Genomic DNA, 72,089 nt, shown 5'->3' with positions numbered 1-72,089 from the left:
GGGGCTGCCCCACCGGTTCATCCAGGATGTCCAGAAATGCCCCAGCCTGAGCAGTGGTGAAGCTGAGAGTCAGCTGGAACTCCCTGCTACAGAGGCATCACTACCTGCCCAGCTTTGAAACATCGAGCCAAAGAATGCCTGACATGGATTCAGCTGCAGGCACTATATAAAACGAAATAATACTTACGAAGTCCTACCATCTCATAAATCGATCTTGCCACCTCCACAGTCCATTCTTCACCAACCCCAAGTGGCAGCACCTGCTTTTTGAATCCGGAGCCAGAAGGCAGAGTGAGGTCCTGTCCTGGGCCTGTTTGCCTTGGGTCCGTGCTCCCGCTTCCCTGCTCTGTTCTGTATCCCAGCAGGACTGCAGGCTGTGCTTCCCAGGCTGCCACTGCAGCTTGCTTCTTGCTGGGTTTGACCAACGTGCGGCACTGGTAAAAGATTGAAAAGCAGGAAGGGGGAGAAGCTGGGGCATTTTTCCCAGGCATCTCCGGCAGTGATTGTATTTCCTTCATGCCGTTAGTTCACTCTAGACAGGGCCACCACGATCCAGCTTGCTCAGGCGACTCCAGTTCCCCCAGGCTTGAATTGTACTCTCTCCTCCCTTTGTCCCTCTGGCCTTGGGATGGTAGGGGCTTCCTATGACTTTCATCTCTGGTTGCCTCACTGTCCCTTGCTTCTTGGCATCTCAGCCTTTCCTTTTTTTTGAAGACAGACTTTCGCTCTGCAGCCCAGGCTGGAGTGCAGTGGTGCGATCTCGGCTCACTGCAGCCTTCACTTCCCGAGTTCAAGCGATTCTCATGCCTCAGCCTCCGAAGTAGCTGGGATTACAGGTGCCCGCCACTAAGCTAGGCTAATTTTTGTATTTTTAGTAGAGATGGGGTTTTGCCATGTTGGCCAGGCTGCTCTCGAACTCCTGGCCTCAAGTGATCTGCCTGCCTTGGCCTCCCAAGTGCTGGGATTACAGGCTGGAGCCACTGCCCCTGGCCCGCATCTCAGCCTTCTTATTGCCTATGTATCCCATTGTCTCCATGAAAGGCCTTCCATATTAAATATTCAAGTAATTTTTGTTTCCTGGCTAAACCATGACTAGTGTCAATACCTAAGGGAATAAATTGTCACTCTTTACCCCATGATTGTGTAGATAGTAATAATGAGCTTTGATAACTTTATATTCACCTCTGATTCAATACATGGAATATGCAGCTTGAATAGTGAACTCTCTTGGTCCCTAGCAGTTTTCAGTTAGGGGATGGGCTATGTATTTAGGGGGTTTATTTTAGCCAGACACTAAGATGCATCATTTTAAAATCCCTTTGCTTCCTCTGATGCAAACTTAATCTTGAGAGATGCTTTAAGAGTTTCCTAACTTGTCTAACTTGTCTCTCTGCTCCTACTCTTGACTTCTCAGTAATCTATCTTTGACATAGCAGCCCAAATAAGGCTCTTAAAAATGCACGTTGGCCAGGCGCAGTGGCTCTTGCCTATAATCCCAGCATTTGCTAAGGAAAGCAGATTGCTTGAGCTCAGGAGTTCAAGACCAGCCTGGGCAACATAGCGACACCCTGTGTTCACAAAAAAATTAAAAAGTAGCCAAACATGATGGCGCATGGCTGTAGTCTCAGCTGCTTGGGAGGCTGAGGCAGGAGGATCACTTGAGCCTGGGAGTTCAAAGCTGCAGTAAGCCATGATTACACCACTGCACTCCAGCCTCCAGCAAGACCCTATCGCAAACAAACAACAATTAAAAAAACACATTGGATCATGTCACTCCCCTGCTTAAAGCCTTCTAATGACTTCCCATTGCACTCGGAATAAAATCCAAACAGCGCCCCCTGTGCTCTACATGGCCCCCTATTATCTGCTGCTTGCCTATCCCTGCCTCCACATCTCCCACCTCTGCATCTCCCTGGCTCATTGGCTCCTTTCTGGTCATCACATTCCCAGTTCATTTGTGACTTGGGGACTTCATAATGTGGTTCTCTCTACTCCCAGAACTTCATATGGCTGTCTTGTCTCGCCATTCAAGTCCAACCTAAATTACCTCTATACCCCTCAGTCATTTTCTATATTTTCAACCTTTTTTTCCCCCATAGCACTAGCAATCAACAATAATTAGCTGGTTCATTTATTGGTTTCCTCATGTGAGAGCACAACCCCTACTGTATCCCCTACTTATTCCCCTACTTATCATCTTATCTTATTCCCCGACTGTATCCCCAGCATTTAGAAGAGTCAAGACACATAGATATTTGTTGAATTAATGACCAAATCTGCATTTCTCAGATAAGAAGACTGAAGCCCACTCGTGTTTAGTAACATGTGTAAAGTCTCTCAGCCTAAGATCTAATGCTATACCTTTTTGGGCACTGCTATTCCAGACCTTCCAATGCTAGGGCCAAGAATTTACACAGACTAGACAAGAGATCAGCCCCTCCTTGAACTCTTCTGCGGAATATTTATTTAAGAATATACTGCCTCTTAGTATTTTATATCTCCATGAACTTTGGCCTTATGAAAACCAAGTAAATAAACAACCACTATTAGTTCTACATTGAATTTCTTTGTGACTATACTCATTGTTGAAATGTGATTTTCCTGGTGATAGATCCTCGTCTAAATGAGTGTATGTTTGTATCTCTATACAAATGTTTATAGATGTATATATCCTCTGCGCACTCTTTCACTTGCCCATGGCAATTGGCTCTTGAATTTTTACCTGGCAGAAAGACCCACCATGGTGCTGTGTTCTGTTCAAAGATGTTTCCCTCGAGGTCCTGGTAGTTCTTGTTATAATTTGACATCAAAAATAAATAACAAAGAATTACTCAGCAGGCTTAGGAATCCTATCCACCTCAGCTGAGCTCCAAATCATGCCAAGAATCTAAAAGATCTGACAGAGCTCCCAGCATATTCCTCAGGGAAACTAAATGAAGTATACCACACACATGCCAGTGGCCAGGCTCACGGAGAGCAGCGCTGTCACGGCTCATCTGCCAAAGGCAGGAAGAAAGGGTTGGATGTAGATTTCAAGATCAAGTGCTGCTCATGGAACTGAACTCTGAAGATATTCCTGGGGGCAGCCAGGAGAATATGTCTAAGGTAATCATATTTTCCCAGACTGCAAATTAGGACACACAAGCACAGAAGAGAATGTTTCTTTTTTGTTTTGGTGTGTGTGTGTATTGATTCTATGTATCTAAAGAAGCCAGTAAAATTTAGAATTAACCTCAAATTGTTGGATTTTCCAGGACCTTGGAATGGCTTGGTTTCTGGGAGATAACTGGAAAGTACATCTTTAAACAGGGTTGTCTAAAAAAAAAATACTGTTTTTGCATCCCTGTGCCTACCTTTAACTCAGTTCCTAAAAGAGACCCAAAGATTTACACTTTGGGCCAGGTGCAGTGGCTCATGCCTGTAATCCCAGCACTTTGGGAGCCCGAGGCAAGTGGATCACCTGAGGTCAGGAGTTCAAGACCAACCTGGCCAACATGACAAAACCCGAAACCCCATCTCTACTAAATACAAAAATTAGCTGGGTGTGGTGGCACGCACCTGTAATCCCAGATACTCAGGAGGCTGAGGCAGGAGAATTGCTTGAACCTGGGAGGTGGAAGTTGCAGTGAGCCGAGACTGAAACATTGCACTCAAGCCTGGGCAACAGGGCAAGACGCCATCTCAAAAAGAAAAAAAAAAAAGGATTTCCACTTTGTGCAAAGAAACTTTCAATGGTTCAACTTGCCTGCAAACTACACTGGAAAAATTTTAGGCCAAAATTGAGGACTCTTTCTACCCTACAAACCTAACTTTATCCCCTTTTTGAAACTGTATTAGTCAGCATAGACTAGGCTTATGCTGCAGTAGCAAATAAACCTCAGATCACAGCCTATTCACTTGGTATATTTCTTGCTTAAACTACACATCCAGCAGAAATGCCCAGGGTGCCCTGCATCACAGATGTACTCAGGGACTCTGGCCGGCAAAGGTTCCATGACCTCGTCATGGCACATCTAGAACACAAATCTGCCCACTTGGTTGAAACTGCAATGAAAGGGGCTGGAAAATTGTGGACAAGTTCTTCAATGCCTGATCCCAGAAGTGATGCGTGTCCCTTCAGGTCATGCTTCTTTGGCCTGTAGTAATCATGTGGCCTCGCCTACCTGCACAGAGGGCTGGGACATGGAGAGGAGCGATGCAATATGGAGTGAGACTTCTTGGTAGCGCCCTGCAAACCCTCCAGCCTTCAAGAAGAATTGACTACTTATTTAAAAGCCCCTTAGAATCAGGCAGAACTAGGCTCAGCTCCCAGCTCCTCCACTTAATTCCTGGCATGACTTTTGACTATCTAAACCTTCTAAGCCACCGTTTCTTCGTGTATGGAATGGAGGAATAATAATAATACATATGCCATCAAGGTACTGTTAGAATTAAATGAGCAGATTTATGTAAAGTGCTCAGAACGGTGTCTGATACATAGCGAGTCCTCAATACATGGTATTTATGATGATGAAAATGAAGAACATTATGATGATGATGCTATTCTATTCCATAATCATAGCACCTTTAGGAATTTGTTGCCTGAGCCTTTCTGATGTCCATGTCCTCAGTACTAACATAGTATCTGGCCTGCAATAGATACTCAGAAATGTTAAACTTTTGTTGAATTTAGCTGACATGTTGACTTAGCTGACATCTCAATACTTCTTGAGTATTCTGCCCTCTAAGCCATAGTTCTTTTGCTCTTGCTATTTCCCTCAACCAGAATGCCCTGCTAACATCTCTCTGCCTTTTCTTTCTGTCTTTCTTTCTGTCTTTTTTGAGACAGGGTCTTGCTCTGTTCCCCAGGCTGGATGATACAATTATCACAGTTCAGAGTAGCCTTGACCTCCCAGGCTCAAGTGATCCGCCCGTCTCAGCATCCCAAGTAGCTGGGACTACAGGAGTACACTACCGCACCCAGCTAATTTTTGTTTTGTTTTGTTTTTGTACAGATGTGTTTTTGCCGTGTTGCCCAGGCTGGTCTCGAACTCCTGGGCTCAAGCAATCCATCCACCTCAGCCTCCCAAAGTGCTGATATTACAGGCGTGAGCTACCGTGCCTGACTATCTCTCTACCTTTACAATGCTGCTCATCCTTCAGTCCTTCTCCACCACAAAGCTTCAACGTGTGACATTAGTCCTGCAGGCCCCTATTTCCCTTTCCTCAGAAGTTCTACTTCTTTTCTTGTCAATAATGGCCCTGATTATTTGACTATCTCACATTCAACATCTTGGTCCTCCAACAAGAATCTAGGCCTCTTAGAAGTAGAGACTGCATATTTTGGACTCCCAGTAACAATTCATAACAATAACAATAATAATAAATATTATTCTTTAGCATCTATAAGCCAATGACTATACAATAGCATTTCTCAAACTTTAGCATGCCTCGGAGTCACTCGGAGGATTTATTAAAACACAGATTGCTGGCCAGGTGCAGTGGCTCACGCCTGTAATGCTAGCACTTTGGGAGGCCAAAGCAGGTGGATTGCCTGAGGTCAGGAGTTCGAGACCAGCCTGGGCACCATGGTAAAACTCCGTGTATGCTAAAAACACAAAAAATTAGCCAGACACGGTGGTGTGTGCCTATAATCCCAGCTACTCGGGAGGCTGAGGCACAAGAATCGCTTGAATCTGGGAGGTGGAGGTTGCAGTGAGCTGAGATTGCGCCACTGCACTCCAATCTGGGCGACAGAGCGAGACTGCATCTCAAAAAAAAAAAAAAAACAACACACACACACACACACATACACACACACACACACACAAACACATACACACACATACACACACACACATACACACACACACATACACACACATACACACACACATACACACATATACACACACATACACACACACATACACACACACACATACACACACGCACATACACACATACACACACATACACACACGCACATACACACACACACACGCACATACACACACACACACACACACAGATTGCTAGGCCCAACCCCCCAGAGTTACTGATTCAGTAGATCTGGGGTGGGACCTGAGAATCTGCATTTCTTTTTTTTCTCCCCCTCCTATTGTAAGAATTTGCCTTTCTAAGGTGTTACTAGGTGATGCTGATGCTGATCAGCTGGTCCAGTGACTACACTTTGAGAACCACTGTTCTACACGATGTTTTACATGTGACATTATATTTAATCCTCACAACCAGCCTTTAAGGCAGACCACGCTTCCTCATAGAGAGCTGAAGAAACAACTCTCCATGAAGTTGAAGAAGCTCAAATCGCACGGCCAGGTTCACCCTGCTGGGAAGCAGCATATGCCAGATTGTGACTCAACCCTGGCCAAACCTTTGCTCTGAACCATTAGGATAATTGTGGATATTGATTATATTGTAACATACAACAGTTTATTACTGATTTAAATAAAATGTCAACCTTCCCTTTTCATGAAAATTCGAATCAAATTCTAATGCCCAGGAACATTAGTGTATGCGTCACTCTTAAGGAAGTTTGCTCCAGCTCAGAATAAATATGAATATCTTTCCCAATAACCGAAGCCCTAAACCAGAAGCAGAATCATAGTAGCAGGGAAGACACAATAGCCACAAGCACTGCCCCAGGCGAGTGACTGACTTCAGGCCCTTTCCTCTTTGAGACGATGGCTGAGTCCTTCCTGTGGGACTCCCAACTTTCCTTGGTGTTTGCCTTTTATGCTCCAGTTGACATTTTGACTATTTCCTAAGACATTTGGTAAATACAGAAATAAACTGAAAGAGTACAGCACTTCCTCAGAGTAGCATCTGGATAGGTTTAGCACCCAGAAAAATCCTGGGAGACCAAGCGTCTTTTCCTGTGACCATATTGCCCTCTAGGGGCCGTTCTTTTCCAGACACTGTTGCTTCTCTGCCCAGTAAACTCTTCTGAAGTTCGAAGATGGGCAACCGCATACTCATGGGGCAGTGAGATTTGGGGGAGATCTGTCTGTTGAGAACAGGGAAAGAGAGACCAGAAGTGACCTGTATGACCTTCTGCCACTTCCAAACCCCTTTGCCTACAGGAAGCCAAGAGTCCTAGAGTGTCTATCCTTGTCTAGTCTAATCATTGGGCCACACCTAGAAATCATGCTCAAGGACATGGCAGACAAAGGCAAATAGAGATGCATGAGACATGTGAAAAAGAATGATCAAGATGGTAAAAAAGACTCAAGACCAGGGAGCACATAGTTATAGGAATTGATAATATTTAGCCAGGAGAAGAGAAGACTTGGAACACTGCAAAGCCTCCAAATATCTCAGAGGTTGGCGGCATTTCCAAAATCCTGTTCTGCAAGAAGTGAACCAGTATTTTACGAAGAAGGTTCTGAGGACAAATACATTTAAGGAACACGGATTTCGTCAATGCACGACCTTTTAATACACTCTAAGCCTTGTCAGTCTCTAAGGGGACAAAGAGTACAGTGTGTTTGCCAAAGTTATTTGGCCAGAAATTCTTTTCCCCTAGGAATGCCTTGCAACTTGTCACGGGGCACTGGTTTTCATAGAAAACACTTGGGGATCATTAACATCCACATTTGTCCAGGACAAAAGGAGGACATTCGTTTTCCTAGATCCAAATTCAGACAGACTTGAAAATACCTGTGCTAAGGCTTGTTCTGCACAGCCCCAAGGGCTATAGTAATACTGTAAATTGGCATAACACTTTACAGGTTACAATGCACCCCTTTTACGTTCTCTCACTTCATCCTCACAGCAATTATGAGAGCATGCCACCCTGCCACCCCGCATCCCTGAGTTTGTTTAATTGAACAAACTGAGGCTCAGATAAACTAAGTGACTTGTCAAAGGACATGTGACTAGTAAATAACAGACCTGAGCCTAGAAGTAAAGTCATCTCACTCCCACTTGACTGGTTGGTTTTTTTTGTTTTTGTTTTTGTTTTTGTTTGTTTGTTTGTTTTTTGTCTCCTGAGCCAAAGGAAAGTTGAATCTAGCAAATTCCACATCCCTGGAAATATTTAAGAACTGACCGAAATCTACTTCATAGTCATAAAACCACTCCCTTTTTTAAGTTCTTAACTTCCTGTACTAAGTTCATCTCATTTATTTCTCCCAAAAAAATTCTCTGAGGTATAAGTTATATTACACATGTTTTGGGATGGGGAAATTGAGGCTCAGGAAGGTCAAGCGACCTGCCCTAGGTCATATAGTCAGATCTCCTTGACTCTGAAGCTCTAAGTATCACAAGGAGATTCGTGATGTCTGAAGTGTAAATGCTCTTGGAGAATCTATATCTTACAATAGATTTTTCACTGCCGGTACCCCTGCCCCCATCCCCTCCTTCAGCCTTAACAGTAGGTTCATTTGTTCAAGCAAAATGCCAGCCAGAAACAAACAGTACCAATATCCCTAATTATTTCCCCAAGGTGGTTTGCCAAGAGTGTGGTTTCCCATATAACTCTGTTTTTGTAATTTATGAACACATTAAGGATACTTTTTATTTGGGGGCTTGGATACAGAAGGAAGGACCTGCTTCTTCTAGGAAAATACTGACAGCAATGAAACCCTTAATATTCATAGGTTTTGTTAAAAAGAGACATTCTGTCAACCCTTTCTCATTATAATCTGAGGTGTTAATTAGTTTTATAGTTTTGTTATTACCTATGCTTCTCACTTCTTTATCTGCTTTGTAAAAATTAAAATAAGGAGACCAAACAACTTCCAAACATTTTAACAACAAAAGTTTGGGGAACAGGCAGAAAGACGTGATTATAGATTACAGCCCGTTTGGATTTCGTCCTACAAAACAGAAGAAATTCTCATGACTTAAAGGTAACCTTGAAACAGTAACCACTGAAAATCATTTGAATGAGTAAGTCTTTATCCCTCATCTTTCCTTGTACGGGAATATCAAATGTGTCATTTCAAACAGCGGGTAGAGCTCCAAACTCAGAAACAGCACACCTAGCTAGGGATGCTTTGCTTAATCCCTGTGTTAGTTTTCCTAGGGCTACGATAACAAAATACCACAGACTGCGTGGCTTAAACAGAAGTGTATTTATTTCCTTACAATTCTGGAGGATAGATTGTCCGAGATCAAGGCGTCAGCAGGGTTAGTTTCTCCTGAGGTCTCTCTCCTTTGCTTGCAGATGGCCCTCTTCTCTTTGTCTTTCCAAGGTCTTACTTCTGTGCCTGTGTGCTCATCTTTTCTTATAAGGACACCAGTCATATTGCATTAGGGGCCACCCATATTACTTCATTTCACCTTAATTATCTCTTCAAAGGCCCTAACTCCAAATACAGCCACATTCTGGGGCACTGGGGGTTAATACTTCAACATATGAATTTGGGAGAATATAATACAGCCCAAAACAATCCCCAATATTTATTCAGCACCAACTATGTATGCGAGCCTGGAGATATAATGAAGAGCAAAATTGGCAAAGACCCTGCTCTCTTGGATCCTACATTTTGGTGGGTAATGTAACAAGAATCTCTGATAGGTACTTGGTGGGGGTAATAGTCCTAATCATAGTCATGGACAAAGTTGTAGTCACAGTCAAAGCCATAGTTCAAGTCATGCGGGTAGTCTTTTATCAGTGTTATCTTTATTGGAAAGCCACAGCCCTGGGAGTGGGAGAGTTTCTCAGCTTTTCATTCACTACCAATGCCTAAAGGACAGGCTGATGATGACCTGGTTGTGCACCCAAGCTGGCACCTCTGAAAGCACACCTGGACCATGAAGATGTTTTCTATTTTGTTTGTTCTCTGAAGCAAGATGGACATTCCACCCTGACCCATGATTCCTGCTCTAAGGCTGTTTTTGCAAGGGTGGGCTAGCGAGACCCTAGATATCAAGAAGTGTCTAAAATAGCAATGAATTGGGAGTCACTAATCCTACGTCCAAATCCCACCTCTGATACTAATTTATTGACGCTGTGCAAGTTGCTTCACTTCAGGCCTGAATTTCCTTACTTATAAATAAGAAGATTAAATTATATCAATTGTTTCAAGCTGTGCTCTGAGACAAAGGTACACACTGTCCATGTGCAGAAACCGCACAACGCCACACAGCAGTCCTGCTCTTCGGGAACCCAGGGGTTCCGCAGATATAAGGTAGGGAAGGTAGAGGGATGGGAAGCCAATCTGCTGCCTCCACTTCAATCACAGCAGTTCTACTTTTTATCCTTCTATCTTGCCCTTCTGCATAACATTTTGTGAAGTCTTTGAAGCTCAAAGATTCTGAAAACCATTAATGACTCAAAGGCTGATTCCATTGCTAATACCCTGTGGTGATGACTCTATGTCCTGTAAAAAGAACTCCCGGGGATGGGGCATTCCCAGCAGCCACTCTGGGTTTAGGGCCAGAGACTGTGCTTCCTTCTCACTAGACCCCACTCTCTCCGGGATGGGTGACCTGATTGTATTCAGGAGGTTAGAAAGTGTGTCACATTGCCCAGAGACGTCAGGGGTGGGGGCAGGGAATATCACACTCCTGTCTAGGAAAATTTCATTCCATTTGGTGGCTTAGGCTTTTCAAGCAGTTATAGAATCCCCCCTCATTAAGCCTTCTAAATTTATCGCTCTTCTTCATCACTCAGAGCCGCACGACACTTGGTGCTGTCACAGCCTGTCGGAATTGAGGAATCCCACGTTGCTGTTTATTTTTAGCTTCACTTGCTTACATTTTAATTTCAGACTCTGCTGGGAGTTTTCTCTCCTTCACAGTCTTAAATTGGTAAGAAGATCCGGGTCTTTAGGCACAAGGTTTTAAGTCTACCAGTGTCTCTGAGTGAGACCCTGTGGTTGATACACGACAACGCCTCTTTGTGATTCAGTAAATGTTTATTAAGCACATACTGTTTACTATGTGCAAGTCCTATTCTAGAACTCTTAGAGATTTTGAGAATGAATCTGACATGGGTCCTTCCTTTAAGAGCTCAAGAGCAAAGATGGTCGGGTGCAATGGCCCACGCCTGTAATCCCAACACTTTGGGAGGCTGAGGCGGGTGGATCACTTGAGCTCAGGAGTTCAAGACCAGCTTAGGCAACATGGCAAAACCTGTCTCTACAAAGAATACAAAAATTAGTCAGGTATGGTGGTGCACGCCTGTAGTCCCAGCTACTTGGGAGGCTGAGGTGGGAGGATCGCTTGAGCCTGAGAGGTTGAGGCTGCAGTGAGCCAAGATCACACTACTGCACTCCAGCCTGGGCAACAGAGCCAGACCTTGTCTCAAAAGAAAAAAAAAAAAGAGCAAAGGTGGGAGTGTGCGGAGCGGGGAGTGATGGGGTAACTCAATGGTCCTCACCCCAGTGAAGCTGGAAAACTCTCCTCTATAGTCTGTAAGAATGTGGTCCGTGGTAGACAATCTTCCTGGAGGATAATCAGTCACATTGAACAGAACAGCATGGCCTAGTACTCCAGGAAGACATGTAATCTGGGGCCACCACATTCAGAATCCCTGGGGTTCTCATTTATCAGGGAGGCTGAGGCAGAAATTATCTCCATGCCTTTTTCACAAACACCCAAATTAAGATTCCCTCACCTCTGCCAGACTCTCGCTGTACACAAGAGGCAGCCATCCCAGGCTTTGACAGAATTATCACTTAGGTGACTGCGCAGAAGAGTTTAATATAGCAGCTCTGAGACTGCTCTCCTTAGGAAGACCTGCTTATAAAGTCAGCCCTTACCTCGTGTCTGTCTAGGAACTTGGATTTCAGGAAGGTTCCCACCATCCCGTACCTGACCAGAGTGGCTCACAGTGCCTAAATATAAATGGTGTGTACAAACAATGTGGTATATGCTGAACACCTCCTTTCCTTCTGGGAGCCTGGAATTTTGGTATGTTCTCAGCTACCCATGACCAGTCCCCTATAAAAAGCTCACTGAGTCTCTGGTGAGCTTCCCTGATAGACAATGTTTTACGTGCATTGTCACAATTCAGTACTGGAGAAATTAAGTACGGCCTGTAAGACTCCACTGGGAGAGGACTCTTGGCAGCTGATGCCTGGCCCCCTACAACCCTCACTCCATGCATCTTTTCCTCACACTGATGCTGCTTCCTATCCTTTCACTGAAATAAATCTTAGCTATGAGTACAATTGTATGCCAAGTCCTATGAGTCTTCCTAGCAAATCAACAAACCTGAGAGTGGTCTTGGGGACCGCCTGACACAGTAACCTTTCCCAAAAATCTCAAAATGCAATGATTGCTCTGAACCTGAAATGTTGCCTAGAAATAGCCTCATCCCCCACATTCTCTTTTGTGGCACAGTCAGGATCTGCCTGGTTCCTGCCCTGGTATCCCAGACCTTCCCATGAATGGGGTCACTTGTTCATCATGAGAAGCCTCAGTTTTCCTAGGGCTATGACAACAAAATACCACAGACCGGGTGGCTTAAACAACAGAAATGTATTTATTTCCTCACTATTCTGGAGGATAGATTGTCCAAGATCAAGGCATCAGCAGGGTTAGTTTCTCCTGGGGTCTCTCTCCTTGGCTTGCTTAGGCTTGGCTTAGGCTACTCCTAAGATCTGAAGCCCATTCTTTCTGAGACAGCCAAGTCTAAAGGGGTCCCCAGAGAAACTCCGACCAGCCTGCACACCGGGAGAACAGGGTGGAGCCACAGAAGTTCACACCCTTTGCAGCGGGAAGGAGCCTGGCCTCTCTTGTTGGGGATGGAAACTGGGATTCAATCTGTCAGATGGAAACCAGCTAGCAGGACTCTTGCTTTGCTGAAAGTCCCTGTTTCCCTTTTTTCCTTTTCACCAATAAATTCCATTTTTCTCACCCTTCAAATTGTCTGAGAGCCTAATCTCTCATGGCCATGTGACAAGAACCCGACTTTTAGCTGAACTAAGGAGAAAGTCCTACAACATTTCCTTGACCAGGGGAATTTTTTAATTCCTAGTTCAAGCCATCACAAGATTCAGCATGAAGCTCTTCTTTCTGCTAATCCCCCTCAGACCTTATAGGCCAGCCTTATTCCAAAAACCAAGGTTCTACCCTGTTAGGTTGATTTTATCACTGAACCTCTGCCGTGATAATATTCCTAATCCCTCTACAGCCCTGCTTGCTTTGATCTTTCCACTGATCAGCACCACCAGCTCACTCATCAGGCCTTTGATGTCTCTATATTGCAAACGCATTTCGCTAGACTTGGAAGCAGAAAAACAAAACCAGTAGAAACACAGAGTAACAAAGTTGTCAGGAACACATGCAACTTCACACATCTGCACTGGCCTTAAATTATTGATTTGGTTAGGTTATTATTCACACATTTTAGCTTGAGTACTTATGCTATTGTTGCTGGGTTTTATGGCTCAGGGAATATATTTAGAATTAAAACATCCTGTCCCAGAACACTAAAATTCCTAAAACTAAAAATGTAGAAGTTAGCATATGATAAGAATCGTTGGGAATTGAGATGCAGTGAAGACCATAGACTTTGGTCTTCAGAGCTCCCTTTATTCTGTGTTACATCAGAATTGTCAATCATCCATGGGGGGAAAAAGCCCAGCTGATTTATCTAGGACCTAACCAAAAAGTTGTGAAAATTCTATTTTCTTTATGCTCTATGATAAATGTGATAGAGAATAAAGGGAGAATAGGAATCATAAGAAAAGATAGAAAGGTAGGTACAGAGGTTGCAGTGTTGGCAGAATCGTGACCAGCCCTAAGCATATGATATGTGTGAACTGATGGAGCTTGAGAGCTGTTTGAATGACAAAAGTGGCTTCTAAATAGCAAGAGAACAGAGATCGGTTATTTTCACTTATGAATCATCACTACCTAGACTTCTACTTCCTCATTTTGAGTGTTCAGTTATAGCACTTGAGCTAGATTTTCTTTGTCTTTGCAAGTAATCCTATAACTTAAATAGTCTATTACCAGGTAGTGGTAATCTACCACAGACATGACATCAAAGCTCACCTCTTATTTAGGACATGAGATTACAATGATAGCTCTTTGTTAAGTCCATCTGCTTTGACAATGCAATTAAATGGATATAGATATATGTATATATATTCAAATGCATAGTCAAATATATATTTCATACATGCATCAAATTTTGATGAGGCATCTATTCAACTACTATTTATAAAGCAACTCCAAAGTTAATATACTCTAACGTATATGTTGGTAAGTTTTCTTTATGCTCTTGCTCTTTCATTAAAACATTCCTTTTAACTCACCCTGATCCACAGCCCAGAGTGGGAACCTCAGACCCCTACACATCACTGGAGGCTTGAAGATAGCTTCAAGAACACGAGAGCTCCTTCTCTTTGCTCCTGGTTTGCACTACCAAGTCTCATTTACAAGTGAACTTTTCACCTTTCTAAGCAGTTTGAGTTCATCAAAGGAAAATCCCTACTTTGTAGTTCCAGCACACATCTGAGCAGCAGCCAGAAGGTTCTTCCCACTCCCTCCAGCTCTCTCCTATAATACACACTAGGGTTTTCCCTCTGGAGCTGAAATAAAACAGCTCTCTCTTCACTCCAGCTCTTCTTTATCCAAATCAGGAAGTAGTGTTGCTGCATCTTATTATTTTCATTGCAGCTAGCCCTTATTCCAGTCCCAGTATCTTCTCCATTTCCCTTCCTCAAGAGGTGGTTAAATTGGAACATAATACTGAAGTGAGTTGTCAGCTCAGGGCCTTTGGTTTAATTTAAATCCTATTTTAAATACAAAATACTTCAATTAATGGTAACGAATCCCTTTAAAAAGAATCAAGGCTGGGCAGCATGGTGGCTGACACCTGTAATCCCAGCACTTTGGGAAGCCGAAGTGGGCACACATGTAATTCCAGCTACCCGGGAGGCTGAGACATGAGAATCCCTTGAACCTGGGGGGTGGAGGTTGCAGTGAGCCAAGTTTACACCACTGCACTCCAGCCTGGGAGACAGAGCAAGACTATCTCAAAAAACAAAAAACAAAAATAGTTTTAATATAAATATTTCTAATGAATAAACTTGTAGTTGAACTTGAACTTTGGATTACACAGAGCTGGGCTTGAATGAGAGATATTCTTTCTGAGCACTGTGGCTTTGGCAAGTCACTTCACATCTCTCAGCCTTGGTTTCCATGTCTATAAAATAGGGAGAGAATATTGACCTTGAACTGTGAGACTGAAATTAAAATAGCATGAAAAAAATGAGTAGCACATGACTGTGCCCATAATGAACAAATAAAACTGGTAGTTGCCAGTATTATTATCATCCCACACTATGTCTAATGCATCAGAATTTTGGATAAAAGGAAATGGTTTCCAACGGGAACATCTGGGTTCCAGTTCTGCTTTACCCAAGCATCGATCACAGGGCCTCAAATAAATCTAGGATGATCAAACATCCCCATTTGCCATGGATAGTCCCATTGGGTACCTGTTGTCTGGGAGTAATTCTTTATAGCATCTTCTTTCACTCTCAAAAGATCCTGTTTTGGCCATTACACTAGTAAAACACGGTTAATTTTTTAATTAGGTAATTAGTTATGGCTTTGTGCTCCAATATCCTGTAAAATGAGGAAAATACCCATCCAATCTATCTCATTGATTTATGAGGAAGAGCCTAAAAGTGTTATTTTTATCATAAGGTCTATCAAGGAAAGTTCACATTTTATGATAACGAATGAGAATTTGCACTGTCACATAAAAGGATATAAGCTCCTTTTATCCAATTCATTTCTTACATTTTTTTCTTGTAGCTACAAAGTCTTCACACATTTTGTGATGAACCCAACTGTAACTCAAAATCACAAAACTCTGTAGTCTTTCTTTTAAAAACCAACTATAAAGGACAGAATTTTCACACCCTAAGGCCTCTTAGCCCATAGCACACTCCCCACCACTTCCTGGTCTGTTCTCAGGTTAGACATTGCTAATCAATCACAAAGAATTTACTGCAGATTCTTTCTCTGGGTACTTTGAACAACCATTATGAGTGAACTAGAGTTGGTACATGAAACAAATGTTTCCCTTTCTGATTTGCCTAACATGATCATTTTACAGTCAGGGTCACTGGGGGCACTGAAAGAGAAATGAGCCATGACCCAGATAGGAGTGAATCTGAGAGTAGTACCCAGGCTGGCTTTTTCCCTTGTATCATTTTATCATACTGACAAGTGACTGGCCTTAGAGGTCCTTGCAGATTAAATCAAAGCAGACAAATTTACATTTTGAGGCCAATAGCTAGTCTTCTAAGAGACTGCTAAATACTATCTCCTAAAAAATATGATAGTAAAATAATGAGTCCCCTTTACCTATTTATTCACTCACAGTCAAAATTGAGGTATTTACCATGGCCTTCAAGGAGCTATATAACATGACCTCCATTCCTTCTCCAATATCATCTCCTCCTACTCTTTACTCTGGCCACACTGAGTTCCTTGGGAGCTTCTTCATATATGCTTGGCATGCTTCTATCTTAGGGCCCTTGCACTGGCTGTTCCCTCTGCCTGGAATCCTCCTCCCCAATTACCTGCATGATCCTCTCCCTTTCCTCCTTCAATAATAATTTCAAGATGACTCAAATGTCACCTTGTCACTGGGGTCCATCCTGACCACCTTGTGTAAAATGGCAACCGACGCCCACCCCATTGGCACATCCAATCACCTTGGTCTGCCCCATGCTTCCCCATATCCCTTACCACCTTCTAACCTCCTATATTGTTTACATACCATGTTTATATTATTGATTGCCTGTTTCCTGCAAATAGAATGTTAACTCTAGGAAGGTACATGCATGCATATGTACATGCACACTCACATGTGTGTGTGTTTTCACTACTGTATTCTCAGCATCTAGACTAGTAGTTGACATATTCTACCATTCAATACATTTTGAATGTCATAGTTACAAAGATGCAAGATGTACCTATAGAGATATGGAAGAGAATCTGTTTGTGATGGTTTAGTCATGCAAACCATCAAGTAATTTTCTAATATATTTGCCTGGGGAGTTTCAGGAATTCCACAATACTGACTGTCAGTCAGGAACCCATCAGCAGAAAAGAAATCTCCGTGCATTTACCTTAAAAACAAAGCCTCAGGTAATTAGAAATAAATGGAAAAATATGTATGCATCTTTGTGGTCACATAAAGTCAAGGGTGAGAGTACCCAACAGACAGAGGCCATAAATAACCCACAACTTGTGAATTTAAGATAGGCAAGAAGCTGACTGGCCAGCTGTTTTGAGAGTATTTGTTTCTAGAATGTGATTGTGTCTATAACGGGTTTTTAAAGGTACATTAGAGTCACTTTAGAAAATAAGATGTCATCCTTAACTGTCTTTGATTCCTCTAAATGCCAAAACAGCTAAACTGCTTGTATCCACACAGCCTAACACTTGATTTTAATCTGTTTTTTTATAGATCTAAACTTACAACTCTAGCAAAGCTGAAAGAAACTTAAGGGTAGGAACTTAAAGGGTTCTTACCTTTCCACAAACAGTAGAAGCTCAAGGGTAGTAAATCATCCAGCCCCACTCCTCGCTTGTCCTGTCCCCTCCAATACAGCCCCTTAGTCCTAGGCACACATTAGATTACACCAAACATCAACACTGCTTACTGAAGACTTGTTTCCTCCCTGTTCTTGTATCAAAGAGTCACAAATATTTCTGAAGGACTTTCTTTAGTAGCAAACATAGATAAAAGAACTGTGCTAAGAGGGACACAAAATGAAAAGGCTAAGATCCCATTTGGGGGAAGCTCTTGATGAAGCTAGGAATTTAGACATGGGAGCAAGTAAGTATTCAACAATGCAATGCATGCCATGGCTATGAGATGCTCTAGCAACACCTGGAGTAGAGTAGCCTGGAGTTCCTGGGAAGGTTTCGGAAGGGAAAGGACAGAGGAGAAGGTGGGTAACAGAAATAAGGCTAAATTGGGTAACATCCTTGCAATTCCTAGATTGTTGCTCACTTCTAACCCAAAATGTCTCGTCATTTCTAACAGAATCATGGAGAGAAAATGTAGAGATCTAATAGCACTGCAAAGAGAAACTCCCTGCACTGGCTGACTCTCTCCCTCAGAAAAATGAGAATTTTCTGGGCTACCGAAGCATTCCCAGGATTTCCTTTTTTTTTTTTTCCCCCTCACTCGGTCGCCCAGGGCAGTGGTGCCATCTCAGCTCACTGCAACCTCCACCTCCCAGGTTCAAGTGATCTCCTGCCTCAGAATCCTGAGTCGCTGGAATTACAGGCACCTGCCACCACGCCCAGGTAGTTTTTGTATTTTTAGTGGAGACGGTTTTCACCATTTTGGCCAGGCTGCTCTTGAACTCCTGACATCAGGTGGTCCACCCACCTTCACCTCCCAAAGTGCTGGGATTACAGGCGTGAGCCACCGTGCCCGGCCAGTCCCAGGATTTCTTAACAGCCGTAACAGAGAGAAATTAATGGACTAAAATGAAAAGGAAAATAGGGAGACACCCAAGCCCTCCTTCTTCTTCCATAAGTCTATTGTACTGAATCATTTAGCCTTTTATTAAATTAACAAGTAGCAATGAAGCACCAACCAAGTGCCAGGTAGAAGAAACAGTGATAATCAAGACCCATGGGATCCTTAACATCAGAGAGCTTTCATTCAATTCCCAAAATAATCAAGAATTTGATAATTTGCCTTCACAGCATATAAAGAGGCTTGAGTTTTTAAGAAGTGGTAATGTGTTACCTGGAAAATTCCATCCAGCTGGGTGAATCTATTTGGATCTCAGCTCATGACTCCCCAAGATCCCCAATTGCTACTGTACATGGTACTGGAAAGTTCCATGTTCCCATGATCGAATGATATTCCACCTCATACCTATGCAAACGTAGCTTGGTAAAGCCAAACACCAGTCCCTGCCTTCACCTCCTCAACCTAACACGATTCAAATAAAATGAGGACTGTCTTAGATAACTACTGAACGGAACACCTGACTATATATGGCCTTAGGAAGAAATAGCTACAAATAAATTTAGAAATCATCCAGCCCCACTCCTTCATTTTACAGATGAGAAAACAGGGAGCCACAGTGGGAACATAAATGACTCAAGCTAAGGAAGCTGTTAAGAAAGCTCAGATTTCTTTTTTTTTTTTTTTTAACATTGGCAAGGTAGCTCGTTTTCACTTCTACCCCATCCTCCCTCAGGCTCCAATCCAACCTAACTACCTTTAAAAAGTTGTTTAACAAGTCAGAGCTACATCTGATATTCCTATTAAAGCCTCAAATAGAATAATTATTTCTAGCTTTGGTTGGCGCTTTGCTATACTTTCTGCAACAGAAATAATTGCATTTTGTCAAGCAAACCTCTACACCATCCCAAAAAGCAAAGACCAGCGACCTGCAGCGAGCCAGCACACTCACAGGAAGTCCCTCATCAAAGCCTAAGGCACACACAATGCATTTGAAGAATCCCAAATTGCAAATTAAACTGGCAAACTGAGTCCAACTTCCAACATCAATGAAACGTCCATACATTTTATCACCATGTAATTGCTTTTCAGGTGACTTTTCTTTAGCGCCTCTGGTTTCTGAGTAAAAATTTTAATTTCAAGGAAGTGCTATAATTTATTGTACCTGTTCTTTTTGTATTATAAAAGCCAGTGAAATCTCTCTCCAGGTGAACGAGCTCGTGTTTCAGTGATCTATTGTGCCCTCTTTATCGTGTTTATGCACTCTACCTTAATCAGTTCATAATTAGAAGGTAAAGAGAATGGTGGTGTTTATAAATAGAATTTGAAATGGAAGATGAAGTGGACACAAATAGATCTGTCTGGAACTTTCAGCCCTGGCCACTTTCATCTATCAGAAAAATAATAAAGGCACCAAAATAATCCATGCCTGTGGCAGAGAAGGAAAGCTTCTATTTAGATCGTGACACGAAGAGGCACTATGTAATGTGGGACACAGAGAGATAGTTAATCCTGGCCTTGAAGGCAGGGAGCGGTCTACTAATAAAATCATCACATTCAGGGGAGAAAGATCACAGAAAGGTGATGATAGAGGTGAATGCCTAAATTTTTTTAAGACACAGAGTCTTGCCCAGACTGGAGTGTATTGGTACAATCATAGCTCACTACAGCCTCAAACTCCTGGGCTTAAACAATCCTACCGCCTTAGCCTCCCAAGTAGCTGGGACTGCAGGTGCACACCACAACTCCCAGCTACAAGTTTGTTTATTTTTTGTAGAGATGGGGACTCACTATGTTGTTCAGGCTTGTCTTGAACTCCTGGCCTCAAATGATCTGCCCACCTTGGTCTCCCAAAGCTTGAGGATTACAGGTGTGACCCACTGAGCCCAGCCTGAATGCTTAAATTCTAAAGTTCTGTTCTAGTCTGTGCTGCCTATCACAAGAACTTCTAGATAAGCCAGAAGTTCACTGCTGTGCACAACACACAGACAAAATTAGTCATAGGGTATCTTCCATGTGTTTGGAACCATGCTGGGCATTGTGATATTAGAGGTGAAGAAAATAGACAAGGTCCCTGCCCTCATGAAGTTGACATTCTAGTGAGGGAGGCATCCAATGAATAAGCAGATAAGTAAGTAAATAAAGGGAATTACAGATTATGGTAAGTGTTATAAGAGGAAGAGTTAGAATGATGGGAGATAGAATAAGTGGGCAGGAAGTGAAGGGAAGCCGCCAATAAACAGGGACAACCTCTTGGAGGAGGTGATATTTGAGCTAAGACCTGAAGGATGAGATAAGCATGTGAGATGGGCCGCAAGCACCGTTCCTGTTAAATGTTAAAAGGGGTCCACTGTGCTTATTAAGTTCCTAGGACCATACTCAGTCTCAGCTTCTAAAACTTTCCACCAGAGATCCTCTATGTTCACAGTTTCTCACATTGAGATGCACTGGTACAGATTTAGCTAAATGGCACTTATCGTAAGCCAGGCACAGTTCCCAAACACTTAAGGTATATTCATACTTTGAATCCTCACCATAACACTTAGAGGTGGGGATGTCAATATCCCCACTTTATAGAAAAAAAACTGAGGCAGCCAGATCTAGAGGACTTGCCCATGAACAGACATCTAATAAATAAGATACATTGCTGGAGTCTATGCTTCTAACACTGTACCATGCCACCTCTCAAGGCTATGTGTCAGCACAATTTAAAAGGCACAAGAGTAGGAGTTAGACAGACACCTCTTACAAGTTTACAATGTGATCTGGAGCAGGTCACCCCATCTTGTGCTTAGATTTCTCATTCGTAAAGTAACCGTAATAGAAACTAGCCTCAAATACCTCAAACATCATCACCAGCTTGCAAGCTCCTTGACAAGCTGAAATCCCTTTTTGATTATAAGGTAGTACCAACACTGTTATTTTCAAGCTGGATACTAGCACAAGCCCTAAAGAGCCTCAAGGGGGCTTAATGGAGGATCACTGCAATGCCTGGTAAGAATAGCTGTTTCTTTTGACATCTCTATTCTCTGACCCTCAGAAAGCACAGAGAAACAGATGAAATACCTACTGACTCGATCGATCTTTCAAAATTTTGGACACAGGGAAACATCAAGGCCTAAAGCCTTTTCCACCCCCATGTAACCAGAAGTCCCAAATCTGTTCATTTTTATCTCACTCAGGCCTCTATATCCACATGGCCTCTTGCAAATAGCTGAGCTGTGGCCAGCTTTATGCAAAATAGTGACAAGAAGTAAATGTTTAGCATCTTTCCATCCTCCTGTCAAGAACCATGATGTTCTCTCTTCTGCTTATTATCTGCTTCTACTCCTGTAACTTTCTGCGCACTGTCTGCCTCCTTAGCAAAGACTTCAAGCATTTGCATTCTCCGTTATGAAAACTCATCTTCCTGTGTCCCATGCCTTCAAGCAAGGTCTACCGAGGTAATTAACAACTTTGTCTAATGAGAAGATACCATCATCTTATATCCATAGAGACCTTTATAGTGTGCAAAGTCTGTACAGGCACGATCTAATTTAACCATCACGATGGTCATCTGCACTGAATATTGCCATTCCCATTTCACAACTGCAGAAATTGAAACTCATTGAGATGAAGCCATTTGCTTAAAATCACTCATCTTGTTTGTAACAAAGCTAGAGGTTGAACCAGGTCTTCATATTCCATATACAGAGTGCCTTCCATTCCATTACAACAACCACCAACCACATTTGTATTAATAAGTGTTACTTCCCAAAGCAGGAGTTTCTAAGATAATATCTATGAACATCTGAAAGCATAACAAAACATTAAATATGTGCTTTTTAATCAGACATTTTGGGAAGGAAAGGGCCAAGGCTTTAATACTCATCAGATTGTTAAAGCCACTCATACCCAAATAGTTAAGAAGCACTGCTAATATAAGTGATGAGTTGTTCACTCCTGTTTTTCCAGCCTAGGAAGGTAATTACTCTTATTAACATTCCAAAGAGGTCAATTTCCTCTAGTCATCTTTACCCATGTTCTGTTGTACAATTCCATGCTTAAAATGGAAAAATAGGAGTACAATTACTTTTAATCCTATTTGAAAAATACTTTCCATTTATTAATCATCATTTTTTTTTTACTGTATTTTAAGGTTAGGAGAAGGCAGGGATCAAATAGAACAAATCTAAGAGGGGTACCAGAGCTTCACATATATTCCCAGTGGATGTTTCTTCCCTCTTATCACCAACCTCCTCTTGAGGCCTTAAGCTAGTGGTTTGTAATCTTGGCTATAAGGAATGTAGGGATGGTGCTCCCCATTGGAGTTAGATGGGGTAGAGGAGGGATAGAAAGTTTGTTAGAGTTCTCTAGACAAACAGAACCAATAAGGTGTATATACAGATAGAGGAAGAGAGAGAGAGAGAGGGAGAGAGAGAGACAGACAGAGATTTAAGGAATTGGCTCACATGAATATAGAGGCTGGCAAGTCCAAAAACTGCAGGGAGGGCCAGCAGGTTGGAAACCCAGAGAAGAGCCAGATTTGCAGTTCAACTCAGAAGGCCATCTACTACAAAATTCCTTCTTGCTCAGGGAATGTCAGTCAGTCTCTGTTCTGTTCAGGCCTCCAGCTAACTGGATGAAGCCTACCCACATTAAGGAGGCCAATCTGCTTTACTCAGTCTACCCACTTAAATGTTAATCTTATTCAAAAACAGAATAATGTTTGACCAAATATCTGGATATTGTGGCCCAGTCAAGTTGACGAACAAAATTAATCATTGCAGATGAATTCTGTCCACTACCTCCCATCCCCACCTAAGACAGGGCAGTACAATATTTATCATTTTTTATGAAGCTGAAGATTTTGTTTGCAATATAGGTTCTACTAAAAAATGGTAATAAAAGTTTTGATCTACTACCTTAATCCAAAGTAGCAATGAAAGTAGAAATTTTAGCTCTGCACACATGGGTGATATTTGGTGTCCTGATCCTTTTAGGTGCAAAGTAGCCTTCTTAAATAGTTGACCCACATCCTCTCTTAACTCCCGCCCATTAGATCTCTAGAATTCAGTTGGGGAAATATTTTCTATGCACAAATTTGATAATGTCTATCCCCTCTCTGACCATGGCTTTTTCTTTGATCTAAAGATAGCAATAGTGTTTAATATTCTTTCATAAATAGATGAAAGGCATGGATGGCTTAACTTCTACCTCTTCCCAAAACCTCATCTCATGTACTAGCCAGAGCAATCAGATAAAAGAAAGAAAAAAAGGGTATCCAAATCAATGAAGAGTAAGTCAAACTAACTATTCACTGATGATATGATCACATACCTAGAAAACCCTAAAGACTCATCCAGAAAGCTCCTAGATTTGATACGTGAATTCAGTAAAGTTTCAGGATACGAAATCAATGTACACAAATCAGTAGCGCTGCTATACACCAATAACAACCAAGCAGAAAAACAAATGAAGAACTCAATCCCTTTTAAAACAGCTGCAAAAAATACAATAAAATATACCTAACCAAGGAGGTGAAAGATCTCCACAAGGAAAACTACAAAACACTGCTGAAAGAAATCATGGATTACACAAACAAATGAAAACATATTCCATGCTCATGGATGAGTAGAATCAACATTGTGAAAATGACCATACTGACAAAAGCAATCTATAGATTCAGTACGATTCCCAACAAAATACCATCATCATCTTCACAGAACTAGAAAAAAAATCCTAAAATTCATATGACACCAAAAAAGAGCCTTCATAGCCAAAGCAAGACTAAGCAAAACAACAAATCTGGAGGCATCACATTACCCAACTTTAAACTATATTACAAGGCTATAGTTACCAAAACAGCATGGCACTGGTATAAAATGGGCATGTAAAGCAATGGAACGGAATAGAAAACCTAGTACTAAAGCCAAATAGTTATATAGCCAACTGATCTTCAACAAAGTAAATAATAACATAAAGTGGGGAAAGGACATCCTATTCATCAAATGGTGCTGGGATAATTGGCAAGCCACATGTAGAAGAATGAAAACTGGATCCTCATCTCTCACCTTAAACAAAAATCAACTCAAGATGGATCAAAGACTTAAATCTAAGATCTGAAACCATACTAGAAGATAACATTGGAAAAAAACTCTTCTAGACACTGGCTCAGGCAAAGAGTTCATGACCAGGAACCCAAAAGCAAATGCAACAAAAACAAAAATAAATAGATGGGACCTAATTAAACTAAAAAGCTTCTGCACAGGAAAAGAAATAACCAGCAGAGTAAACAGGCAACCCACAGAGTGGGAGAAAATATTTGCAAACTATGCATCTGTCAAAGGACTCATATCCAGAATCTACAAGGAACTCAAACAAACCAGCAAGAAAACAAAATAATCCCATCAAAAAGTAGGCAAACGACATGAATGGACAATTCTCAAAATAAGATATACAAATGGCCAACAAACATAAAAAATGCTCAACATCATCAATTATCAGGGAAACGAAAAATTAAAGGCACAGTGAGATACCACCTTACTCCTGCAAGAATGGCTATAATTTAAAAATCAACAAATAACAGATGTTGACATGGATGTGGTGAAAAGAGAACACTTTTACACTGCTGGGGGGAATGGAAACTGGTACAACCACTGTGGAAAATAGTATGGAGATTCCTTAAAGAACTAAAAGCAGGCCGAGCACCGTGGCTCAAGCCTGTAATTCCAGCACTTTGGGAGGCCAAGGCGGGCAGATCACAAGGTCAGGAGATCAAGACCATCCTGGCTAACACGGTGAAACCCTGTCTCTACTAAAAATACAAAAAATTAGCCAGGCGTGGTGGCGGACACCTGTAGTCCCAGCTACTCGGGAGGCTGAGGCAGGAGAATGGCGTGAACCTGGGAGGCAGAGCTTGCAGTGAGCTGAGATCGTACCACTGCACTCCAGCCTGGGTGACACAGCGAGACTCTGTCTCAAAGAAAAAAAAAAGAACTAAAAGCAGAACTACCATTCCAGCCAGCAATCCCATTACTGGGTATCTACCCAAAGGAAAATAAGTCATTATATGAAAAAGACACCTGCACATGCATGTTTATAGCAGCACATATTGCAAAATATGTGAAACCAGCCTAAATGCCCATTAACCAATGAGTGGATATCCCTCCCCAAGTTGATAATTTTAAATCCAAATTGTCTATTAAAAAGGGCTTTTTCAGAAACTCCTCTTCTAAATTTAATCTCTGCTTCTCTGTTTAATCTACCACTTAAATATCTCAGTAAGCACTGCCCCATTTCAAATAATCTTCAAATGTCATGCTCCATTTTCCCAGAGTTACTTTGCTTTACTAATAATGGAGCAGATTCCACAACGACACAGAAGCAAAATAAATCTTTTGTCCTCACTTTGGAAAATAATCTCATTAATGAAATCTACAGTATTGAATTATGCACAAGCATATGATTTCAAGGCATTTACCATACTCACTCTCAGATTTAAAATATCTCCTCTTGAGAAGTAATGTTTTTCTATTTCCAAAATAAGAAGACAGTGTCTGGTAATAGCAGCAGTGACATCAGCAAGATGGTAGAGTAGGAGATCCCAGCCTTCATTCCCCACCACACACACACACACACACAAAGCAAAACAAAATTAGATAGCTATCAATGAACAAAAATAGTTGAGAGAGCTCAAGTCTAGGTAAGAAGCTTCAGCAACACAGTGAAGCAAAATTCAAGAATAACTACACAGAAAGGATAGAAAGGACAGTTTTATTTTGCGTGCATCATCCTATCACCCAGGGTGGCACAGCTTAGTGCTGAGAGGGATATCCTCAGCCCCTGAGTTCCCCTTGTGGAAGAAAAGAAGAACAGAATAAGATTCCAGCTTCCCCAGCCTTTCACAGTGCTGCAAAAAGAACTCACTTTAGTTTCATCTACCCAGATCAGTAGGGAGACTGACACAGCTGAGACAGCTGGAAATGGCTAGGAGCGAAAAAGAAGGGTGGGGACTATGAGTATTAAATGCCCCCAGTGGCCTACTCTGCGAGAACCCAGTAGACTTCACCACTGAGGTTCCCTACATCTTCTGCAGTCACCATGCAACCTCCACAGCTTTCATCATTAAGGATCCTGAAGTGATCACCATCATAGAACCCAGAAGCCCCCTCCAAAGAGGACCCCAGCAGCTTTGCTACTGAGGAAACCAACAATTAGTACAGCTACTGCAGACCCTGTTGCAACTTTTGCCACTGAGGGCCCCATAGTTTTTTGCCTTCATGGAATACACCTGCCTGACCCACCACTTCCCCCACCCATTTCTCCTGTGAGACCTGTCCCAGCCAGTGCACCAAGGGCACTCTGACCCCAGAACCCAATGGAGCCACTAAACACCCATAAGCTGGCCTCAGCCCCCACCACCACATGCACACTGCCAGCCCTGACCCCTGGAGCCATGCACATGCACATAGTCAACCCCAACCCCTATCATCAGCCCCAACTGCCATGTGGACACAGACCACTGGCTCTTGCCCCCACCTACCCAAGCACACTTTCCACTGGACCCAGAGGTGCCTCTGAGGATCCCAACAGCCTTCACAACCACTGCAGACCACCCTTCATAGATGTTTGCTGCCAAGAGCCATCCAGTTGCCAATATCACAGACTCCAGTGGTCTGCAAACACTATTCCCACCCGAACTCGGAGCTGCCACACACCCCCGCACTTAGAGCCCCATACCACTAGATCTGATGCCACAGATTGGTGCTTCAAATTACAGGACCGCAAGGTACTACACCCCCATTAGCACCATCTCACCTCTAGAGCTGAAGGTCTTTCCTTACTGAAGCCAGTCCATAAAGTCTGGAAGAGGTGACCACTTCTTGAAATCTGCAGTAATCAACATAAGGATGTAAAGAACACACCAAAATAATCAGGGAAACATGACACCACCAAAAGATTATATTAAACCTTCAGTAACCAGCCCCAAATAAATTGAGATCCACAAATTGCCTGACAGAGAACTCAAAATACTTGTTCTAAAGAAGCTCAGTGAGCTACAAGAGAATACTGATAAGCAATTTAATGAAATGAGGAAAATAATACAATAACAAAATAAGAAGTTGAACAAAGAGATTTAAAAACATGAACCAAAGAGAAATTTTGGAGTTGAAGAATACAATAAGTACACACACAAAAATAATAATAATAATATAACAAGTAAACTAATAAATGCAGTAAAGAGTTTCAATAGCAGACTTAATCAAGTAGATGAAAGAATCAGCAAAATTAAAGATAGGTTATTTCAAATTATCCAGAGGAGAAAAAAATAAAAAAGAGTGAAGGAAGCCTACAGGATTTGTGGAATATTATCAAGCAAACCAATATACACATTATGAAAATCTTAGTAGAAGAAGAGAAAGAGAAAGGGACAGAAAGTTCATTTTTAAGAAATAACCAAAAATTTTCCAAATCTGGGGGTGAAAATAGACAGCCAGATTCAACAAGCCCATAGGACCCCAAGTAGATTGAACATAAAGAGGTCTACATGAAGACACATTATGATTAAACTCTCAAAAGTCAAAAACAGAATTTTGAAAGCAGCAAGATAAAAGTGAATTGTCACATTCTAGAGAACCATAAGACTATAAGTAGATTTTTCAACAGAAAACTTCCAGGCCAGGAGAGAGTGGGATGATATATTCAAAGTGCTGAAAGAAAAAAAATGCTGACTAAGAATACTACATCCTGCAAGGCTATACTTTAAAGATGAAGGGGAGATAAAGTCTTTCCCACACAAACAAAAACTGAGGAATTTGTCACCACTAGATATGCCTTATAAGAAATGCTTAAGGGAGCTCTTCGAAAGGAATTTAAGACACATTAAATATCAATTTTATATGTGAAAAGCATAAAAAAATAAATCTCACAGATAAAAGTAAATACACAGCCAGGTACAGAATACTATAACCTTGCAATGATGGTACACAAATTACTTGTAACTCTAATATAAAAGTTAAAAGAAAAAAGCATTAAAAATAATGACCATAGAAATTTTGTAATGGATTCAAAAATATAAAAAGAAGTAAACTTTGACTTCAAGAACACAAAATAGGAGGGCAAAAAGGTAGAATTTTTGTGTGCAATTGAACTAAATCATTATCAAATTAAAATACACAGTTATAACTACAAGAAGATTGATACACATCTCATGGTAACCATAAAGGAAAAACATAGTAAATACATAAAAGATAAAGAGAAAGGAATTGATCCAAACCACTACCAAAAAACTATCAAATAATCAAAGACAGCAAAGAGGAAGAGAAAAACAAAAATACTACACAGCAGACAGAAAAACAATTAACAAAATGGTAATGCAAGTCCTTACCTATCAATAATCACTTTATATGTAAATTAGTTAAACTGCATAACAAAAGAAATGAAATGGCTGAATGGATTAAAAAGGACGATCTTGAGATATGCTGTCTACAAGAGACTCACATTTTATATAAAGATACATAGACTGAAAGTGAAGGGATGAACAAACATATTTAATGCAAGTGGAGACAAAAGATGAGGGGGTAGCTATACTTATATCAGACAAAACATACTCTAAATCAAAAACTGTCATTGGAGACAAAGATTATTACATAAAAATGAAAGTATCAATTCAACAGGAAAATACAATAATTGTAAATATATATGCACTCAACACCAGAGCACCTAAACATATAAAACAAATGTTGACAGCTCTTAAGGGAGAAAAATTAATACCAATGCAATAATAGTAAAGGACTTCAATACCCCATTTTCAATAATGGATACAATATTCAGTCCAAAAATCAATAAGGAAACAGCTGACTTAAACAACACAATAGATCAAATGAATCGAACATGTACATAAAGAACTGTCCACCCAACAGGAGCAGAATACACATTCCTCCCAAGATCACATGGAGTATTCCTCAGGATAGATCACATGCTAGGTCACAAAACAAGTCTTAACAAGTTTAAGAGATTAAAATCATTCCAAGAATCATCTCAGACCATGATGAATGAATCTAGAAATGAATAACAGAAAGAAAACAGAAAAAGTCACAAACATATGGAATCTAAATAATAATTGAACAATAATTGGGTATAAGAAGAAATCAAAAGGGAATTTTTTTAATATCTTCAGACAATCAAAAATAAAAGTACAACTTACCTTGGGGATGGTGGCTCATGCCCGTAATCCCAGCACTTTGAGAAGGCAAGGTGACTGGATTGCTTGAGCCCAGGAGTTCAAGACCAGCCTGGGCAACACAGTGAAACCCTGTCTCTACAAAAAATACAAAAATTAGCTGGGCATGGCGGCATACACCTGTAATCTCAGCTACTCGGGAAGCTGAAGTGGGAGGGTCACCTGAACCTAGGAGGTTGAGGCAGAAGTGAGTGAAGCCATAATCATGCCACTGCACTCCAGCCTGCTGGCAGAGTGAGATCCTGTCTCAAAAAAAAAGTACAACTTACTAAAACTTATGGGATGCAGCAAAAGCAGTACTAACAAGGAAGTTTCTAATGTTAAATGCCTACATTTAAAAAGACAAAATATGTCAACTACACAATCTAACTTTACAACTCAAGGAACTATAAAAAGAAGAAACTAAACCTAAAGTTAGGGCTGGACATGGTGGCTCATGTCTGTAATCCCAGCACTTTTAGAGGCCAAGACAGAAGGATCACTTGATGCCAAAAGTTTGAGACCAGCATGGGTAATATAGCAAGACCCTGGCTCTATACACACAAAAAATTATCTGGGTATGGTGGCTACTGAGGAGGCTGAGGTGGGAGGATCACTTTGGCCTGGGAGTTTGAGGTTGGAGTGAGCTATGATTACACCACAGCACTCCAGACTGGGTATACAAATTACTTATACCTCTAATATATAAAGTAGATATAGCACTAATATAGAGAGCAGGATATAGTATTCTTGGTCAGCATTTTTTTCTTTCAGTACTTTGAATATATCATCCCACTCTCTCTGCTCACTTCTGCCTCAGCAAGACCCTGTCTCTAAAGAAAAATGATTGTAGGGCCAAAGTTAGCAGAAGGAAGGAAATAATAAAGATTAGACTAGAAATAAAATAGAAAAATAATTTTAAAAATCAATGAAACCAAGAGTTTATTTTTGGAAAAGGTAAACAAAATTGAAAAATCTTCAGCTAAACTAATCAAGACATAAAGAAGATTCAAATAAAATTATAAATGAAAGAGGAGACATTACTGATACAACAGAAATACAACGGACCATAAGAGGATACCATGAACAATTATATGCAAACAAATTGGATAATCTTGAAGAAACTGGTAAAGTGTTAGCAACATATAACCTTCAAGACTGTATCACAAAGAAATAGAAAAGCTGAACAGACCAATAATGAGTGAGGAGATTAAATCAGTAATCAAAAACCTCCCAACAAAGAAAAGCTTGGCACCAGATGGCTTCACAGGTAAATTCTACCAAGAATTTAAAGAAAAATTAATGCCAATTCTTCTCAACCTATTCCAAAAAATGTGGAGAGGAGAGAACACTTTCAAACTCATTTTATGAGGCCAGCATCATCCTGATTTCAATGCCAGAAAATTACAGCACAAGAAAAGAAAACTACAGGCCAATATCTGAGATGAACATCATTGCAAATATTCTCAGTAAAATACTAGCAAACCAAATTCAACAACACATTAACAGAATCATACACCATGATCAAGTGGGATCTATCCCTGGGATGCAAAGATGATTCAACATATGTAAATCAATAAACATGATACACCATATTAACAGAATGAAAGGCCAAAAAACCCACATGATCATCTCAATAGATGCAGAAAAAGCATTTGACAAAATATAACACCATTTCATGTTAAATGATAACTCTCAGCAAAATAAGATAGAGTTTACCTCAATGCAGTAAAGCCATATGTAAAAAACCCACACCTAACATTATATTGAATATGGAAAAACTGAAAGCGTTTTCTCTGAGATCCAGAACAAGGCATGGATGCCCTCTCTCACCACTACTATTTAACATAGTACTGAAACTCTTAGCCAGAGCAATCAGGCAAGAAAAATAAATTAAAGGCATACCAATCAAAACGAACAAAGTAAAATTATCTCTGCAGATGACATGATCAAATATGTAGAAAATCCTAATGACTCCATTAAAAAAATGCTAGAACTAATAAATTAACTCAACAAAGTAACAGGATAAAAAGTCAACATACAAAAATAAGTAGTGTTTCCATACTAACACTATACTATACTACATATAAGGGGCTGGTACCTTGTATAAAGCTGCTTTATGGTTCACAGCTGAGACCAAGATCTGCAGTTCTGATTCTGGGGGCACAGATGGGTGTGCTGCTGGGTTTGCAGGTGATCAAGACTGTCTCAGACTGCTGCTGAGAGGGGCTGGAGCCAAATTACCGGGCCACATAAGGGTCTACAGCTAAGACTGAGGGTGGTGAGTGTGTCACCTGAGGCATAGGTAGGCTTGATTCCTCCTCTGTCCCTCGATGAATGAATCTAAAAGCCAAAGGGGGTTGTAACTGACTCCCCGAGGGGTTGAGGCCATTTCTGGGTCTGTAGCCAGAACTATGGTCAGCAAGCCTACACCTGGGCACAGGTCTGCCCTCTCCAAATGTCCTCAGTCTTGAATTCCAGCGGGGTTTTGAAAACCTCCCACCTAGATTCCAAAGCTTCCAGAAGGCACTCTCATCCATGGATGGCTGCCAAATTATTGTTGCTTTGAGGGGATGTGAGCAGGAACATCCTATTCCACCAATTTGCTGATACCACTTCTCTTTTTTCTTTCTTCTAATTAATTCTATAAATAAGTAACCATAATGGATGTGTATAAAATTCATATTTATGCTTTTGTTGGGTCTTTTATCAGAGTTATTTTAACTTGTCACAGTGAATACTGAATTCATTTTTTCTTTCTTATTACACAGATACTTAAGTTACACAGATACTTAAGTTCATGAATTTTCCACTCAGTTCAACTGTGGCCACATCCTAATACTTCTTATATGTGACTTTTTCTATATCTATATTTTCTAAATATTCAGCAAATGTTGTTTTGATTTTTCTCTCTGACCCAGGAATTGTCCAGTAAAGATATTTATAATTTCCAATTAATAAAGCTTCTGCTTTTCTATTTGTGTTTTCATTTATCAATTATTTCTAAGTTTATCAGAAAGTGTGCCTCATTCTAGTTCTACTCTGGGGACTTTACTGAGAGTTTCTGTGTGGCTGGATATTTTGGATAATATTTATACATCTTTCTTAGGGTACTTGATTATTTCAGAGAGAATCTCAGTTGCAACTTTATATTTCTGGAGAGCATTCCATGGTCACGCAGAAGTCTATAAATGGCCTTGCTATTTAACCAGCACTTTTAAAATTTCTTTATAAGAAAACTTATGTGGATCCTAAAGTAAACTGGAAAGTGAAATTCACTCTAAGTGCTAAGAGCGACTTAGTCAACGCACCAAATGATATGAGATCTGGATGAAAACTCTCAACTCTACCACAAGCCAGCTGTGCGACCTTGGGCAAGCTCCTTGCCCTTTCAGAACCCCAGCTTCCTTACCTCCCTGTAAAAAAGGCTGAAGCATTTGTCTTTGCAAGCTCAGATCTGTCTAACTAAGCCTAGAGTTTTCAAGCCTAGAGTGAGAAGCAATATCTCCAGCTCCCATTGTGTAGATGAAGTAATACAATTCAATGACCCTTAAGGTCCTGACCATCTTTTAAATTCCACAGTTGTAACAAATCATTTACCCATGGTCCTTGTTCTCAACTGCCTGAGCAACTGTGCTTGGATTTAAAGAGCTCATGTTGTATAAAAGAAAGGAGAAGCTATTAGGTTCAAGTCCCGACTCTAGCATTAACTAGCTAGCTATGTCACCACAGATATTGTTATCTATTAGCTATTTAAGTACTCTGACCCTACACTTATCTCATTTTTAAAATGGATATAATACCACCCATCTCACAAAACTTAAATAGAATAATAAATAGAAAGTGCTTTGTAAGCTGTGTAGTTCCATAAAGCATTAGTTCCCATTATTAAACTCATGCAGCATTGATGCTGCCAATGACTTCCGTGTTTTATAGGGTGTGAAATTTAATGGAATTGTTAAACTCACTGCCTTTCATTAAACAGGTAATCACCAGCCGGTCTAAACAGTGAACACAAGAGAATAGGTCTTGCGCCTGAATTGCCTAGGTAATCAAAGTTAAATCACTTCAATGAGTTAAGAAGAGTAAGAGTTAAGCATATCTCAAGGCTGGGGAAGGGCTTAATAACCTCGCTACATCTTTTTCTTCACCACTATTTCATAAAATTGAGACTAAGAGAGAATTACATTACACTACACACTGAAAAGAAAATGAAACCATAGATTCACACCAGATTCACATTAGCATGGGACAAAGGCACGCCTGGTGACTAACGTGTCGAATGAGTTGTCACATGAGGTGCTAATTATTTCTTATTTCAGGAGGAAGGTATAAGCCAACTCTCTGGCGCTTTCGTAATTCTAAAGCTAAATGAGGAGCTGTTTTGTAATTCCAAGCCCTCTGCCATTAACAGATTCACAAAGTCTAAAATCTGAATTCCCTAGATGCAGGCTAGAGAAAATGGATTTGAATGATTGTTTCCTCCAGCAAAGAATGATCCGGTGTTTGTCTGAACAAGCCAGTATACTCATTGTCTTTTTTAGCTCCTGGGGAAAACATTCATGATCGGCTATGATAACAATCATAAACCATCAGCAGGGTGTGGTGGCGCTTGCCTGTAATCCCAGCTACTATGGAGGCTGAGACAGGAGGATAGCTTGAACCCAGGAGGCAGAGATTGCAGTGAGCTAAGATCACACCACTGCACTCCAACCTGGGGGACAGAGCAAGACCTGTCTAAAAAAAAAAAAAAAAAAAAAACTGTAAACAGACCACCTGACCAATGATTGAGAAGTTCAAAGTCATGCTTCCAGGAGCTGGGTTCTTAAAGCAAAATCAAACCAACTTTCACAGACAGACCAACAGGAACACAACTCAATCGCTCACATATTAAGCCCGGATGAATTGCTGTCATGGTACATTCTAAGGGGAAACTTAACACCACACATTTGTCTTTAACAAAAGTCCTCATTACGGTGTCCAACTTTCTCTCCTTTTTTTTTATGGTAAAAATGGCCTTTATTGGCTGCAGGAGGAAGTAGCAAAGGGGATATGGCACCTGCAGACTAGATCCCCATCCTCCAAAAGCCGATTTTTCTCTTAAGAGCAAAGGACAATGCTAAACAGCCTGACGTCACTGATTCTATCTGTGTCCAAGCCATTTAGCTTTTTTCTGGTCGTAAGGTCTTAATTAGCTGCCCATATTCCTATATCCTTGGCTGCCAAGAGTGTGAATCTATGCAATAGGAGCAATAATATGCTCACTACCTACCTGGCATAGGCTGAATGGTAGCCCCCAAAAAGATGTGTCTATATCCTAACCCCTGGAAGCTGTTACATTATTTGGAAAAAAAATACGTAATCTTTGTAGATATAATTAAGGATCTCAAAATAAGATTATCCTGGATTAGCTGGGTGTGCTCTGAATCCAATGACAAATGTCCTTACAGCAGTCCTGTTGAAAAGGAGCCCTGTAAATCTAGAGGCAAAGATTGGAGTTATGCAGCCACAAGCCATGGAATGCCTAGAGCAAACAGAAGCTGGAAGAGTCGAGAAAGAATTCTCCCCTACGTACTTGGAGACAGTCTGGTCCTGCCAACAACTTGATTTGGGGCTTCTGGTCACCAAAAGTACGTGAGAATAAATTTTTGTTGTTTTGAACTACCAAGTCTGTGGTAATCTGTGACAGCATCCACAGGACACTAACACCTCCCCTCCAAAGGATTGTTACTAATTGCAAGAAAACAGTTTACATCAGCCTGGGCTGACCCAGGCCTGCCTGGAAAAAATGAAAATCAGAGTCCTATTTCATTGGAAACCATTACAGAGTTGAGATACATGTGGAATGTTATGTTGTCCTTCTTTGCCGTGAAACCCTGATCTTGGAGCTGTGATTGGCATGCAGACTGTGGGCCTACATGGATAGAACTGATGGCAAACCAAGGCCTCAGATGCTGTCAAAGTGACCCACATGTATGAAGTTCTCGTTCTGCATAAGCCCACACAATCTTGTGGTTGGGAGGGCAAGGGAAGTCATGTCCTTGGGTAGCTGCTGGGCCCCTGATGAGATAAAGGTGCTATACAGAATGTATTTCCCATCCTGTATCTTTCTATAAAGCAGAGTAGAGATAGTGTTTGATTGATGAAAGCCTGTTGCATCCTATAAATCTGACAGCCAATTCTAAACTGCACCCACCCCTGTACCAGTAAAATAAAAATAATAGCTAACACATACTAATATACAAGGTATTATGTGCATTTTCATAATTAATCCTCGCATAGTTATGAAATTGGAATGATTATTCCCATTTTAGAGAAGACATTTAAATACTTAAATAACCATTCAGTAGTGATTCAGAACTTGCCTTGTGGTTTTTTAGTTATGAACTTCACATTACGCTTTCCCTATTGGCAGGGTCAAATAAGTTTAGGATATCTTGTCAAAAAGCCACAAACTGATATCCTTCAGGTTACATCTATTTCCCAACCATATTTTTTTGCATTTATAAATTGCATTAGTTATAAATTGTCTAAAATAAAGAAATGTTTTAAATGCATTAAAACATTTGAATTAAATGCATTAAAATTTGAATTTCTAGCTTATCTTGAAGATCACATCTTGCAACACAGAGCTTACCTTACTATAATATGCTGGATCTTAGTAGGGATGATTTTCCTTAGATAAACTATGCACCCTCCAGTTCTCCACAGCCCCCACCATTCCCTCTTGCCTCCCCAAAGACTGAGGAAAAGGATCATCTACTGTTTATCATTTTACACCCAGCCCGAGCAATACACATGTATTCATTTATATTTCTTCTTGGCTAATGTAGGCTTATGAATATTTAACCCTGATGTTTTAGTTTCTTAATGCTGCCATCTAACAAATTACCACAATTTTAATGGCTTAAAACAACACTCATTAATTATCTCACAGTCTGTAATTCAGAAGTCTAGACACTGCGTGGCTCAACTGGTTCTCTGCTCCAGGTTCCACAAGGTCAAAATCAAGGTGTTGGCAGGGTTGTATTCCTTTCTAGAGGCCCTAGGGATGGATTCGCTTCCAAGCTCACTTAGTTGTTGGCAGAATTCAGTTCCATGTGGTTGTAAGACTGAGATCCTTATTTCCTGGCTGGTTGTCAGCCAGGAGCTGTTCTCAGCAACTAGGGGTGCTTGCATTTCCTGGGTGGTGGCCCTTTTCCTCCATCTGTAAAATCAGCAATGGCAGGTGAAGTCCTTCTCATTCCTAGAATCTCTCTGACCTCCCCTTCTGCCTCATCTCTCCTCTCCCTTCCTCTTCCACCACATCTTCTACCTTCCTCTTCTCTTGCTAAGGGCTTGTGGGATTACATTTGTATTAGTCAGGGTTCTCTAAAGGGAGCTAATAGGATAGATGTGTATATAAAGGGGAGTTTATTAAGGAGTATTAACTCACACCATTACAAAATGAGGTCCCACAATAGGCCATCTGCAAGCTGAGGAGAAAAGAAACCAGCTCGAGTCCCAGAGCTGAAGAACTTGGAGGCCAATGTTCAAGGGCAGGAAGCATCCAGCGTGGGAGAAAGATGTAGGCTTAGAGATTAAACCAGTCTAGTTTCTTCCATGTTCTTCCACCAGCTTTTATTCTGGCCATGCTGGCAGCTGATTAGATGGTGCCCACCCAGATCGGGGGTGGGTCTGCCTTTCCCAGTCCACTGACTCAAAAATTTTAATCTCCTTTGGTAACACCCTCACAGACACACCCAAGAACCAATACTTTGCATCCTTCAATCCAATCAAGTTGACACTCAATATTAACCATCACGCTGTTACAAGGACAGGGATGAAAATGTCACACACATGCTGAATGAAGTAAGTCAGACGAAAAAGAACACATTCTATAAGGTTTCATGTATATGAAGTTCAAGAATAGGAAAAACTAATTTCTGATGATAAAAATCAAAAAATGGTTGTTTCTGGGCAGGGGGATTGTTTGGAAGGGGACATAAGCAATTATGCTGCACTGTTAGAAATATTATCTGTCTTGATTAGGGCCATCATTACCTGGGCATGTCATTTATCAAAACTAATTAAACTGTGTACTTAAGATCTGTGAATTTACTGTATGTAAATTAAACCCTAGTAAAGATAAACTTTTACTTACCCATTTATTTACTTATTTATTTATTTTTTAAAGGATGGAGAGGAAAAAAATAGATGTCATTTAAACCCTGTGATTTCTGACCGTGCGTGGTGGCTCACACCTGTAATCCCAGCACTTTAGGAGGCTGAGGCAGGAGGGTCACCTGAACCCAGGAGTTTAAGACCAGCCTGGGCAACGTAGGGAGACTCTGTCTCTACAAAAAAAATAAGAAGAAGAAAAACTTAGCTGAGCATAGTAGCATGTCTGTAATCCTAACTGCTTGGGAGGTTAACATAGGAGTGTCCTTTGAGCCCAGGAGTTCAAGGTTACAGTGAGCTATAATTATGCCATTGCACTCCAGGCTGGCTGACAGAGCAAGACCCCATCTCTTAAAAAAAACAAAAAAACAGAAAAAAAACTCTGTAATTTCTATCTCTATGCTACTTTATAGCAAACATGTTAAACTTAAAGCTTTGTTGGCTCTTTTTGTAAAGACTATTTTTACCTTAACATTACTCCCATACTTTGTTAATGCCAATTTGATTATTTTGTTTGTTTGTTTAGTGCTTAACAGTCTAGCTAGGCAGCTTCTTCTATGACATGCATTATGCAGGCACTGTACTGAATTAGAGAGTGAATATTCCTAACTCCCACGACATGGTGTAAAAATAAAGGCCTAGTTATTGACTCTGAGAACCATGTGAACAAATTAAACATGGCCATAATAGTGAAGGGGAGAGGTGGCAACAGTGAGAGCTTAACACAGTGATCCATGGGGCTCATTAGCATGGAGTGGAGTTTATCAGAAGAGGTTTTCAGAACCTAATTAATTAAGCCCCCATCAAATAGATGTATTCGATTAATATGACTCCATTCTGAGTTTGAACATCAACATTAATTAACCCCATAATTGATACATTTCCCATCCATGTAAGAAACATTCATCACATTAATCAAAAAGGATCACAATATTAATGAAAATAAATTGAGTAGCAAATGTAGATGAGATGGCATGACGCTTTGGCCTATCCCATTTTAAATTTATTTTTTTTAATGAACCTTAGAAAAAATGTTGGATGACAGTGTATTGCAGAGAAAAAAATTTTTTAATTGGGAAATATTCTCAAGTTTTGCCACTCACATAACGTATTATTTAAGCCAGTTACTTTGGCTATCTTGGCCCGTTTCCACATCTCTAAAGAGTAATACTTAAAAAATTATCTCCAATTTCTCTTATACCTCTGAAATTTTAATTAAGTGATATCCATTTTTCTTATACTGCTAAATTTTTAATTAAGTGATATGCATACATATATGTGGCATTTTCTCTATTTGTGCAGGAGTTTCCATATTTTTCTGCAAAGAACCAGATAATAAATGTTTCAGGCTTTTCAAGGCATGCAATCTCTGTTGCAACCACTCAACAATCATTGCAGCCATTGTAGTGTGAAGAAAACAGCATAGAAAATATATAAATGAATGAGCATGGCTATGTTCAAATAAAACTTTATGGATACAGAAATTTGAATTTTATCTAATCTTCATGTGTCATGACATAGTGCTCTTCCGATTGCTTTTCAACCATTTAAAAATGTAAAAACCACTCTCAACTTGAAACCTCTGCAAAAGCAAATAAGGGGTTGGGGCGGGGGGCTAGATTTGATCTATCACTTGCCAGTCCCTGTATTAGTATATGCCGGCGTGGTGAGCGACATGCCAGTACCCACCCCCACTACCCAACCACAACATGGACATACATCTGTTTATTCAAATAAGCAGCTCTGTTTCAAATAACTCATGTATTCAAAACAAGAAGTTCACTTGCAATGTGTGGATTGAGTCACAAGGCCACTTTCACCAAAACAATACTGTCTCTTCATGTTTTTGCACTGTTGTAAATTGCACTGTTGTAAATTGAACTGTTGGGCCCAATTCTTCACCTTCCATGCATACACGTTTTGCATACCTTCCACTAAAGAACAGCGTGCATTTCTCTACCCCTTAACTTTGGGCATAGCCGTGTGACTTGTTTGGACAATGGGATATTAGTGAATGTGATGCAAGTAGATATCAGAAACACACGCATGTAGTTCAGCTTGCTGTCTTGTGCCTCTGCCATTACTGTGAGAAGCACATTCCCCACTAACCTGCATACTCTTAGTAGGATGACAAATACACAGCACAGATCAAATCCTGCAGACTTTAAGGTAAAGCACAGCCTCTCAACCCCATCCACCCGCAGCTATGTGAAACCAAATTATTACTGCTGGACAAACTCTAAAATGGCCCCCAATTACTCTACCTCCTAGTGTTCTCACCCCTGTTTTATCCCCTACCCTGAGCATGGGCAGGCCTGTGACTTACTTCTAACCAATGGAATGCAGCAAAGATTACGTGATGTCATTTCCATAGTTGTGTTGCATAAACTGGTAATACCCATCTTGCTAACAGACTCTCTATTGCCTTCACAACTTGCACGTTTTGGTGAAGCAGGCTGCCGTGTTAGGGCAGGAAATGAGGGCAGCCTCTGGTCAATACCCAGGAAGTAAATGAGGTCTCTAGTCCAACAGGCCACAAGAAACTGAATCCTGCCAATAATCAAATGAGCCTGAGAGTGAGTCTTTTCTGGTCAATCATTCATATGAGACTCCAACCCCAGCCAACACCTTGATTCCACCTTCATGAAAGCCCGAAAGCAGAGGACCCATCCATGCAGTGCCCAAATTCCTGCCCTGTAGAAGGGTATGCAGTGAGCTGAAAGTAGGCTGCATTCCTAAGAACTTCATGGAGAAAAACCACTATGCTAGCTTGCACTGCCTAACTCTCGACTTTTATGGGAGAGAAATAAACTTATATCTTACATAAGTCACTTTAGTTTTGTATTTTGTCATTTTGTTGCTACTTACAACTAAATTTAATCCTAATTCATACAAAGAGTATCATATTTGTAGTTTTGTGTTTGTCCCTTTTCTGTTTCTTAAAATTAAAATAGCAATTAAAGCCTCACGCCTTGAGAAAGAATACCAGATATGTGTAATAAGGAACTCTTGTCTTCACCTGAGTTCCCTAGAAAACAAAGGCAAGGATTAGTGCTGATGATTATTTATAGGCCCAATTACAGGAAAGTGAGAGTGAGGTACATGGATGTGAGACAGAATGAGAACAATTCAAAATTATGATTACCACATTTCTGAGTCTTTCACAATACGCCATAAAGAGATACAGTAGGGTACCTATAATTCAGCCACGTGGGACATCTTCAGATAAGCTCTACAGGTCCGATATGCTGGCTCTCGCCTGTAATCCCAGCACTTTGGGAGGCCAAGGTGGGTAGATCCCCTGAGGCCAGGAGCTTGAGACCAGCCTGGCCAACATGGTGAAACCCCTGTCTCTACAAAAAAATACAAAAATTAGCCAAGCTTGGTGGTGCACATGGGTAATCCCAGCTACTTGGGAAGCTGAGGCATGAGAACTGCTTGAACCTGAGAGGTGGAGGCTTCAGTGAGCCAGAATTCTGCCACTGTGCTCCAGCCTGGGCAGCACAGCAAGACTCTTGTCTCAAACAAAAAAAAAAAAAGATAAGCTCTATGGATAAACCATGCTTCAAGCAGTCCATGGATAGAAGGAAGGAGAGAAAAATTATCTATGTTTCCCCCTCCTCAGATTGCCAACATTCTCCCCTTATAGAATTAACTCCCCCACACAGCTAATACACTGTGGTGTCATGCTTCTTTCAATCTCAGAAGCGGAGAAAGGAGTTGGAAAGTCAAAGGTATGTGGCTACTGGGCCTGGCTTGTGGTAGCAGCCATGGAGGAGGACCCAGAAATTCCAAGCAAGGAATTATCTGACCTAAGCAAGAAGATGCCTCAAAATCAGACTTGGACCAATAAAGCTACCATACTTGCCACTCTATCAGTGCCTGCCAACTCAGACCTCATACGTGCTCAAACTCTTACTCTCTAACATCTCAAAGCTGACATTTGCAGTACCAACATGGACAGGTCCCTACATACGCGTACAATCCTACCTATGAGTTTGGGCCTATTGGCTTTGCTTTCTGGGTATCCAACCCTATTGGTCCATATCCATTGCCCTTGCATGTCATAAATAGTACCCTCACTCTATATAGAAGATGAGAACAGGAAAAAAAGATGGGCAATCACTGATAACCTTAAGCCAATCAACACCTCAACGTTTGTGCAAAGAGGACATATTGAGTCATTTTTTTTTTAACTTGTTGCGTGCAGAGACACTCATCTCTGATTCTTCTCTCTAAAGGGATATAAGTAAATTTTGCCAGTAGAGATGCAGTGTGCCTGCCTCTTGGAGCACAGCAACTTTGCTGTAAATTTAAATTCCAGGCTTGTTGGTGGCCAGAGTGGTACAATGAAGAGAAGACTAGACCAGTACTTTTTAAATTTATAAACAATTATATAGGAAAAAAATTTTACTGCATATAATAAAGCCAGATATTTCAAAGAAAGGGACTCAGAATACAGAAAACAAGTGATACATATTGTTTAACTTTCTACATGACATTTACAATTTGGATTAGATAATATGTGGATCAATTTTGACAGATACCAGGAGATTCTACCTTGTATAACAAAATACAAGGATACCTGATTTTCACAGCTTGTTTCTGGAAACTGTTTAGAAGCTGCTGCCATCCCACGAGTCCAGTTGTTTATGGACGCCGCCATCATTCACGGCTACTATTGGAAAGTCCCTGATTCATTGTCTATCTCGAGATGCAAGACCTTTTAAAAATGCAAACCTTTCTCTACTAGAAATATAAAACTTTTCTTTTGGAAATGTTTCATTTTCCCAGGATGAGAAAAATTAATTGTTCCAGACAGTTCAAAGCGAGACTAAGGGCAAAATGGCAGATTGCTTTTTCTTCTTCTTCATGAGGAATCTGAAAACATGTTCTAGTTCCAGTTCAGCCATGTACTTGTCTAACTTGGGAAAATGCCATAACCACTTGTAAACTCAGTTTTCTAATCTCTTGAGAGGGGAAAATACTACTGTTGCAATATAATTTTCAAACAGTTATACTATGACACTGATAAATGTATGTTAAAAATTTTATTCAACTCATTAATTAATGAGATAGCTAGTAAGATGTTATCACTGGTTCAAAGAGGAATATGAAGAACAGAAATATAGTCAGTTAAAGAAATGACGAAGCAAATTTGCTGACAGATGCAAAACTAGTTAATATCCTACAGGTCAACAAACTGTAATATTTGGCATTATCCATTTTTACCACATAGAAATCAATTGCATCTTGACTGGACAAAATTTACTTACATTCCTATAGAGAGGAGTTATTTACATTCCTCTCAGACAAGAATCATGTGCAATGTATTAGTTTTCACAAGTTAATGTCTATCCCTACAGAGTTATCAAATAGCCTAGTCCAAGAGATAGCAAGAAAAACTACTGCCCGTGGGTCAGATCTAACCCACAGCCTGTTTTTGTACTGGTGGCAAAGTAAAAATGAGTTTTACATTTTTAAAGAAATGTTAAAATGAAAAAAGGACAAGAATGTTCAACAGATATTGTATACGTCCTGCAAAGCCTAAAATATTTACTATCTAGTAAAATATTCACTATCTAGTGTTTTACTGGAGATGTTTTATGACCCCTGACCTAGTCAACAGACAGTCTGCCCCCCTGTAGACTTAGTGAATCCCTGGGGGATCGGCTGCACAGCATTTGTACTGTAGTGAGGGGATAAAGCATCGTCTTGTTTGCCACTTCAAATCTGGGATATTTTTTCCTGACATCTTCCATGCTGCCCTAGAGGAACTGTTACAAGAATCAATTTTGCTGACAAAGCAGTTAGTAAACTCTAGTGTGCCATACATGAATAAAGGGGCACACTGCCATAAGCAAAGAGTTGACAGTTTTCAGAGGTAAATCCTTCAGGGTCTGGCAAGATCATAATGCCATCTGCCCAAGGCTGATGCTCCAAAGATATTTGGAATCCTGGAGTAAGAAGCATTCACCTCCACAAATCCTGCTATACTGTGTCATCTTCAATTCCACCAGGATTTATGAAAAAATTTACACTTTGTCCTTCAAAATTGGCTTACAAATCATTGAGAATTTTACTGAGTTTTGACTTTTTGTTATTGTTGTTTTTTGACTACTGAACTTCTTTCATAATGTCTTTCCTCACCCACAGCTCAGTGACAATGCCATCATAACCACCTTGGAATATTAAACTTTTTTCCATGCAGATGAAGATTTCCCAGAGCTATTAATGTGTTTTCTAAAAAATGAGGGTGATTAATAAAATTAAGCAACTTTTTCTGCTTTCCGGCTCTAAAATAAAAACCCTACTGATAATACATGAAAATCCATTCCAGCTTTATGAAATGTACCATTTATCTCCATTAGCTAGTTTACTAGTATCTATTGACCTCCCACTGGGTATGAAACATTCTGCCACATATTCTAGCAGATAGAAAAATAAGATCCCACCCATGTCCCTAAGAAGCTTAAAATCTATTTAGAGAAATGCAAAACATACAACATCAAGAGCAAACCCATGAAATATGAGGTCCAAAGTAGGATGAAATCAGCAGGGGTGATATCCTAACATTTCGAGTCAGAATAGTTCGTGTTTATAATTCTATGAAGTGGAGAGGTTTCCCATTTTATAAGTATTTCTGCAAACATTAGTTACTACCATTAAAAATCAAGGTAATTTATGTAAAACTGAGACTTACAAGTTTTCTTTAAAAATATGGTGAGCTGCTAAAACTGAATCCACATTTCTGCATGGCAACATCAACTAGATTCTTCCCTCAAAGCGTGGATCACAGAATTGGCATCACGACATCACCTAAGAGCTGGTTAAAAATGCAGAGTCAGCTGAGTTCAGTGGCTCATGCCTGTAATCCCAGCACTTTGAGAGGCTGAGGTGGGCAGCTCATTTCAGGTCAGGAGTTCGACGCAAGCCTGGCCAATATGGCAGAAACCCTGTCTCTACTAAAAATACAAAAATTAGCCGGGCGTGGTGTGCATGCCTGTAATCCCAGCTACTCAGGAGGCTGAGGCAGGAGAATCACTTGAACCCAGGAGGCAGAGGTTGCAGTGAGCTGAGATCATGCCACTGCACTCCAGTCTGGGTGACAGAGTAAGACTCTGTCTAAAAATAAAACAATTAAAAAATAAACCAGAATCTCGGGCTCTGCCAGAGACTAAAATCCCAGAGCCAAGATGCCCAAGTCACTCACTTACACACATTGAAGTCTAAGGAGCACTGAGCTAAACATGGACAAGCCCCTTAGAAGATGGGCATGTGCTGTCTAGACAGGTACAGTCCCTACCAGTCCATCTTTCTTCACGCCTGGTCCATGTACATACTCCAGTTTTCAACCCTAATCCAAAGCCCTTAGCCCGTAGGCTAAGGGCCTGTCAGCTAAAGCCACACAGGACTCTATTTCAAAACTTTCTCCCACTACACCTCAATGCAACCCTTCCATTCAACTTTCACCCAAAGCACAAGCACCCCTAACACACTTTTCCTGCCATTACTGCCCCAATCATTCCTCTCACCTCAAGTGCCTTTTCTTTAGGGCACCAGGCCTGACACACGGCAAGGATTTAGTAAGTGATTATTTCATTCGTGCATTCCTTCATTCACGTGTAAAAGCATGTGTGTGGACACAATTTGCATTCCTTACAGGAATTATGGGACTTTCCAATGTCAGTCTTGCTCACATTGGTACTCCTAGCACCCAGCACAGTGCACAGTGCATAGTAGGCATTCCAGAAGGAAAATATCAACGTAAGAAAAAAACCAACAAGAGAATGGAGGAATGTCCTATTAAATTAATGCCAGAACTTCAGTGGCAAATATTTATTACCTACCTAGTACTATGCTGGGCCCTGAGGTACAAGGTAAATAAGATACCATCTCCACTCTCAAGAATTTCCCAATATGTGTGGAGAATCTGATAGATAAGGCACCATAATTGCTATACAAGAGAATTAGAGCTATAATAGAAGTTTAACCATTATTGATCATTTTAATAAGCCTGCATAACAAACAACCATAAAACCTCAGTGGCATGCAACATTTATTTTTTATTGTTCACGTGTCTGGGGTGGTCAGCCAAGTGGCTTTGCTGTTCTTTGGTTGGACTTACATATCTGGAAGTCAACTGGAGGTCAGATATTCTAAAAGTCTTGTGGCTGGAAAGACCAGCTCCCCTCCATGTGTCTCTCATCCTCCAGCTGACTATCCTGGGCATTTTCATGGTGATGGCAGGTACATAATATTTTTCTCTTGATAAGATGAAATGGGCCAGACGCAGTGGCTCATGCCTGTAATCCCAACATTTTGGGAGGCTGAGGCAGGCAGATCTCTTGAGGTCAAGAGCTCGAGACCAGCCTGGCCAACATGGTGAAACCCCGTCTCTACCAAAAAATACAAAAATCAGCTGGGCATGGTGATGAGCACCTGTAATCCCAGCTACTCAGGAGGCTGAGACATGAGAATCATTTGAACCCAGAAGGTGGAGGTTACAGTGAGATCGTGCCACTGCACTCCAGCTTCGGCGACAGAGTGAGACTCCGTCTCAAAAAAAGAAACAAACAAACAAACAAAAAGATGAAATCATACCATTTGCACATTATTTTAAGGTCAGCAAAACTACATCTGTCTTGTGCTTTGGGTTTGTTTTACAATAGGTGGACTACTATCCCCACATCTTTACCTAGCAATACTTCTGGTTGAGGCCTTCGGTTTTGAATCGCAGAGCAGGCTTCAGACATGGCATAAGACTATTTCAAATAAGTGACTTACTGCTGTGCTGGGTTCCATGAGACTCACACCAACTGCAACTGTGCTTCAAAGAAATCCTACCAGGAATCTGGAGAATGCTTGGGACGCTATTGTGCATGACTCAGAAGCAGTGAAAACTCTAACTTTTCAAGCCTTTCTTTACATTATGTCTGCTAACATCCACCAACCAAAGAAAGTCACATGATCAATTCAGAAACAAGAAGCAAGGAAATAGATCTCCTTCCTAATGGGAGGAACTTCAAAGTCACATGGGCTAAGGGTGAGGATAGGGGAAATGAGGAAGAAGTGGGCCATTTTTGCAACCTGTCATAAGAGGTGTGAAAAAGCTGCTGTAGGCGGAAGCTTAAAATCAACAATCTAAACACAGGAAAGCTATTGAGGAAGCTTTCCCATTCCACAATTCCAAGATTACGTTTTCTCAATACTATCTAAACAAGAAAGACCACTGCCATTCAAAGCCATGATATAACATACAAAATAACAAAACTTACTGAGCCCTTTCAATGTATCGGGCCCTGTGCTAGGCACCCCATATGCACTAACTGATCTCCCCTTCTCCTAACAAACCTAAGACATGCATATTATTACTCCAGTTACAGGTGAAAAAACTAAGGATCAAAGAAGTTTGACAACTTGCTCAGGTCTGCAAAGCCAGGATCAGGTACTCCCTTGCTCTCTTCAGCCACACCACAGAAACTAAACTTATCCCATTACCTTGTCTTCCTTTTCCTTACTGAGAGAGGGTATGTAATGGTTTTCACATACAGGTCATTTTTGGCCTAATGTAGAATTAAAATTTCAGTAAGTGAACCACCACAAGTCAATTACAGCACAGGTCAGCCATGAAATTGCAGTTGTGTATTTTTAGGGCCATTGTATACTAACAGACAAGGCCTGTTTGTTTTCCTTTTCCTACAATATTGAATTTTGAAATTGAATCCTTGGTTCAAAAAGTTCTGATGCCATTTGTGTGATGTCAGTTGCAAAACAAATTCAAGGAATCCTGAAGAATCTAATAATCATGTGTCAACCAAAGATGAGGGTTGCATTTTTCATTCTATGAATAATGCATTTTAATGAAACCAATTCACTCCTCAAGTTTGAAAGCCACAGCCTAAACCTTCCCTTCTATCACACCATTTTGTTCTGTGTGGTCATTTGCTGGCCTTTGCTGGCAACTTCAAGAGGCAAGGACAAGAAAAGTCAAACAAACAGACATGAACATTCGGGGTCACTTGGCATTCACTTGCCATCAGAGAAAACTTTCCATCCCAAAAGATCAGATTCTCACATGATGCAACCCATTTTCCTTCCCTGCTGAAATACACAATTTTCCATTTGTTCCAGGTGTTGGCTCCCATCGATGTCTGGCATAGGGTAAAAAGATCAAAAAATAAAATGAAGTCTTGCCTCAGCAATCCTGTCAGAATTCCCCAGTGGAACTTCTAAAGTGGCCCACTTTTCAAAGTGACATAACAAGCAATGAGCCATTTAGTGATTCAGCTGGAAATACAAAGCCCAGGCTGTTTATCCTTAAAAATTTCCATAAGGTTAATAACAATAAAAAAAAAAGAAGAAGAAAACAAAACAGCAAGAAAAGAAGAGAAAGACAACGTTTTCTTATCATTTACGTTAGGGATGGCAAAAGATTTTGTCTTATGTAATAACTCCAGTCTAGGGTCTCCAAATAGTGTCTTCCTGGTACGCTAGATGGAGAAGAATGTTGAGGTCATATCTGCACATGATGGGAAAGTGCGGCAATCAATTAGCAATGTCTGCTTTGTTACACAATGGGAAGTGGTAGTCTGTGCGCTATCCTGGCTTCATTCTTCCAAAGTTGCAGTTGTTTGAAAGTTCGTCTAGAGTTCTATCCAATATGTTTCATTGTATAGATGGAGAATTTTTTACAGCATCTTTTAATGCCCAACATAACTGACGGCATTAAAGAATTACAATAGACTGGGCATGGTGGCTCAGACTTATAATCCGAGCACTTTGGAAGTCAAAGGTGGAAGAATCACTTGAGGCCAGGAGTTCAAGACCAGCCTGGGCAACATAGTAAGAACCCATCTCTACAAAAAATAACAAAATTAGTTGGGCATCTGTAGTCTTGCTACCCAGGAGGTTGAGGTAGGAGGATGCAGGTGTTCAAGGCGGAGCCCAGGCGTTCAAGGCTGCAGTGAGCTATCACACCACCGCACTCCAGCATGGGCAAAAAAGTAAGACTCTGCCTCTAAAAAAAAAAAAAAAAAAAAAAAAAAAAATTGCCACAATGGGCTATGCTGGGTGACTCATGCCTATAATCCCAACATTTTGGGAGGCCAAGGTAGGAGGATTGCTGAGGCCAGGAGTACAAAACAAGCCTGGGCAACATAATGAGACACCATCTCTACAAAAAATTTAAAAATTAGCTTGATATGGCAGTACGTGCCTATATTCCTAGCTACTTGGGAGCCTGAGGTGGGAGAATCACTTGAGCCCAGGAGTGTGAGGTTATAGTGAGCCATGATCTCACTAGCCTGGGTGACAGAACAAGACCCTGTCTTTGAAAAACAAAACAAAACAAAAAAATCCACCAGAAAAGTGATCTAAGGTGGTTATCAGACAACCATATAAAATGCCTACAACACACTTACATATTTATTGTTCATACCCAAGCTGCATAAATTTGGCTTCACCCAACTGGATTTCTCTTTAAAAATAAATAGCTGTTCTTTCCCATTTTCACCTTATAGTATAGAAATTGAGTGCTATGAAATAACTATGTAACCATGTCTTTCCACAGCTCCAGAATCAAATCAGTGGCTTTTGGCTAAGCAAGAGGTCAGATAACACTGAGAGCCTTGTTCAATAAAAGCAATGCAGCCCCATAGCATGGCTTCACGGACTACATCAGATCATTAGGCAGAAATTAACTGCCTTTTGTGCCTGCTACCTCATTAAAGCTCACAAATAATAGTTGTTCCTACTAGTTAGCGCTTATTCTACCATCTCCCCTTACCACCTTGCAGTGCCTATCCCCTCGTAGTGCCTTGGTAAGAGAAACAGCCTTATTGATTAATGTCAGCAGAGACCTGGGAGTAAATGCTGTTTTGTTCTTTATACAAAGGTAGGAGTGCACAATGAGATGCCTGCCATTTGAATCAAACAGTTCTTCTTTTAACTCAAGTCTATAAACAGGAAGAAACTCGAAGCCTCCAGTTCCTCTTTTCTCTCTCTTCCTTTTCTTGTCGTGTTTTCTTTCCTTTTCACTTTTCTTAACTTTTCCTGTTCTTTGTTCCCTTCCAATCTTCTTTCCTTCCTTCCTTCCTTCCTTCCTTCCTTCCTTCCTTCCTTCCTTTCTCTTTCTCCTCTTTTCTTCACTTCTTTTTCTTTTTTTTTTTTTTTTTGAGACAGGATCTTGCTCTGTCTTCCAGGCTGGAGTACAGTGGTGCAATCATGGCTCACAGAACCCTCTACCTCCCAGGCTTAAGCATCCTCCCACCTCAGCCTCCCAAGTAGATGGAACTACAGGCATGCCCCACAGCTAATTTTTTACTTTTATAGAGATGGGGTTTCACTGTATTGCCCAGGTTGGTCTCAAACTCCTGAGCTCAAGGGATCTTCCTGACTCAGTCTCCCAAAGTGCTGGGATTATAGGCATGATCCACCATACCCGGCCATTTCTTTACTTCTTTGCTTTGATTCTTTCCTTCCTCTTCTACTTCTCTTTTCGTTTTATCTTTCTTTCTCTTTCTATGACAAAACTACATCTTACTAGCCATTTGAGACTCTGAGTTCAATACATATCAAGAGTCTTTTTTCACACAGTCATACCTCATGCACAATACTGAGAGCAGATCCTTTTTTTGTTGCTAGCTGCAGGAGAGATAAGGAGAAGAGGAGAGAGTGGACTACCCAGCCTCACCCCTAAGCATGTGGTAACACCACCATTGCAGAAACTGAGTAAAACAAATGTCTGGTTTCGATGATCCTAAACATTTATCCAAAATTATATCATAGATTGGGCCTGGTTCTCAGGGGGTTTGAAGAGTACTTTGGTGGGCAGGGGCCTGGGGAACTGAAACAGTTGATTGGCTAAGGATGAAATCACAGGGGTCTCTAAACTGTCTTCATGCATCTCAGTCAGTTCCTGGAAGAGAGTTTCAGGACGGGGTGGTATCTCTTGATCTGCTGAAATGCTAAATCTGAAAAATATCTCAAAGACCAGTTATTTAGGTTTCACAATAATAAAGTTATCTTTAGGAGCGGTTGGGGAAGTTACAAATCTTGTAACCTCCAATTATGTGACTCTGGGCAATAAGCAACTTACAGAAACGCCAGCTAAACAAGTAATGGATGGTTATGGTTTAACCGTGCCTACTCTTCAGCAAAGTTCAGACCCCTAGCATAATTCTAACCTTGTTACCTTCTGTTAGTCTTTACAAATATGGTTTTAACTTCTGAACAAGGAGGGGATCAGTTCAAGGAAAGGACTATTATGGCCTCCACACAAGAATGAGCAAAAGCAATCTAGCCTGGTAGAAGCAAGATGGAGTTGGGTGTGTTAGATTTCCCTTACTACTATAATTTTTGCAAAGGCGATTTCATCTGCAGGCAGAACTTGTATCGGCAAGTTCAATGAAACAAGCCATTGTTGGTACCCAATAAATAGCTACTAATAATATCAAAATCTTATTAAAATGTCTACATTTTGAAAGTTTGCGGCCGGATGCGATGGCTCACGCCCGTAATCCCAACATGAAAGGCCGAGGCAGGTGGATCATGAGGTCAGGAGTTCAAGACCAGCCTGGCCAAGATGGTGAAACCCCGTGTCTACTAAAAATACAAAAATTAGCCAGGCATGGTGCCACACGCCTGTAATCCCAGCTACTCAGGAGGCTGAGGCAGGAGAATTGCTTGAACTGGGGAGCTGTAGGTTGCAGTGAGCCGAGATCATGCCACTGTACTCTAAGCGGGGCAACAGAGCAAGACTCCATCTCAAAAAAAAAAAAAGAAAGAAAGAAAGAAAGAAAGAAAGAAAGAAAGAAAGAAAGAAAGAAAGAAAGAAAGAAAGAAAGATTGCCAATATATAATAAAGTCATACTAAACTCAAGAGTTAAATGAAGTTAAATTTGTTTTGACAGGCTGGGTGAAGTGGCTTATGCCTGTAATCCCAGCACTTTGGGAAGCCAAGACAGGCAGATCACTTGAGGTCAGGAGTTTGAGACCAGCCTGGCCAACATGGTAAAACCCTGTCTCTACAAAAAACACAAAAATTAGCCAGGCATGGTGGCATGTGCCTGTAATCCCAGCTACTCAGGAGGCTGAGGCAGGAGAATCACTTGAACCCAGGAGGCGGAGGTTGCAGTGACCGAGATCATGCCACTGCACTCCAGCCTGGGTGATAGAGCAAGACCCTGTCTCAAAAAAAAAAGAAAAAATGTTTTAACAAATACACTGAAGGTCAGAATCATTACTTTCAACACAGGCAGCTAGCACTTACTGCAAATATTTTTCTTTCATAGTATACTCCTTCGTTCCTGTTGAAACTGGCTTGCCCATTGCACCAGGTTATGTCCTATAAGCCCAAGGAGCAGTAATCTCCACATTTCTGTTCAACTCCGAGGTGGCATTGCCTTTGTAAAATGATCTGGTAGCTCATTCTCGAAATTTCTTTTGAGCTCTGCATTGTTTGAAAAGAAATTACCTCTGCTGCCTGGAACTCACTGGTGGGTGTAATTTGTGGCATTATGCCTCAGCCACCAGGAGGGTGAATGAAGGCAGGAACATTAATCAAATTTGGAAACAATGAAGAAATAGTGGTGTTGGCATGGATACACACATGTTTAGCAGCCTACAATATCAGATTTTAGAACGTGAAAATGAGAGCCTTGTGGCAGAGCTACTACATACTTAATAGGTTAAGGTATCAACCCGCAAGCCATCCCTGAGCACTTTGAGAGCAAATACTTCCCTCCAATGCATCATTTCAATGTCATAACTTATCAGTTGTTTGCAATTTTTCTCTTTCTATTATGAACTGCAATTTTTCAGAAAATTATAAATTTATCAGTTTGGTATAGTCCCTAACATGGCACTAGGGGCATGAGGATTTAACAAGTGCTTCTGGCTGGGCATGGTGGCTCACACCTGTAATCCCAGCACTTTGGGAGGCCGAAGCAGGAGGATCACTTGAGCCCAGGAGTCCACGAACAAATGGGGCAACATAGTGAGATGCCAGCTCCACAGAAATATTTAAAAATTAGCTGGATTCAGTGGTGCACAACTGTAGTCTCAGCTACTCAGGAGGCTGAGGTAGGCGATCACTTGAGCCTAGGAGTTCAAGGTTGTAGTGAACCACTACACTCCAGCTTGGGCAACAACAGAGCAAGACTCTGTCACAAAAAAAAAAAAAAAAAAGCAAGTGCTTCTAGCCAGCAAAATGTCTGTTGAGCACCTACAACATGCAAAAGGCACCTCTGGAGAAGCATAGTTGGATGTTTCATCAAAATAAGTAATCGTTGGCCGGGCGCGGTGGCTCACGCCTGTAATCCCAGCACTTTGGGAGGCCGAGGCAGGCAGATCACGAGGTCAGGAGACTGAGACCATCCTGGCTAACACGGTGAAACCCCATCTCTACTGAAAATACAAAAAAATTAGCTGGGCATGGTGGCAGGTGCCTGTAGTCCCAGCTACTCAGGAGGCTGAGGCAAGAGAATGGCATGAACCCGGGAGGCAGAGCTTGCAGTGAGCCGAGATCACGCCACTGCATTCCAGCCTGGGCGACAGAGCGAGTCTCGGTCTCAAAATAAATAAATAAATAAATAAATAAATAAATAAATAAATAAATAAGTAATGTTGGCTGGGCTTGGTGGCTCATGCCTATAATCCCATCATTTTGGGAGTCCAAGGTGGGCAGATTGCTTAAGCCCAGGATCTTGAGACCAGCCTGGGCGATCCAGAGAAACCCTGTCTCTACAAAAAGTACCAAAAAAAAATTAGCTGGGCATGGTGGTATGTGCCTGTGGTCCCAGTTACTTGGAAGGCTGAGATGGGAGGATGACTTGAGCCTGGGAAGTCAAGACTGCAGTGAGCCATGATCGTGGCACTGTACTACAGCCTGGGGGACAGAGCAAGACCCTGTGTCAAAAAATAAAAATAAAAATAATTGTTCTAAATGGTATTTTTTCCATTTCTGCTCTTCTTTTACATGTCTCCCTGACAAAAATGTTTTTCCCAATCTTTCAAAATTCAACTTCTCTTTAAAGGTACAGCTAAATCCCACCTCTTCCACACCATCCCTGATCCTCTAATATCTTTCTGCTTTGAAATTCCACAGTGCTTTGTAAACTTTGAGCATGCTCTTCATGAATATCTTTTTCTTTGAGAGTCTTGCTCTGTCACCCAGGCTGGAGTGCAGTGGTGCAATCTTGGCTCAATGCAACCTCTGCCTCCTAGGTTCAAGCGATTCTCCTGCCTCAACCTCCCTAGTAGCTGACATTATAGGCACACAGCACCACATTTGTCCTCTCACAGTTCTAGAGGCTGGAGGTCCAAGATCAAGATGCCAGCAAGGCCAATGTCTGGTGAGGGCTCTCTACTTGGGTTGCAGATGGCCCCTTCTCTGTGTGCTCACATGAGCTTTCTTCAGTGAATGTGCACCAAAGGGACTGCTCTCATAACAATCCTAAGCCTATGAGATCAGAATCCACCCTTATGAACTCATTTTACCTAAATTACTTCCTAAAGACCCTGTCTCCAAATACAGTCATATTGGGAGTTGGAGCTGCAACATATGAACGAGGGGGTACAGAATTCAATCTACAGCAACCTTCCTATGAACTGTACCCATCAAAGAATGCTACAGAAACTGTGGGATCTGAACGGCACCTTGAAGAGAAAGGATTATTCTTGGAAAGAAGAGGGAGGATGTCCCAGTTTAAAAGAGGCATTCATCAAATGGGAAGCTACAATCGAACATCTTCAAGGTCTTTTCACCCATGAATATATAGGCGAATAGAGCTGGGAGTGCTTAAGGTATGGGCAGGGTGAAGGAGAGACAAACGTGTATGAGGTAAGAAAGACCAATGAACAGAAAAGAAACTTATGTTTTTAAACTCTGTTTCTTTAGATCAAGTAGGAAAGTAGAGATTTCTGGTTGTTTCCATGGCTCATGCATGTATTCAGTGAGGAATAAAACATTTATAATAATCATTTTATGGAAATTCTAGTCTTGGTGGGAAAGAGAAAAAAGAGAAAGAGAGGGGTTGCAAAAGCTAAAGATTCATTTAGTCATTCATTTATTTATATGTGTAGAGCATCTGCTATGTGCCAGGAGTTATTTTAGCTGCTGAGAGCACAGCTATGAATAAAGCAGGCAAAGCCCTCATCTTCAGGGGGCCTCTATTCCAGTGAGGAAAGAGAGATAACAAACAAATAAACATGCAAATGCATGATGTCAGTTGTGCTGGGTGCTGTGAAGAAGAAAAGCCGAATAAGGAGGATAGAGAATACAAAGGCTCTTCTTGATAAATGGTGAGCTTAGAAAGCAAAGACTTGAAGGAATCAGAGAGCAAGCCATATGGTCATGAGGAAAGGAGTTTCAGGCAGAGGGAACAGCAAATGCAAAGATCCTGGGGCAATACTGCTGGCAGCATGTTAGAGGAATATTGCTGGAGGCAGAATTCTAATTTTTTCTCTCTCTCTGTCTTTTAGACAGGGTCTCCCTTCCGTTGCCAAGGCTGGGGTGCGGTGGTGCAATCTCCACTCACTGCAGCACTAACTTCCTGAGTTCAAGTGATCCTCCCACCTCAGGGGAGGTAGAATTCTCAGAGGGGCCCCATGATCTCCCCTCCCAGATGTCACTCCCATGATTATGTAGGTTAAAGGAATTTTGCAGCTGTGAGTAAAATTACTAATCAAGTAACCTTTAGTTAGGAAGATTGCCCAGGTGGGTGTAACCTAATCACCTGAGTCCTTTAAAACAGGGAGTTTTTTTCTGGCTAGCAGCAGAAGAGCAAGTGTGATAGATTCCAAGCATGAAAAGAAACCAATGAACCTTTTCTGGCTTGAAGATGGAGGGGATCACATGGTAAAGAATGTGAGTGGCCTTCAGGATCTGAGAGCAGGCCTCAGCTGACAGCCAGCAAGGGCCCCAGCTGACAGCCAGCAAGGGTTCCACAGTCCTACAGCAGTCGGGAACTGAATTCTACCAATAACCTGAATGAATTTGGAAGTAGACTTTTCCCCACCAAGCCTCCAGATGAGACCATAGCCCAGTTAACCCCTTGATTTCAGCCTTATCAAACCCTAAGCAGAGAACATTGCTGAGCCTGCCCACGCTTCCAACCTACAAAACTTTGAGGTAGTAATTCACAGATGTTGTTTTGAGATGCTGTGTTTGTAGTAATTTATGATGATGCAGCAACAGAAAACTAATAGAAATAACAGGGAGGCCAGTATGGCAGGCATGAGGGAAGCCAATATGGCAGGTGTGCAGTAAGCAAGAGGGGTTGTTGAGGTGAAATCACAGAGGGCCAGAGGCCAGATCATGCAAGGCTCTACATGCCATGGTAAGGCCATTGCATTTCCAGCTGAATGAGTGGGAAGCCACTGGAGGGTTTGAGCAGAGAAAACAAGGACTTTACCTGCTCCTGAGAGCTCAGCACTGCTAGATCAGCTGATAGCCAGAGAATACAACTCCACTGATGGAGTTCCTGATGACCTCCAGAGGCACTGGTAAACACTTGATTATAATATATTCAGAAGGCACTGGCAGAACGAATGGAGAACAGCCAGAGAGGCTGAGAGACAGAGCATATAAAATACAGCACTAAAGCAACGCTAGCAGCTTAGAAAGAACAGTAAATGCATCAAGAGAGGTCGCATTAAGGCAGCCTGAAATGCAACCATGCTTCCCACTTTCTGCAGCTCCCACATTCAATACAAAAAATGCTTTCCTTAGACATGTTTCTCTAACAAATGTATCTGGGCTTTACAGATTCAGCCTCAGGAATATGTGAAGCTTGCCCCAACACCATCTTGGCAAATGATTAACCTATGATTAAACCTGATGATTAGCCACGGCCAGGAATCAGATTGCTAATAGCCAGAGACTCAGTGGGCAACTTTCATTGGCGGTTGAGTGCTTTGCCAGAAACTGCATCTCAGTGGGAGTTGGGAGATTGGAAAGTTGACTAAGGAGCCCCATGGTGGGAAAAATTAAGCTGTAGACCCATGAGATAATAACAGCAATAGAAGGAGAGGCAGAGCCTCCCACCCACACACCAATTCAGAAATACCTCAGGTATAATTAAATCCGACTCCAGAATTTAGCACCTTTTTGTAATAAGAATCTTTCCTTCCAGTCCTTAGCATTCTGTTGCCTTGGCAAAAACCCTGTCTCTTGACATTTGAAAGGTTTCTGTCCCATTTTCAAAGAACAGCCCTGGTGAAGATGCCTTTAAAAATGTGTTTTGTTTCTGCAGATGCCTTTACCGCGGAGTCCTACTCTGGCCGAGTAACATACTCTCTGACAGATTCTGTTCATATCCTCCACCTGCCTTCTCCATAATGGGTGTGCCCAGCTCTGTTTTCACCACCAAACTTAGGTGGAGCATGCCATGGCACACCATGCCGCACAGTGCTGACCCAAGTGTAGGAGAGTGCCCCAGCAGGAAACAACCGAGATGGCCACATCAAATGGTGCTTTGGGAGGATGTCTTTGAGTGCCCACTGCTTGTCTTTGACCCTGGTGCCTGCACGTGGCTGGGCTCCTGACTCAGGTTGACCCTCTTGGGCTTGAGATTGGTGACTTCTGCCTTTTTGACTGGTTTGTAATTGGTTTTGTCCCAACTACCAGTTTATGGGGACTCCCATGCTCGATTCCTATCTTCCATTTTCCATGCTTGACAATATTTGCTTTCTCCTGGCTTCCACTCTCTCTCCTTCTCTTCAGAATCCATGGTCATAGCCTAATTCCATCATCTATAAAACGAAAATTCTCACGATTCAATCTCAAAGAGTGAATCTCAAGACAATGTACCTAAAGCACTGGGGACGGTGCCTGGCGAATGGTAAGTGCTGGAAGAACGCTGGCCAGTTGTAATAGGAAAGCTGGTAGAAGGGTGGGCAAAGGATGAGGATTAAACTCAGAGAGAGCACACTGGTAGGAGAGGAAACTTGGATATGGGAATAGAATTTCAGAATCCTATTTACAAGCAACAGGTACCGTACTGGGCCTTGGACGTCCATTTCATGAACCTGGATTCAACACTGTAGTCATGGAACCATAGAATCTGGCACTTCAGCCAGGCCTGGTGGCACGTGCCTGTAGTCCCAGCTGCTCAGGAAGCTGAGATAGGAGGACTGTTTAAGCCCAGGAGTTCTGGGCTATAGTGTGCTGTGCCAATTGGGTGTACACACTAAGTTCAGCATCAACCCAGTGACCTCCTGGGAGTGGGGGACAACAAGTTTCCTAAGGAGGGGTAAGCCAGCCTGGGTGGAAAACAGAGCAGGTCAAATTTCCCGTGCTGATGAGTAATCAAATCATGCCTATGAATAGCTACTGCACTCCAGCCTGGGCAACACAGCAAGACCCTGTCTCTTAAAACAAAAAGAATCTGGTACTAGGGAGTTCGCTTAAAGCCACATACAGATAGTTATGCCAAGTTTGAAAATTCTAGTGGTGGAAAATTCATTTTAGTCTGCCTTTAGCCTTCTCTATCCGAGTGAAGACAGTTATGATTTATTCAGTAAATATATATTGCAGGTGTGCTATGTGTTAGGCCCTAGGTATACCGCAGAAAGCAGCACCAAGTCCCCGCGATCATGCATCTTAACAGTCTGATGGGAAAGACAGAATAAACATGTACATAACACAAATAAGTAATTACGCTCAAAATGGTCGTAAGAGTAATAGTAAGTAACAGATGGAGGGGTCAAAGAAGTCCACCTTAAGAAGGCAACGTTTGAACTGAGATCTGAGGAATGAGAATAAACAAAGGAAGCAAAGAATGGGAGGGACCTAGAGGGGAAGATGATAGTCTTTCTGGCCATGTATTGAGCTGCTCCATGCCAGCTCCTTTACAGGCTGTCTTAATCCCACTACTTTGCAAGGAAGGCATAATTTTCCCAGGAGGCAGCCGGGGAACAGAGAACTGAAGGAAATCACCCAAGCAAGTGGCAACGCTAACTAACACTGAGTCACTTCAGCACTTGCCTTGTTTTGATAACGCAAGGTCAGAGCAAGGGAATAAACCAGAACCACTAAGAACCAAAAAGACAAGCCCTCCAGGCCAGGGAATAGGCCGGCAGCCTCAAGGACTGACTTCAAATGACGCTCTTAAAGGGAATTCTAATATTAGCCACCATGTTCTGAATGATGGTCTCGTGCCAGGCACTGGGCCAAGGCCTTCCCAAGCATTGTTCATGTCCTCCTCATGATACCCCAGAAGGTAGATACTACATTCCCTGCTTTGTAGATGAAGAAAGGGCTGTAGAGCCATCCTTCCCCACACCGCCATATCCCCTCCTCCATGTCACACACAGACTCAAGCAGAAGTCAAAATTTCAATCTGGAGTATGGATTCCAAAGGAAAGTTATGAGGGTGATTGCAAGACTTTAAACCATGACTGGGGAGCTTTGGTTAAACCAAATTTGAGGCTGAGTGCAGTGACTCAAGCCTATAATCCCACCACTTTGGGAGGCCGAGGTGGGCAGATTGCTTGAGGCTGGGAGTTGGAGACCAGCCTGGCCAACATAGAAAAACCCCATCTCTACTAAAAATACAAAAATTAGCCGGGCATGGTGGTAGGCACCTGTAGTCCCAGCTACTGGGGAGGCTGAGGCACGAGAATTGCTTGAACTCAGGAGGCGGAGGTTGCAGTGAGCTGAGATCGCACCACTGCACTCCAGCCTGGGCAACAGAGCGAGATTCTGTCTCAAAAAAATAAATTTTTTTTTAACCTAAAGAAGAGATGAGTGCAGCCAAGAATGGGGATAAGACGCTGTCTTCAAGTATTTGGAAACTGGGCTAGCTTTGTTTTGTGTGAACTCAGAAAACAGAACTTGAGTCAGTGGGTGTTAGACGGAGTCAGGGCAATCAGTGCCCTACCCAGATCTTGCCTTACCAGGTATTTTCAATCCCAAGTTGCTGTAAGGACTGGCTGCAAACTTCTCACAACTGCACCCTTTTCTCGAGGATCTACAATTAGGGATGTACCACTGGGAAAGCAATGAAATGTTCACCGTCTCCCAGCCACTTTATTCAGCCTGAATCTTGGCACATACAATGACTGTCTGAAAATACCAGCCCCTCCATACACAGCTCGCTTCAATAATAACCAAAGAACCAAAGAATACAGTTTGAAGAAAAAATGAATTCCATGGTATTCTGCTTGTCCCCAGGCAGGCAGGCAGGCAGGCAGGCGCAAAACAAACCGAAAGAGGACACACCTCCTCCAGCACCAGGAAACAGTTGTGGAGCTTCTCCCTGCCAATATTCATACATTTCCTGGGGCTTTCTCTTTACTTGGATAAATTCCAGGTCACTTATTTCTATTCTGTTTGCACACCTCATATTTGCCTCCTCTATTTAATCAAGGAAAGTTGGAGGCAAAGTCCGGCTGTAGCAAAAAGCAGTCGTCAAAAGCGTTACTCCAAGATCAAATATTTATGCCGCAGCAAGCAAGCTAACTGATTGTGATGTCAAAGGATAATAAATCATTTGAAAAAGGAAAGAAAAAGCGATCAATGTGAATAGTATAATTTGCCTTTCATCAGGTGCTGTTGAGATCCTGATTTTTTTTGTTCATCTAACAATGATCATTTCTGATTTTCTTTTCTTTCATTTAAAAATACATTTTTTTCCCTCCCCAAGCCACTCAGATGTGCAGTGCTATTTGATGAGTTTTTGTGGAGGAGGCATCAAATTCCATATTCTGCACCCTGTGAAAGAGAACATGTGTAGTTTTCTGTAGCCCGTGTCTGGTTTTCAAAGGCTCACGCTGTTGTTACATGATTAAGAAATTGATTGAATCGCAGGGTGGGTTAAAGAAAAAAGAGAAAGAAATTGATTGAACTCAGAAAGACTGGAACATTTCAAAGAACAGCCATGTTCAAATTACAGATTTCGATAAATGAGACTTATGAAAAATTAACTGCAGCCAACTGGCCGATATTTCTCATCCCCAGACACCCCTGCCTCTTCTCCCAAGCTCAAATGGGCAGGAGGTAAAACGTTAAATGTAGATTACAAAAGAAAAATGATAATGAACAATGTGACATCGCTTTACCATTCATGTTCACTGAAAGGTAGATTTTAAAAACATGAATGGTAAAGCGATGTCACATTGTTCATTGTCATTTTTAAAGAGTACTGTCCATCTTGTCGCATTTTTAAAATGTTTTATGTGCTTCTATTATGAAATATTCCTGGAAAAATGTGCAAACAAGATCATACTGCGAAGACAAATCGCCCAGGATTTATCATCAGTCTATTCATTTCCAGTGAAAATCACCTGATTTTTTTTTTTTTTTTTTTGATTCGGAGTCTCGCTGTCGCCCAGGCTGGAGTGCGGTGGCGCGATCTCGGCTCACTGCAAGCTCCACCTCCCGGGTTCACGCCATTCCCACGCCATTCCCGCGTAGCTGGGACTACAGGCGCCCGCCACCACACCTGGCTAATTTTTTGTATTTTTAGTAGACACGGGGTTTCACCGTGTTAGCCAGGATGGTCTCGATCTCCTGACCTCGTGATCTGCCCGCCTCGGCCTCCCAAAGATCTGGGATTACAGGCGTGAGCCACCGCGCTCGGCCGGAAATAACCTGATTTTTACGGAATGCTCAGCACATACGGAATTTGGTATTCTCATTTTAAAAATGTACTTAATACAGTTATTGAGATATAATTCACATTCCATAGAATCCACCTATTTATTTTTCTGCCTTTTTTTTTTTTTTTTTCTGAGACAGAGTCTTGCTCTGTTGTCCACACTGGAGTACGGTGGCATGATCTCAGCTCACTACAACCTCTGCCTCCCAAGTTTAAGCGATTCTCGTGCCACAGCCTCCTGAGTAGCTGGAATTACAGGCATGCATCACTACACCTAGCTAATTTTTGTATTTTTAGTAGAAACGGGGTTTCATCATGTTGACCAGACTGGTCTTGAACAAGTGCTGGGATTACAGGAGTGAGCCACTGTTCCTGGCCTTTTTATTTATTTATTTAATAATTTCAACTTTTATTTTAGATTCAGTGGGTATATGTGCAGGTCTGTCACATGGGAACACTGCATGATGCTGAGGTTTAGGGTACAGATGATTCTGTCACCCGGGCAGTGAGCACAGCACCCAATAGGCAATCCCTCAGCCCCTTCCCTCCCTCCTGCCTCCAGCACTGCCCAGTGGCTATTGCTCCCATGTTTATGTCTATGTGTACTCAATGTTTAGCTTCCACTTATAAGTGAGAACATGTGATATTTGGTGTTCTGTTCTCGTGTTAATCTGCTTAATATAATGGCCTCCATGTTGCTGCAAAGGACACGATTTCTTTTTATGGCTACAAAGTATTCCATGAATCCACCCCTTTAAACCGTATAATTCAATGGTTTGTAGTGTATTCAGAATTGATTCTTTTGTAACCAGTTCTGTTACTTTAAATTGGTCTTCTTCGGAGGAAAGTCTTGGAGAAAAATAAAAAAGAACTTTTAACTTCATGAACACTGAACTCAGGAAATCAACTCTACTTTTTTTCCACCCCGTGGCTTCTTTCTTTGTAAAATTTTCTCTTTGCTTTTGGAAGAATCCATTCCACCGACTGAAGTGTTCTATGCCTAATGTCAGCACATAAGTAATTGCATTAGGTTAAAGCTACACTGTCACACCAGGAAGCATAGTTGGAGCTTTGCTGCGAGAATATAAAAGCTTTATTTCCCTTGTTTATTCCTCACAGACATTTTGGGGCCACAGCTCATTGCAGACTGATCTTGATGACTTCACATTTGCTCAAGGCAAGTGATTTATTAGGAGCAGCACCGACATAAATTCAGAGGAAAATTCTTTATAAAATATCAGTGAATGAAGATTCACTTTTCACACCTCATGCTGCCTGTGTGTGTTTGTGTATGTACACACGCAATGCCATGCATGCACAACACGCACACACACACACACACACACACATTCAGTGATTCATAGCATGGCTTACAGGTCTGACTCTGATAAATTTTTTACCTTTAGGAGAGCAGATCATTAAAAGTGAACACTTTTGTCCATTCAACTCCTGTACATCATTCCCTCTCACCCCAGGAGTCTTGAACCTCTTGGAGGGTTGAGGCCCAGGAACCTGCATTTTAAACCAGATCTCCAGGTGTCTCTGATGTCCTGACACTGAAGAACCAAGGCTACTCTGTCACATGCTGAAGACTGGGTATTCAGTGAAGCAGGGATGGCTTCTCTGCTGAGAGTCAGGGAGTCGGACGCACTGGAATGAAATCCCTGCCACTCCAGATGTGTGGCAGCACTCAGATCCACATGTGAGTTGCAAGTCTACTGCGTGCCACATGCGGGGAATACAACACAGACAAGACTCAGCTCTTGACTTTCTCTGACTAGTGGGAATCTGGAAATGTAAACCAATAAATGACAATAAAGTGTTATAAGTACAAAAACAAGAAACTGCATGTTAAAAGGCCAATTTGAAGAAAGTGTTTAAAACAATTCAAGTTTCCTATATCTCCTTTTTCCTTCTTCTGACAAACTCTCTTATCTACCCACCCAAACACATGCCTCACACAAGTACACACACCCCACACACCGTACACACACACACACACACACACACAATGTCCATCCTACATATACCCCATAAGCACTCAATACCCGGGGCCCACATATCACCCCACATGTTCCCCACGTACAGATCACCCAGACAAAGTTGCCAGATAAAGAAATAAAATACAGGACACTAAGTTAAATTAGAATTTCAAATAAACATATTTCAGACAGACACTAAAAATAAATGCATTATTTATGTAAAATTCTAATTTAACTAGGGGGGCTATATTGTACTTGACAAACGTAAAATATCTCACACACATCTTTCTATCACACACACACAGACGCACGCACACCCATTTCTCTACCTGACTTTCACAATGGCTGAAAATCTGACAAAGAGAGTTTTGAGTTTCTTTTTACCTTTTTATATTGTTTTGTTTAAATTTTATAACACATAGGCATTACATCTAAAATTAGAAATAAAAAATTGTTCCGAATTTTTTTTTTTTTTTTTTTTTTTTTTTTTTTGAGGCAGAGTCTCGCTCTGCTGCCCAGGCTGGAGTGCAACGGTTCAGTCTTGGCTCACTGCAACCTCTGCCTCCCGAGTTCAAACAATTCTCCTCCCTCAGCCCCCTGAGTAACTGGGATTACAGGAGCACATCCTCATGCCCAGCTAATTTTTGTATTTTTAGTAGAGACAGGGTTTTACCATATTGCCCACCTCAGCCTCCCAAAGTGCTGGGATTAAAGGTGTGAGCCACTGCGCCTGGCCATTGGGAAATAGTTTAAATGCAGACTTCGTCCCGTTAAACCACCAGCATTCCTGGGAGAGTGCCCCCTCCTTGCCAGTTTGTGAACTGCCACGGAGAGTACCATGTGTCTGGTGAAATGTGGTAGATGGAAGAAAAACAGGCAAGGACCAAGGCCCTGTGGAAAGAACAGCTGGAAATGGACACAGGAGAAGGCCACCAGGAGGTCCCTGGGCGTGGGGACTGCTAAATGCCTTGACTGTTTATTTTTAATGGTGAAACCAATTATAACAATAATAGTTGTCAGGACTGCCATGTTTGGTTATACTGTGTGTGCCCTTCATAAGGGTCTCATGAAAGGGTGGCTGATGTACTCTGCTTCCCCCTTCCCCAATGTCCACAGAGCAACTTTTTCTAATTTCTGTACACTCCCCATAGAGGCTAACAACTGCCTCAATTAGCATTTAGGAATAGTTGTACGTGCTAGCTAGCATGCTAAGTGACTTACGATCCAACACTCCCTGTGGGGGTCTCCCTGTTATAGAAGCAACACCACTTCAGCAAATCAGGAGCACCATCAGGTAGCTTGTCTATCACACACAATGGAAGCTGTCCCAACTTGCTCAACCTGGACTCCCTCACGAGAGAGAGAGGTGGAGGATTGTATTTTCCATACATGACTGCAATCTACTCTTCTACCATGTGACACCTCATTAATAGGAAGAGTCTAACTTCTCAACCTTGAATCCAGGAAGGGTTGCAACTGCTTCAGCCAGTGGGGTAGAAGAGAGTTGCTGCCGATGGCTTAGGAGGCTGGGTCATAACAGGTGGAAGAGCTTCTGCCTTGTTTCCTGGACTTCAAAGTTATTGTGCTGAGCCACCACACAGGAAGTCCAGCTACCCGGAAATTGCCATGCTGTGAGGAAGTCAAGCCACATGGAGAGGCCAGGTGACAACTCTCTGAGTCACCCAGGTCCAGGCACACAATATGTGCAGGAATTAACCCTCAGGGGATTCCAGCCCCCTGAGGTTGTGTTACCACCAACTTTTGAGTCTTCCCAAATGAGGATCCCCAACCACCCAGAGCACAGACAAGCTGTCCCCAAATGGGTATACCCTATCTGATCTCCTGACCCACAGAATCCATGAGCACAAGTCACTAAGTGCTGGAGTAACTTAGTACCCCGCCATTATACCTGGAACAAGAGGACAGAAAACCACCTGACCTAGGAACACGGTGAAGGCCAATAAATTCTATCAAATTCTATCAAAGCCCAGAGAACTCAGTGATATAAGCAAGGCCCACTGTCTTATCCTAAAATCTACCAGATTTGGACTCTCTCTCTGTCTGGCCTACACAGTACGTTGAGCCCATTTGATCCTATCAAACAGAAATTACAGAAAAGAAAGAATCAGCAACCAGCAAAGATGGCCTTACTCTTATTATTGCCTATCAGAGGTGATGCTAAGCTATATCAGACACTACTCCTACCCTCAGGGAAAGTTGAGATTCTTCAATAGTCTGGACATTCCTGGGCCTCAGGGCTTGCATAGTGCACTTAGCAGTGGGGACAGGAGAGAACTTCTTGCAGTACATCCCCCAAAGAGATGGGTAATCTGATAACTCTTAATGCTTTTCCCTGGGCAGAAATGCTGAGGCCATGGTGCTATCCCAGCACAATTTTCTTTTTTTTTTTTTAATTTATTATACTTTAAGTTCTGGAATACATGTGCAGAATGTGCAGGTTTGTTACATAGGTATACGCGTGCCATGGTGGTTTGCTGCACCCATCAACCTGTCATCTACATTAGGTATTTCTCCTAATGCTATCCTTCCCCTGTCCCCTAACATCCCAACAGGTCCTGGTGTGTGATATTCCCCTCCCTGTGTCCATGTGTTCTCATTGTTCAGCTCCCACTTATGAGTGAGAACATACAGTGTTTGGTTTTCTGTTCCTGTGTTAGTTTGCTGAGAATGATGGTTTCCAGCTTCATCCATGTCCCTACAAAGGACATGAACTCATCCTTTCGTATGGCTGCATAGTATTCCATGGTGTATATGTGCCACATTTTCTTAATCCAGTCTATCATTGATGGATATTTGGGTTGGTTCCAAGTCTTTGCTATTGTGAATAGTGCCACAATAAACATATGTGTGCATGTGTCTTTATAGTAGAACGATTTATAATCCTTTGGGTATATACCCAGTAATGGGATTGCTGGGTCAAATGGCATTTCTGGTTCTAGATCCTTGAGGAACTGCCACACTGTCTTCCACATGGTTGAACTAATTTACACTCCCACCAACAGTGTAAAAGCATTCCTATTTCCCCACATCTTCTCCAGCATCTGTTGTTTCCTGACGTTTTAATGATTGCCATTCTAACTGTCATGAGATGGTATCTCATTGCTATTTTGATTTGCATTTCTCTAATGACCAGTGATGATGAGCTTTTTTTCATGTTTGTTGGCCACATAAATGCCTTCTTTTGAGAAGTGTCTGTTCATATCTTTCGCCCACTTTTTAATGGAGTTGTTTTTTTTTTCTTGTGAATTTGTTTAAGTTCCTTGTAGATTCTGGATATTAGCCCTTTGTCAGATGGATAGATTGCAAAAATTTTCTCCCATTCTGCAGGTTGTCTGTTCACTCTAATGATAGTTTCTTTTGCTGTGCAGAAGTTCTTTAGTTTAATTAGATCCGATTTGTCAATTTTGGCTTTTGTTGCCATTGCTTTTGGTGTTTTAGTCATAAAGTCTTTGCCCATGCCTATGTCCTGAATGGTATTGCCTAGGTTTTCTTCTAGGGTTTTTATGGTTTTAGGTGTTATGTTTAAGTCTTTCATCCATTTTGAGTTAATTTTTGTATGAGGTGTAAGGAAGTGGTCCAGTTTCAGTTTTCTACACATGGCTAACCAGTTTTCCCAACACCATTGATTAAATTGGGAATCCTTTCCCCACTGCTTATTTTTGTCAGGTTTGTCAAAGATCAGATGGTTGTAGATGTGTGGCGTTATTTCTGAGGCCTCTGTTCTGTTCCATTGGTCCATATATTTGTTTTGGTACCAGTACCATGCTGTTTTGGTTACTGTAGCTTTATAGTGTAGTTTGAAGGCAGGTAACGTGATGCCTTCAGCTTTGTTCTTTTTGCTTAGGATTGTCTTGGCTATATGTAGGCTAACACAACTTTCTTAAGCCTTATTTGGGATAAAAAAGATAAGCTCTCTCTATTATGTAGGAGAACATGTATCAGAAGCAAGTGTGATTTTTAAATCAAGAAGTGTTCAGTAGAGGGTTTGCAAACATTATGTATACTCTTCCTTTATACAGATAGATATGCAGCCCATCTCTGGGAAAGGACACAGAAACCTTTGGGAGACCCCATGAAAGGACTGTTAGAAAATGACCATAGTTGTTCTCCCTGTCCCTGTCCCTGTCCCTCTCCCTCTCCCCACGGTCCCCCTCTCCCTCTCTCTCCATGGTCTCCCTCTCCCTCTCTCTCCACGGTCTCCCTCTGTTGCTGAGGCTGGACTGTACTGCTGCCATCTCGGCTCACTGCAACCTCCTTGCCTGATTCTCCTGCCTCAGCCTGCCGAGTGCCTGCGATTGCAGGCGCACGCCGCCACGCCTGACTGGTTTTCATATTTTTTTGGTGGAGACGGGGTTTCGCCGTGTTGGCCGGGCTGGTCTCCAGCTCCTAACCGGGAGTGATCTGCCAGCCTTGGCCTCCCAAGGTGCCAGGATTGCAGACGGAGTCTCGTTCACTCAGTGCTCAATGTTGCCCAGGCTGGAGTGCAGTGGCGTGATCTCGGCTTGCTACAACCTCCACCTCCCAGCCGCCTGCCTTGGCCTCCCAAAGTGCCGAGATTGCAGCCTCTGCCTGGCTGCCACCGTCTAGGAAGTGAGGAGCGTCTCTGCCCGACCGCCCATCGTCTGAGATGTGGGGAGCACCTCTGCCCCACCGCCGCGTCTGGGATGTGAGGAGCGCCTCTGTCCGGCAGCCACCACGTCTGGGAAGTCAGGAGTGTCTCCGCCCAGCAGCCACCCCCTCCAGGAGGTGGGGGACAGCCCCCACCCGGCCAGCCGCCCCGTCCGGGAGGGAGGTGGGGGGCGCCCCCACCCGGCAGCCGCCCCATCTGGGAAGTGGAGGGCCCCTCTGCCCGGCGGCCACCCCATCTGGGAGGTGTACCCAGCAGCTCATTGAGAACGGGCCATGATGACGATGGCGGTTTTGTCGAGTGGAAGGGGGGGAAGTGTGGGGAAAGGAAAGAGAAATCAGATTGCTGCTGTGTCTGTGTAGAAAGAAGTAGACATGGGAGACTCCATTTTGTTCTGTACTAAGAAAAATTCTTCTGCCTTGGGATGCTGTTAATCTATGGCCTTACCCCCAACCCCCTGCTCTCTGAAACATGTGCTGTGTCCACTCAGGGTTAAATGGATTAAGGGCTGTGCAGGGTGTGCTTTGTTAAACAGATGCTTGAAGGCTCCTTAAGAGTCATCACCACTCCCTAATCTCAAGTACCCAGGGACACAAAAACTGTGGAAGGCCGCAGGGTCCTCTGCCTAGGAAAACCAGAGACCTTTGTTCACATGTTTATCTGCTGACCTTGCCTCCACTATTGTCCTATGACCCTGCAAAATCCCCCTCTCCGAGAAACACCCAAGAATGATCAATAAATACTAAAAAAAGAAAAAAAAACTGGTAAAGGTAAAGAAAAAAAAGAAGATGATTGCATTCACATCTACTTTCATTACTATTGTTAATCAAAAAAGAGCTTGCTCATTGAATTTGGTCCTGAAGTTTTCATGTCATATTCTCTTATGACTTGTTTTGGTATTAGATTCCTGTTATCATTTTAAAGCAACTTTACAGTCTCCCGAAACAGACTGGTAAGAACTGGGATTAATCACAGTATATTTTGTTGTTTCTATCTGGGTTACTATTATGAACACTTTATCAGGTAGTTGTCTTTTAAAAATCATATAGTTAAAGGGTGAAAAGTTGCTTGTAGTTGTCTAGCCTCTCTGATCTAAGCCCTTTTTGTTAGGGAAAGGCATTGAATGTGGCACAGGAATATATAAAAATAAAACTAGCAATTGTTAAAAAAAAGAAAAGAAAATGACCATAGTCCATTAATTCCATCAACTGCCCATGAAATGAAAAAGTAATTACATAGTCAGCCAGGTATGTTGGCTCATACCTGTAGTCCTAATTACTTGGAGGCTGAGAGGGGAGGATTGCTTGAGTCCAGTAGTTCAAATTCAGCATGGACAACATAGCAAGACCCCATCTCTAAAAGTAATTTTTTTAATTGTAAATAATTCTATAATGTTGTCAGGGGTCTCAAGGTCTAGGTAAGGGGTTTTTCTGAGGGGAATCCCATGAAATTTGCAGATAGTTTATATAAGCCCCTGATAGGATCCAAGAGGATGCCCAAAATCACCTCTATACCTTCATGGGACTCACAATTCAAGACGCCCATTGTAGTCAAAACTAGAATAGCCAGAATCAGTGAAAACATTCTAGATCAATGGAAGAGGCTGTGCACTACTATTCAGAAACAATGATAATGGCACCACTCATTTTTCATAGTGACATCAGTAAGGACAACAAAAGACTTTTTACCTAGAGCACTTGCTGGCAACAAAACATGAACTGGAAGGAGCTGCTACAATGGTCCTGAGACTTCACATCGGCCAGTTCACTTATATTATCTGCCTATGGAAGGGATGGTATTAACGCAAGGTCTCTTGTAAAAAGGAATGACATCCAAGGTACTTCCAAGTTTCCAACCAATAATAAATGATACAATCTGCTGGCTCAAGCACTTGCTTCAGACAGCTTTGAATCCCAGCGTAACACTATACTACAAGACCCTAAGAAAGTCATGTTGACCTCTTTGAAACTCATTTTTAATAATCTGTAAAACGAGGAGTTTGGACAAGCATAAAATGTATTTCTTAGAATACTAGAATCCCCTGAGAGTTAATTCCAGCACATACCTAATTTCTTATAAGACACTTCATAGGGCAGACCAGAAAAAGGGAAAAATCCTGTGATCAAATAAATTTGCAACATGCTACATATTGAATCACCCTTTAGAAGACTTACAAGATGTATTGACATATAAAGGTTCTGATAAGTCCTGCATTAAAGACGCTTGTTTCACTTTGTTTAACTCAGCATTTCCAAAACACGTTGATGAGAAAATTCATTAGTACTCCAGGAATGGTTCCATAAAACCCATTTTTGGAAGTGCTGGGTTTTGTTCATTTATTCATTTACTAACACCTATTCTCTTAGTCTTACCAAATTCCAGAATTCTTTCATTCAACCTTAGTTAGTTTGCTTGTTTGAATGGAACATCTGCCAAGGGATTTACAAGGGAACAAATGGAGTCAGAACCAGATCAGAGACACAACGTGCTTTCTGCTAAATGTGACTGTGGGACAGCCCCAGGTCTTATCAATAGGACTGTGGTTGCAAAAATATTAGCCAATGAGTTCTCCAGGAAAAAAAAAAAAAAAAAGCCTGGGCCAGGTGCGGTGGTTCACACTTGTAATCCCAGTGCTTTGGGAGACTGAGGTGGGCAAATTACCTGAGGTCAGGAGTTTGAGACCAGCCTAGCCAACATGGTGAAACCCCATCTCTACTGAAAATACAAAAATTAGCCGGGCATGGTCATGCCCACTTGTAATCCCAGCTACTCGGGAGGCTGAGGCAGGAGAATCACTTGAACCCGGGAAGCAGAGGTTGCAGTGAGCCAAGATCACACCATTGCACTCCAGCCTGGGCAACAGAGCAAGACTCTGTCTCAAAAAAAGAAAAAGAAAGGCTAACAGAAGCGCTGAGAAATAGTTTTATCATCATGCTGATCGTTCCTATCTTTCCTGTTATGATGTACTACCATGATTCAGTCACTGCCTGGTTCACCAAGGTAAACCATTCTTCCTTAATAGCCCCCCAAAATAGCAATAATGTTCTTCTCTTTCCCAGAAGTAGACAACTCTGAATAATTTTCTATTGCTTTCCTGTGAACTGAATATTTACCTTGCTGCACTCCAGATAAAATGACTAATCCAAAGACAGCAACTAGCTTTCAGACCTATTCTCTCAGTTTCTTGGACTTCAGGGGAGAGAAGGATGCGAGGCTACATCCAGAGTCATCAGCCAAGAGCACCGTGATTGATTAATGATGTCTGCCAAGGATCAGGGGGCAAAGACAAAAGCCTCTGATTTGTGGCCCTGGCTCTGAACTAAGATAAGGTGAAAGCCACCATCTGGAAACAGAAACAACAGTATGATTACAAAAATCACCACAAAACTTAGTCATATATTAGCAGGGGAAATTTAAACAGATGCTGTTTGTGTGTGTGTGTGTGTGTGTGTGTGTGTGTGTGTGTATGGTGTGTGTGTGTGTTTACTATTGCTCTCTTTATACCACTAGCACTCAAGAAAAAAATGTGTGAAAAACGAGTTCGTTTTATTACACTCCCAGATTCTGCTACTGATTCTAGTGGGACTGGAGTTAATAAACCTCTGAGATGAAAGATTGAATTGTAGTTGCTGCAATCCCCATTTTATTTCGTTACAGAAAATACGTACTCACCAAAAGTAACTTTATTATTCTTCTGACATCTTTTATCTAATTCAGAAATGGGCAATTTCAGCCATGAAATGATCATGCCACACGCCAACATTTTCAGAAGTTGGGCAAAGCCCTGAGAGCTGGTGTGTGTGGAAGAGCCATACTTGGCCCCACTGGATGGAAATATACTCCCGGTGGCTGTGAGATCAAGTTCACAGGAGTGTGTTAGTGACAGCTGCTTCCAGTGTTCAGTCCCTACCTGGTGGTGAAGGAGGCAGGATTAATTGAGCTGCTCTGGTCCCTGCTTGATTTTATAGTGTTTGGGGAGCACCCTGAGATCAAGCAGTGTAGAGTTACTGACTTCTACCCCTCAGTGCTCAGGATCTCCAAACTGAGTTATAGCATCAGGGAATCTGGCCATACATAA

Source organism: Gorilla gorilla, chromosome 2, assembly GCF_029281585.2.
Source record: "Gorilla gorilla gorilla isolate KB3781 chromosome 2, NHGRI_mGorGor1-v2.1_pri, whole genome shotgun sequence".
Lineage (NCBI taxonomy): Eukaryota > Metazoa > Chordata > Mammalia > Primates > Hominidae > Gorilla > Gorilla gorilla.
The sequence above is the reverse complement of the archived record's forward strand: the minus strand, read 5'-3'. Positions refer to the sequence as shown.